Here is a 57,054-nt window from a genome sequence, read left to right as displayed (position 1 = left end):
ATGGGGATCTTTATGTTTTCAGCACATGAAATCTGTTCATGAGAGTAAGGTTCCGATTCTCTCAACCACGAGCTGTCGATATTTATTTTAAACAAAAACTGCAGTTACACCACAACATCTACCATATAAAACAATGTGGGTTTGCTTATGTGTAATGTCGGTCCCTCTTCAAAAGGACGATTTAAGGGTTTTAAAAGCCAAACTTTTAAATTGAAGTGAAGTCGAGAAATTATGGACTTACTTTTCTACACCAATCAAAAAAAAAAATAAAAAAAAAATAAAAAACCAAGCTGTTAGATAAACTCCCTTCAACATCAAAATCTTGGAAAGTTTTAATTAGACCACAATTCACCCTCCACCATATTGTGTTGTAGAATTATTTAACTTGGACCCACCTCCCATTGAGTACGCAAATGGAAAATGGTCATTGGCTCAGTCTCAAGTCTCCCCCTTCTGCCACCAAAACCACACAAAAAACCAACAGTATCCATATTCACAAATACCCATGCATACATTGATTATCACCATTCTAAAACTCCAGTTTTGACGACTCGTGGTTGAATGCCAAATCATATCAAGTTCTGCACCTTAAAGCAGGAAATCTTGAAACAATTTCATTCCCCCAAAGAAACTTCAATCATTCTGCATTTCTCTGGGAATATTTAATGGTATTGAAAGAAATTCAAATTTAAACCCCATGCTTCCTTATCCTGAACTGTAAAATGCCCATTTGTTCCTTTTGAAATTCCATCCTTCCGGTCTGTTTTCCACCGGTCCATCCTTATCATTCAGCTCTTCCCAAAACCTAAATTTCTGTATCCAAACATGACATTGGCAAAAAGGGCCACTTGATCCTTTAAGGATAAAGTTAGATAGATTTACAAGTTAAGATGCCATGTGATCAATGGTGAAAAATTAAATTGTGCAAATCATTTTTGAAACAAAAACAAAAAAAAAAAAACTACAATTAAATTTCTCTGCAAAAAGAGCATGCATTAAATGATTGAAGAAAAAAAATCCTGCATTCAGTGTAATAATTCCACATCACACTGGAGTTGACAAAAATTATCTTGCAGACAAGTTGCGTCAGTGACGACCATGGATCCGAGATCCTGACATTTAGTTGCACAACTAGAGAAATGGCTGATGCTTCATCAAGTTTTATTTATTTATTAAACTTCAATATGTCCGTCATGATGGAGGAAAATTTAAAGCAAGTTATTCTTCCTGGATTTATCAAATTGTTGAATCACCAAAAAAAAAAAAAAAAACCTCATTAAAACAAACAGCAAAACATACAAGCATTTGCTCATACTTCACCCATGGGGGTATTCGTTTTGGGGCCAATTTGAAATACTTCGTCTAAGAACATCCTAACTGCCCAACGAAACAGAATAGGTTATTGCTGTGTTGGTACAAACCTCAGCAGTTTTACAATTTGAATTATAAATTCGTGAGATGGTACCACAACCCTCCAAACGTTTGTCCAATCCAATTGACTCGATGACCATTTAAGCATCGAGAGTGGGGACAATGACTCCTCAGCATTTGGTTGACCACATCACGTGCTCGAGCTGAACGGTCCAAGGAAAATTCTCTGGGTTAGATGGATCCGTTTTTAAAATAGAACCTCAAAGTCCGATGGCAACCAATCTTAACAGCTCTGGGTCAACTGGGAACTCATGGTTGAACACGTGAACTTGGTCTGAAAAGGTGCACTACAGAAGAAAAAGTAATAAACTGCAATATTCCATCAAGCACTTAGAGTCGAATGATGGCGAAATGTTAAATTCTTCATACGCGCACTCAAAATTGGAGCCGTTTCATTGAGCTCGCTCAGAACCAACATTATTTCAGGGAGCCTTCACCAAATTGCCAGGTACCATACATTGCATGCTTTGTTTAATCAAGTCTGTCTGATAATGCAAAAATACAAACCGATTGTGGAACAATTACACACTTGGGTTTCTTCTATCGATTGCAAGTAACTGGAGATTTGTCCCAATATTAAATGACAAGTTTAGGCTTAATCAAGTTGGGAACAAAACAACAGCTCAAAAAATGCCAACTCAGAACCAGTCAAATGTTGACACCGTTGTCCATACTGGAGTAAAATGTTGAGAACGTTTGATCGCAGGGCAATTCAAATGACGTCACAAAATGGAATTGTCGAACACCCCAAAATGGAAACCATGCGGTTCCAATAAAATGAAAGGAAGAGAGTGCAGGAACGTTTTTGAAATGTCTCCAAAGTTTACAAAATGACCTGTGTAGATGAGTCGTGCAAAAGCAAAAAAAAAACAAAAAAAAACAAACAAAAACTTTTTGTTTCAACATCCCAATATCATTTACCGACCCCCAAACTCATCACTCTTCTCTCAAAACAGGCATAATCAGAGCACACCGAGCTACTCAAACTCCCAAAAAAACAAAGCAATGAAGAAAAGTTGCCCAAAAAAAAATAAAGGGGGGGGGAATCTGCACAATTAATGGTCGAATTGAAAGAATGAGTGAAAACTGGCAGCGGCTTAAACCCGATGGGTGAAGCCATCGCAACGCTCAGCAAGCGATTCAATTGCTTGTTCACACAAAGTTAGCGCAAAGCAAGGATTTATGGCAACACAAACATTTACAGAATATAGAATTTTAAACACCCAAATAGCACGGTCCTCATCACCCAAATATAAACATCTCCATGAAATGGGGGATCATTTTGAGAGTGGGGGGAAGCAGGGAGAAGGATGGTCTTCAGCAAAGCATCTAATGGAAACAAAAATTACAAAAACAACAAAAATAAGGATTACAGTCACTACGCCAATGCTTCACAACAATTCCCTGCACGTGAAAGGCACACGGGAGAAGATGGACAGCAGAGATGCCGCTTGACAATAGAAATGAGCAAACCACTGGGACGGCCTTCCCCGCAGAAGCGACGCGGCTCTCCTCGGCTCTTGTGCAGCAGGCAGTTTTATTTACACCGAGTGAATACGTGCTACCGTATTCCAGCAAGCACAGCAAGCGGCGCGTTGAGTGGGAGGGGAGGAAATAATAAGCAGATTAAGTTAGTCGGCAAGAAAATGTGGTGCAATGCTTTGATAAAATACAGCCCCATTGGACAAAAAAAAAAAAATAAAAACAAACACAAAAGAAAATAAAAAAGATAAAGCAAACATATACCACAGTTCAATTACACACTTCTGGCCAGTTAAGCCTATTATAACAGCTACTGCCGAGATTATCAAAAGTGAGGGTTTCAAAGCAACTTACGACTAACAGATTTTGGTCTATTTTAATCATTTAAATAAAGACAATCCAGAAATCAGATCAATTTCACTTTCAGCTTCTTTACACTGTCAATGTTTACATGGTAACAAGCCATATGCCAGGTAGAAACAGCAAAACAAACAAAATTGGTTGCGATTGGGGGGGGGGGGGGGACAAAGAATAAAAATGCTCTCCAACAAGGATATGCCAGTGTTCTCTGAAAGTGAAGTTAACCAGGAGAAAAGGCAAACACCACGACAAACGATTTAGGCAACGCGGAGGTCATGTGTCCAAGGACAAGCAACTGGCTCTTTCGGGCTGGTCCAGGCTTCACCACCTAAACCCACATTTTCTACACCCATTCCCCACCCTACCCCCTCTCCCCAACCAATTTAGCTGCGTGCCTGGTGGCTGGTTTAGGGCCTAACAGCAACCACCGCCACCCGTTTTCACTGGCGTGCTGTCTATCTTCACATTGCTCCGGGCAGAACCGGGCGACGCTGCACCAGGACCCATGCGTTTCTTTATTTCGGCAGCCATGGTCATGAAGGCCTGCTCCACATTGGTAGCATTCTTAGCACTCGTTTCCAGGAATGGGATTTCCAGGGAATCTGCAAATTCCTAGAACAATGTAGGAAGAGAAACACATTTCACATTAAGCCAAAATAAATGAAAATATACAAGCAATCCATTTCTGAAATATAAAATCACTTTGGAAATTCCCTTCCAACCAACCTTAGCTGTGGTATAATCCACCACCTTCTTCGTTGTCAGGTCACATTTGTTTCCAACAAGCAGCTTGTTCACATTTTCACTGGCATAGCGATCAATCTCTTGAAGCCACTGTTTGACGTTATTAAACGATTCCTAAAACGGCAGAAACATTTTTGCAAAAAATAAACTTCGGCCATTTGGAAGAATCTATCCACAGTTTAAGTGTCCATCTTGGCCAATTTATACAACACGCACGCACACCAAGCCTCATGAAAGTGAAAGATTAAACATCTTGTCAAATCAAATCAGCGGTTCCGAACAAGCCAAGTTGACAAGATAGGCTCAACTACAAATACGTTAAAGCAGGGTTCTCAACCTGCGGTACGCGTACCACATTTGGACTCTCGGTGATACGCGACAGCATGCTTCTTCTTTTTTTTTTTTTTTAAACGCAGTTTTTATTTTCCTTCTCTCTCATGCAGCTTGTGCACAATAATTAAATTTATATCGAAAGCGGCTGTACACTGGCAGCTGTTTGTTATCGGCCATTGTGCACAAGTCTTATTATTAGTTTTGTCGACACACCACACTGTCATCATTGCTTATTCCCCGGCTTGTTATCGTTCACCAGCATCATGTCAATGAGAAAATATTCGGAGAGTTGTCTCAAGTTAGGCTTCACTTCCATCCAAAAAGGTGAATTAGAAGCTCCACTCTGAGATTTGTGGAAAAGTTCTCGGCAATCAATCTATGAAGCCAAGTCTATTGAAGCGCCATTTTGATTCTGTTCATCCTGAACACAGCGACAAGGACCACGATTTTTTTTCGTCGGAAGGAAAATGCCATGAAAAGAGCACGCTTCGACGGCAGCGGCAGCGGCAGTTTTCAACAGCAGTCCACGGCAGCTGTAAAGGCATCCTACTTGGTTGCACTGCGAATTGCAGAACAAAAAAAAACCTCACACCGTCGGTGAAATCCTCATCCTTCCCGCCACAAAGGATATCGTACGTCTCATGCTGGGAGAACAAAGCGCCAAGACGCTCAATTCTCTTTAGTTGTCAAACACAATTCAGAGGCGCATTGAAAAAGTGTCAACCAATATTCGTGACCAGGTGGTGGCAGAAATCAAGGCATCTCCATGCGGATTTTCTATGCAATTGGACGAGTCAACTGACGTGGCAAATTGTGCCCAACTGTTCGCGTCCGTTCGGTACGTGCATAAAGCCAAGTTCAAGGATGAAATACTATTTTTCCACCCGCTTAAAAGCACAACGAAAGCAAAGGACATTTTCGAAGAGGTGTCTTCCGTCTTTGATCAAGTTGGGCTGTCATGGGTTGATCTGAAAGGCTGTACTGCAGATGGTGCTCCAGCTATGTTGGGGTGCAGATCAGGTTTCCAAACGCTTGTGAAGGCAGTTACTCCTGAAGTGCGCGGCCTACACTGTACGATCCACCGCCACGCACTCGCAGCCAAGACACTCCCCAAGCCATTGACCGACGTTCTCTCAACCATGATCAAAATTGTGAACCATGTGAAATCCCAGGCTCTCAATTCGCGACTTTAAGAAACTTTGCGAGGATTTCGACTCCGACCATAAAGTTGTCTTATTCCACACCGAGGTGAAATGGTTATCCCGTGGAAATATGGTGGAGCGCGTGTTTGAACTGTGAGCTGAGCTTCGTGAATTCTTCGAAAAGATGAAAAACCAAAGACTGTCGATTTCGTCGCTGCTTTGAACGACCCCGACTGGGCATTGCACCTGGCTTATTTGGTCGACATTTTCTCTCAGTTAAACGCCCTGAACAAGTCTCTTCAGGGGACTGGCGCGACTATCATCGACTTCATAGACAAAGGTCAAGGCATTTCAGGAAAAACTCCGTCTGTGGAAGACGAATGTCGAAGCGGGAGTGGTGGTCATGTTTTCTTGCACGGCCGATATTCTTCAGAAGCGTGAAAAGAATCCCCCAAGGGAGTTCATACAACTGGTAAAAGATCACCTCGCTTATTTGGATGAGGAATTAAATTCTGGATAAAATCACAAACTGGTCCAACACGTGGAACATGTCTTTCAATCCACACAAATCTCACACTCTCACTATGTCTCTTCGAAAGGACCGTTTACAAAACCCCCCCATCCACTTTCTCAACAATCCTCTGGAAGAAGTCTTTTCTTTCAAGCTTCTGGGTCTCACTATCTGCCATGACCTTTCCTGGGAAAGTCACATTTCCAACCTTGCCTCAAAAGCCAGTCGCCGACTGGGAATCCTCCGTCGTGCAAAGTCCTTCCTCGGCCCTCTTGAGCTCCTGACTACTTACAAAGCTTTTGTTCATAGCCTGATGGAGTACTGCTCTCCCCTCTGGGCTGGTGCTCCTGCCTCCCACCTTTCTCGACTTCACGCTGTCGAAACCAGGGCTTTTAAGATCATTGGCATCTCCCGCAATGAAGCTGAGTCTTTGGGCCTCTCACTCAATCACCGCAGGTTGGTCGGTGGTCTTTCTGTCTTCTACCGACTCCTCTCCAGCCTTGCCCCCCCTGCTCTCTCTGCGATTTGTCCCAACCACATTTCCACAGGGCGCTCAAGGTCCGCCAACAACCCCCTTCTGGAAAAACTACCAAAATCACGAATCACTGCTCATCTTCACTCTTTCATTCCTCTTTTTTCCCACCTTTGGAATAAACTTCCTCACTCTATTCTTTCCCATTCTTCCCTCCAGGCTTTCAAAACAGCTGTTCACCACCACCTCTTATCTTCCCCCATCCAAATCCTCGATCTTTTCTACCCCCGATAATCCACCCAAGCCCACTTCCTTCAATTCTCCTGCTTTCCTTCCTGAAAGTCCCTGTAATGTCCATCTTCTCCTCGCCATGTTCCCCGTCCCATCCCCATCCCTCTCCCTTCCACAGTTCACCTGTGTCTGTTCCCCAATGTTTTGTCCCTTCCACTCCCACCCCTCGTCTCATGCCTCCTTGCTGTGAGTTGTGTGTTCGCTCTCATACGAGCCTCGACCAAGGCATACAAAAAAAAAAAAAAAAAAAAAAAAATTCTTATTTTCCAGATCTCAAGGAACTGGATCTGAAAATGATTCACAACCCATTTCGCATGAATGCATTGGATTTGCCACCTGGAACAGGACTGCAGGAAAGCTTGATTGATCTCCAGAACGACTCCACAGCCCGAGATCAGTTTGTCGAGATGAATCTTGCGGACTTCTGGTGTGGAATGTTGGGGTCTTACCCTCAGCTAGCTGCCCTGGCTGTTCATTCGCTCATAGTATTCCCATGTACATGGCTGTGTGAAGCTGGGTTCTCATCAGTCGTTATTGTAAAAACAAAACAAAGATCCCTACTGGATGGTGAACATGATGTTCGGTGCGCTTTATCCAAAACAAAGCCTGACATCAACCTGCTTGTGAGCAAGAAGCAGGCTCAACCATCCCATTGACTGGACATTTTACACAATCAAATGGGTACTTTCTGTACAATTCTTTTGTTCAGATCAGATTGCTCAATGTCATGGTTGTGAATTGTAAGTATTGTTTAACTCCCCATTGTCGTATCTGTATCGCAAATAAACACTATTTTAGGTGAATTTTGGTACAGTGCTACTCAGTGGGACCACAAACATGTGAAATGGAACCCCAATAAACAAAACAAGGTTGGGAATCCCTGCATTAAAGGCTCAGACTGGCCAGTCAAAAGAACAAGCTCAAATGAGCCAAGACCCGAGTCCTCTTAATGATGTCATAAAAACGAAGACATTGTGATGTATCAGGTTTACGCTAAATTATCTGTGCTAATGCCCGGCTTGATTCCCGCAAACAAAATTCAAACAGCTTGCCGAGTTTCGGAGATAATGGTAGAGGCGATTTGTATTAGCGGCGATATGATGTCAGCTTTTTCTCTCGGAAGAATTTCCAAAATCGGAGATGGTTACTGCCTGCGCGTGGGCTTTCTGCATATACCTGGCAAGTTTCACGAAGATCCGATGAAAACTCTGGGTTGTCAAACAAAAAAAAAATACGAATGTCATAAAGATTGATAAAACGTCATAGTGATGCATCATATGTGCTGTAATTCTTCTCTGCTAATGCCCTGTTCAATTTCCGCAAACAGAATTCAAAAAGCTTGCCTAGTTTGAGATAATTTTTTTGGCGATTTCCATTAGCGGAGATATTTTGACGACATAACTTTTTTTCTCGGAGGAATTTTCAAAATCTGAGATGGTTACTGTCTGCGCCGGGTATTTTTACATGTATATGCCAAGTTTCAGGAAGTTTCGATGAAAACTGTAGGATGTGAAACAAAAAAGTCCACAAGAAGATGAACAACAACAACGTGAGCAAGACTTAGAGATCCTCCATGAGATCTAAAAAAAAAAAAAAACAATAATAAAATCATCACCTTATCATGAAAGTAGGGAATGCAGTGAAAGCTATATTGTATAAATCACAAGGAAAAAAAAAAAAAAAAAAAAAAAACATCAAGGTTTTAAAATGGGCCAACAAGATTAGAGACAAGAGTCATTTGATCGTCAAATTACAGCGGAGGCGGCAGGCTACTTCTGGAGAGAAATCTATACGCAGCACATCAGAAAGCAAAACATCACCCAATATATGAGGGCTAGTTTACAAATTTACTTCTCCATGAAAAGGCCTTCAACTTCCAAAAATGGTGCGAACTTTATTACAGTTCATCGTCACATGATGCAAAACTTCCTCTGCCCTGGCCTCCATGACAAGTGTTGAACAATGTGCATTTTGGAGTTTCTCTTTCTGGAGAAAATTTTACTAGTTCTCAAAATATGCGTTTGCAATGGGTCACACCCATAATCAGCTACACTTCAAGCCCATGCTCACATTGAATTGGAGGGCTTAAATCACAAAACATGGTTGTTTGGGGGGGAGGGGCAGGAAACCCCAACACATGCACATCTTGAGAAACCAAACAAAAGAACAAGAAAAAGAGCCATCAAAGAATGCAGACCCTCACCAGGACTTCTTTTGAGTATCGTAGTGTATTTTTTTATAGGTTTAAGGGTAAACCCAAGATGACGACCAATCATACAAGCCTCGACAATGTATTAAAAAAACCCCAAAAAAGTGACCCACGATGTGTGAACCTTTTATTCCTCATGGAGAAGGTCACGTGTGTAAAGTTTCACCTCAATTTGTTCTGCCACTTCAGATTTTGAAAGTTAAATTTTTTTTTTTTTTTTTAGAAACAGTATCGCTGCCGAATCATGTGACCGATATCTAATGGAATTTTTTTCTGTGGATCATTTTATCCTGAGGTGACACTTAAAAATGTTCATACTGATCAGATGTGGCATTCTAAATCTGCAATCATGGCATCAAAACGAGGAGCCCATGGTGTCATAAAAACACATACATCACTCATTCCACATGAGTACTACTTGCTCTGTGCTAAGTTTAAATTTTTCCTTGGTGTGGTTTTGGAGATGGAGAACAAAGGTTTTTTGGGTTTTCCAATATGGCTGCCACACCACGTGACCTATGACATCATAATTGTCATAGGTCATCATAGACCTAGACCTATGCCATCATCATCATATGACCTGCCGTGGCGGCCACACTGAAAATCGCAGCGTGCCCATTTTCGAAAGGACCCTTCCTCTACTCAACCCCAACACACCCTGCAAAAATGGATTTAATCGGACAAGGCGTTCTGCTCGAAATTGACAGAAACCAAAAGTTGACAGACGGACAACGCCTGTGACGACAATACCCCGCTTTCAGCCCAATTCGAGCTGAGGGGTAAAAACAGTCCCTGCAATGATAAAGAACCAACAGGTACAATAAAGGTACAAACGGAGCCTGGCTGGAGTGAAAACACGACCAGATGCCTCCAACGGTGGAAGAACCAATCAACTGCTCTTACCTGATCTGTCACATCATAGACGACGATAATGCCATGAGCACCGCGGTAGTAGCTGGAGGTAATCGTGCGAAACCGTTCTTGCCCTGCTGTGTCCCACTGCGCAAAGACAGACATTGTAGCAGAATTAAAATAAAAACGAAAAATTCATCTTGGGTTCATTGAAACCCAATTCAATTGACAAACAAATTTTCCCAAACCAAAGGATTCTCAAACAACCGGCACTTTAGAGCACATTTGTCAGCATCAGCTCTTTAAAATGCATCATCACATCTGCATATTTGGCCACATGACGGTAAGCTATACATTCCACTATCACCCGAACCATGGTTTACATTGAACAGGACGAACTACAAGGAGCAAACAAGTTCAAAACTCGAATTAAATGACAACAGCTGGTTGGCAGAAAAATATGGCTGAGCACGTCCAGAAGTCACAGATGAAACATCACCTGGGGCCAGTGATACGTTTCCTAACTGATATACTGAGAGAGGGAGGAAAAACAAAAACAAATATACCAGAGATGGGGAATCCCCTGCCATTGAATGAAAAAGGTCATACATATTCCAGATAATGAGGGAGGTGAATTGGAAACAAGACACCATTTGGACATCATCTCAAAAAAGTTCCCCAGGGGTGAGGAACGTAGTAACCAAAAATAATTGATATCAGATAAGCGGTTTTCCATTTATTACAAAAAAATATTTTTTCAAGATTGCCGTCTCAGTCGGCCATCTTGGATCCGGCCACACCCAAAATCAATAGGGTTCTTCCTTTTCAGGTGGTACATGTGACCCAAATTTCAAATCTATATGGCGAACAGTTTGAGTTATCGCATTCACAGCTTTAAATGTTGACGCCCGGACGGATGGACGCCCTGGGTGACAACAATATCCCCCTTCCGCCACGCGGCGGGGAATAAAAACACAACCCGGTACATCACCAACAAATCGAAGAAAGGCGTTTACAATCTCAAATTACTGTACATGATCAACAACAAAAACAAGCAGTCATAGACTGGTACTTCCGAAATCGTCAACTTGACCTCTGACCTTGTCTAATAAAAGCTGTCTCTCGAGAAGGTAGCGACACAAACCAGAAGTTTCTACGATGATTCTGTACCAAACCATCAAAAATCGTAACGTCGACCGAAGCAAAAATCTCCATTTCTCCACGCAATTATATTACACCTTAACGTAACTCAACGACGCGTCTGCTCGAGCACACTGCATCATGGGACGACCCGTGACGCGTCGAGTCAAATATTTTTTTTATACAATCTTAAAACGTCTCCAAAACATCCGATTTTACCAGCATTTTGACAACCGAGTTTTAAGCGTCCTAAGCGATCGCAAAAACGAAGACAAAATTAAAACGAACTCGTAACCTCGAGCGAAGCATAAATACTCCATTTCTCCACATGAATTTACGGGATTATGTTTGACCTCACTGTGACCTTGACCTTTGACCGATTTTGACCAAAATCTAATCAGCACTAGCCATCACCCTCCTGAATCACGTGGTGTAATTTGACATTGATAGCTTCTTCCGTTCGAGTTATCGTGCCTACAAACAAACACAAACAAACGGAAGGCATCAATATACTGACGAAATCTTTCGATTTCGTAAGTAAAAAAGCTTTGATGCACTCAGTGTCAGCATAGAACAGGAACAGTGAAACGTCGGACATCAAGACGTAACAGGAGGCAAGTACAGTAAGTTTTAAAACTTTTAAACCTCAGCATCTGAGCACACACACAAGCAATGTTTTTCTTTGCCCTCGTGGCTGGTTAAAAAGTAATTGCCAATTGGTTATCATTTTATACTAGCAAATACAACCTGTCACTTCGCTGATGGATGGGGGTGTTGGGGGGGGGAGATAAGAGGGAGGGAGGAAGGGGAGCGAGAGGAGGCAGGGAAAGGTAGGAAGGGAGAGGAGCAAGAAAAGGGGGGGAGGAGGTGGGGAAAGTTATGCCTCAACAAATGTTATACTGCTGGAGGGAGTGGATGTGAGGGAAAAAGAGAAAAATAAAAAAAAAGAGGAAAGAAAGGTGAGGGGTGGAGGTCGGGTTAGAAAATATATGTTATGCTTATTGAACAAAAAAAACAAACAAACCACACACAACGAACTGATGTCAAAACAGCTGTACACACAACACAACAGTTTATAAAGTAATCCGGTGACACTTCAACAACTTTCATGTCCGTTTCAGAAAATTTGTGGAAACATGAACCAAAAGTAATCACTGAAAACATAGAAGTACCGACCGCTCACGTACGACCCAATAATCCCATCGAGGATGAACATTGAAAACAAAGCATTGTGACCAGATATCATACTTGGGTACAAGAAAAGAAATTAAAAAAAAAAATTTAAAAAGAGAAAGTGGCTTTTCTGATTGAGGTGTTAATAGCAGTGATTTTGGACTAAATGCAGAAATCAAGAAATTGACCAAACACAAAGACCTCAAGAATGAAGTGAGAAGATCCTGGAAGCTGAAGAATGCCAAAGTTGTACCAGACAGTTGGACCTACAGGAATGATGACAAAACCTCACAGATATGTTAAATTAGGGGCAATACTCTTGGGTGCTCACCTGGTAGCAGCTGGATAAGATAACCAGGCAACCACTGGTTAGCATGGATGACCCACTAAATATATAATGGAGAAGAAAGTAAATACCGATGGATTTATTTTATTTTATAATGCCATGAACAACCGTTGGTACATCACTGGTGATAAAGGTCATGGTCAAGTTTCATCGAAATTGTGTGTGGGGTTTCAGAAAAGAAAGCAAATACATATTTTGGGGGGTAATGGTATGCATGCAAAGTTTTATGGTTCTGGAACATACACACACCGACTTATTAGAGATGAATCGGGTTTGCTTTCGAAATCCTGCGCTAAGTCGGTGATCTGCAATTGCAACACTGACCGCTCTCGCAATCAGTGATGAATTCCAACCTGTGACTATTACAAACACTGATGCCTTTAAAACAAAATCATTTTTGGATGGAGTTGAAGTCAGAAATTAAATAAGCATAATGGGGGGGGGGGGGATGAAATAAAATAAAATAATTTTTAAAAGCCCAGTGTGGCAATACTTTGAAAAATTACCGTGTGTCAATGACGTGTACAACATATGAAATGGACCATTGCGTATTTTTGGAATCTGCAGAAAATTTTATTGAACAATATCGATAGCCTGGTGTTGGCTTCGTGGTAAGGGTGGCGGCTTGGGATCTGAGGGTCCCGAGTTCAAGCCCCGTTAGCCGCTGAATTCATACACCAGGGGATTGACTCAGCCTGTCATCCTTCCAAGGTCGGCGAAATGAATACCAGTGTGTACAGGTAGAGGGGCACTGCATCAGCGGTAGGCACGTTTCCAAGAAATGATAGCTACCCCACCATAAGCAGGAATAATAATAATAATAATAATAATAATAATAATATCGATATTCCTTTATATACAGAACACTGGAATAATCGATATCGATGAAGCCTACCCGGTGCGAAGCCTCCCCTTCCCCGTGTGGAACGTTGCAAAAATTGCTCACGCATTACTTGGTTTAAACTCGTTGGGAGGCTGTGCTTTCTCGATCAACAAATTCATTAAATATACAAATCACTCATACACTGTGAAAATGACATTTTCAGTGAAGACTTGCAGCCTGGTTGCTGTCATGACAAAGGAAAAGGTGTAAGAATCTGTTTTTCAAAAGATGGCACATCTTTTACATTATAAATAAAATAAAAAACAAACATTTATTTAACACCAAGTATGCAAAAACAAGAAATGTTAAAATAGTTTGGAAAAAGCACGACCAGTCGAAAAGTTATGCAAAATTGGAGACTATTTTTTTTTTTTTCCAGCCAGTCCAGAACCATTTCCAACAAATTATGAACGATAATTACACATCCTTACAAGAGCCACATTTAAGAGGATTTCTATCAAGAGTTATTATTTGGTGTATTTTAAAACCAGCCTGCCAAAATCAGAATGGCCTCACCCTCTTTAAGGAACGGAGTCTTTCATTTGCACCATAATCTTTAAATGTTGGTTCTGCTGGAGCAGTTTGTTGGCAAAAGTAAACTTGGTGGTTTGCAAATACCTTCCCAGTGGTGTTTGTCCATGCTCTATCCTTTTAAAGGTCAAGCAAGGAAGAAACACATATCCTTTTGAACTCACCTGGACTTTAGTCTGGTGAGTTTGCATGATCGGGCAGTGTCTGTGGGTAAGTTAGTCAGCCAGCAAGCAAGTAAACACTAGACATCACGTGAACCAAACACGGTTTTGATGAAACTTGGCCACAAGCTTCATATCTGATGCCCGACTAAAATGTATTGACCACATCAAAATCTGTGCTCATTAATTTGTTGCAAGCAGGCTTAAAACGCTGATTGGCTGTGTGAAGCTCGGTGCAATTTGATTGGCTCCTGGCAAGATTGAATAATGCATTGTATCGGCTTATTAAAAGCTGACATTCAAATTAAATTCCATATTTGAAGATGAGAAGCCATGGACTAAATGATGTCAAAATGTAGAATGAAATCAGAAAATATTTTTTGGAAAGATCAATTATTTTTTCCAAGCCAAAAATGAAATACTAGCAAATACAACGCATCACTTGGCTGACAGGGATATTAAGAGGGGTGGGGGAGTGGGTAGGGGTGCAGGAAAGAAATTGTGAAACACCAGGATGACAGTTTATAGCTGGGTTGGGATTCAAACCCAGGCAAGACAGCTTGCAGCAAGCGTCGGTATCCTGTCGTGGTGTGGGGATTCATTGCTTTGTAACCACTGAAAACATTTAACTTTATTTTTTATAAACCTATTGGAATCCTCTGAAAATTGCCTTCCCAACTCCAGGGATGCCCCCATGGAGAACCAAGCCGCAGTTTCACCATGGAAGCTTGTCAAGATTGAAGCCTCGAGCGATCAAGTGGCTTAAACACTCAAGCAACAACACTCCGATGAAAGGAGTAAAGAAAAAGCACTATCGATTTTTTTATATGCATCTGTCTGTCAGTCAGAGCACGCATAATGAAAGCAGATCACACAAAAAAGGGGAACACAGAGTAAAATAAAATGGCACAATATCTTCAGTGGGCAAGCACACCACCAGACTCACAAAAAAAAAAATGGCACACTGCCTGAGGAACCACATGACACCCAAACAGGGTGAAACACTGGCAGGTGGGGCCTGAGCTTTGTTCAAGCCTATCAATGTATTCAGTGTGACAGTGCAAATACTTTTAGTGCATCACCATGGCTCGCAAACGAACAAAGCAGTTTGTGGAGTGCTCACAAAGTGGCTTAAGCACTCAAATGAAACAGTTGGTGAGGAACGGCCAGCTTGGCAAGTTGATTGGTAATGGGACACCCACAGAAATGCTCATTTAACATTTTCCCATTTCACTCCAGATCAACAGTTTAGGCCACATGATCAGATTATGGAACTCAAAACCATGATCAGATTCAAAACTGAAATTATGAGACAGTAGATCATGGAAAATGACATCGTAATGCATGAAATTGCTCCAAGCTCCTAATTTGAAAACTACAGCCCTTTACAAAAGCAGAAAATATATATATATATATATATATATATATATATATATATATATATATATATATATATATATATATATATATATATATACATACATACAAACACAAAGTATATTGTAAAATCACTGCAGCCTGTTCAGTCAAGGTATTGTTGAGCAGGCCCAAATGAAAAACATGCATGCAAATCAAGACTCCTGTGAGGGACAGCAAGCAGGCCGACCAAGGATGCCTTGATAAAAGATAATTAAATAAGGCCATTAATTTTCTTCAAAAGGGGTGTTTTAATGAACCCAAACACCCAATTTTCAGTCATGCACTTCCTTGGAATTCCCCGAGCATGCATTCAAAGGTTCAGGCTGTTACGTTTGATGGATTTGGAGCTATGTGCAATTATAGATGCACTGGACGTCTAGTGCTGAACGTGAGATCAACTGGCTCCCCCCAAAAAAATGGCACATACCTCTGCAAGGCCGAACAGTTTACATTTTGTATTCCACTGGTCGGTCAGAACTAGATCCAGACCTGAACCAACATCTAAAATCAACTTGTTCTCATTTCCTACCCAACTCATCCACCAAGTTTTGTCATCACCTATCCATAACTTTGAGACATAGTGCTATATATATATATATATATATATATATACACATACATACATATATATATATATACATATACATACATATATATATATAGTTTTTAGCCCCATTTCAAGGGTGAATAATCACTTTTAAAATTCCAGTAGCCAGATCCAGATCAAATAATTTTGTCCGAATCAATCCACAACTTGAGCAATTCTGGTCACAGACAAACGAGATAGACCGACGGGTGAGAACAAACTCCACCACCTTCGGTAGCAGAGGTAATTAACCAAACTGCACAAGCACGATTATATACTTGCACAAACACGAGGAAAGTTTTTGCTTCATAAATGTAACCCAACTTTTTGATCTAATTATTTTGGGAGCTACCACAGCAGCAGTCTGTCATATAAATCACCCAAATTAATGGATGAGCAATTTTGTGGCATAAATGAGGGATGTTGTACCCAATTTTGATTTTAGCCAAAGTTTAAGACTGAATAGTATGAAAATACAGAAGGGTCACCCATTATTATGATGGGCTTTTCTGCTTGTAATAATAAAACCAACAATGCTTTAAGTTTACTTCAAATCTCCAGCAATAAACAGCCATTGAAAATGGTACGGATCAGGAAATGGAGGACAGTAAGAGAGAAATCAACCATCAAGGGTGAAAAATCAGCAACTGTGACCAATTAAAATTAATAATAATTTTTTTTTAAAGAAAATCACATTATGGCCTGCATCAACTCAAACATCAACGACCAAAGCAATATTCACCGAACCTTTTTCACTTACGATTTGAAGTTTTATAGTCTTTCCATCCAGTTCTATTGTCCTTATCTTGAAATCCACACCAATTGTACTGATGTAGCTTTCCGTGTAAGTGTCATCCTGAAAGCGCAAAACACCATTTCAAGAGTCAACCTGGTTCATCTTCACACAGCTTTCCACCAGAAACCAAGAGCAAGCCACACCACATCTTCATTGTAACGTTACAAAATGTGTTCAACATTCGGCCAAAAGTGACGCAGCACCAGGTGCTCTAACCCAGTGGAAGTGGTGGAGATCACTGAAAACAATCTTTACTCATCAACCCAGGAGTAATACTTCAGGAGATTTCAAATGAATTTTACTTTGGAGTCGCCCAATGTTTGTTGATACGCTGTAAATACCAAAACTCCAAATTGATCTATTCACATTTCAGAATTCAATCACTCTCTTAACAAAAGTTTCTCCCCATACCCACCCCTCCTTGTGAAACAAAATTAAATTTCCACAAAAAAAGCAATCCCCCCCCCAAAGCTCCCTTTTTAAATCCAGGGAGAAAGCTGCCAGGTGTGGAAAATAAAAGTACGTAAAAGTATTCCCAGCTTGATGTCACGAGCAATGTCTAATAGCAATAATAAAACCTGCAACCAAAATCTACAAATCCAACACTTACTGCGAAGAAACAAGAAAAGAACATTGGCATATCCAAAATAAATAAATAAAATGGGGAGAAAGTTTGGGACACATTTCAGGACATGATCAGTCACCTGTGTTGTATATGACTCCAACCACCCACTCCCCCACTTCAACACTGCAGAATTCTTCCAATTCTGCTTTTCTTTTCAATGTCTCCAAATCCATGGTTTATGTTCATGTTCACCACCACCACCAACCCCATTTGTTCTTCCTCTTTTCCACACATGAAATCACCTGACTTGATACAGTCCCACTACCCCTCCCTCAAACGCCATCTTGCAAGACAACTCACCGAGGTGGGCATCTCCGAAACTTTTTTTTGGGGGGGGGGGGGACTTTTGCATGTACAAAATGTTGCATCCCTCAATGACATGATTTGATTTGGGGGAGGTGGCACATGACCTCACCCTCAAAAAGCCACATCACTTTCCACTCACCAATTCATTTTGACATTTAAGGAGCTTCCCAATTTGTCCATATATTGTAAAACACCTCCACACCCCCCCCCCCAAAAAAAAGTTTAGCTCATGTTATTGGCAGAAATTGAGGAAAATGTGTACTTTTCATTCACAAGTCTGAAAATACCCAATCTAATGAGTTTTGCACCAAGCCCGTCAGCATTTGGGATACCATATTGAACAGCAGCATCTCATCCCGTGTTGTGTAACCACTGCAATTTAGTACATCGGTAAAGCAAAGGCAAATTTGATACCGAATTAGCAATTTATAATTTAAAAAGAACAAAGAGGATGAAAACCAGGCTCAATTTGCTTCAGATAGATTTTGTTTCGGCATTTCAAGGCCCGAAGGTGGTGCTCATCTTTTGGACAAACACGTTGAATCGTTTTCATGATATTCAGGCCAATCCAGTGTAAATACATGTATTGTGCAAAGTCTTAAGCATTTATACAGGAAACATTATTAGAAGTTGTACCTCACTTAAATCCCTTTGACAAAATGTCTTCTCATTTTAAACATTTCATAAAGGAGATTTCAGATTACCTTTTCATTCGTTTGAAAGGTAATAATTATCCCCACCACCAAAAGGTGCACGGAGTTGCGTGTTCACCCAGGTGTTTGTTTGCCCGTCTGGACACAAAGTTGTGGACGGATTCGGATAGGTTAGACGTCAGACAAAAAAAAACTTTCCACAAAGCAACAAAGGAAAAAGGTGACAAAACAAGATGCTCAAGGCTGAATTGGGGGAGGAGGGGGGGCAGAAGCCAATTGGGGGGGGTCTACCATAGACGCTACTCGGTTTTTGTCCCTCATCTGTCACAGTCGTCGTCGCCATTCAACGCGCACACTCCTGCGTGCCACGACGCTCACACACCTCACCATTACACGAGGACATGCGGTTGCGGTCTCCCGCATGCTAACCACCATCTCCCTCTCATACCACCACCTCACACACGAGAGCTCTCACACAGTTCCTTCTATCCTCGGTGTTTCTCACACACTTCGAAACCACACACGCCGTTTCCCTCGCACACACAGTTCCTTCCACACACGACATGCTGGAAGGCACGCATTTCAGCACACTCGCTGCCAGGCACACCATATCACTCACACACGCGGAAATCGCTTACACACACCATAACACTCACGCGTTTCGGCTCACTCGTACACACACAAACTGGGACGACCACGCTGGGGATTTACGTCACCACAAGGGTTCCCGGGGCCTTCACACCCCCCCAAGCTTTGTGTGCACCCGTCAACAGCACTCGCCCCCTCCACCTCGCAAAGCTCGACTGAACCCACCTGGTCGAGATCCGCTTCAAGGGAGCATAGAGTCTCCCCTTGTTCCTGGAGGAGGCTATCCGGCTGCTTGCACCGGGTCATGACATTCCCCGAGCTCCCCCTCATCATCCTCCACTACCTCCATGTGTGTGTGCTCGTCTTTACTTTCGTGTTTATCGTGTAGTCTCTCCTCTACCGGTTCTACCTCCCGAGTCTCTGTTATTCCTTTTATTATTTCCGTCGTCTCTACGTGTCTTGCCATACACGTCTTCGTCACCCCATTTAATTTTTCACTCTGTGTCACCGTCACTTTCTCTGTCACCTGCACGAGTCTCGTCTTACACGTCCCCCGTATTACTTTGTCCTCCATCGCGGGGCCGACAGTCCACACTCCCCCTCAGCTCGCTCGCTCCAGCACGTGGCGCCGCCATTATGCCCACCTGCAGGCATCGCCCCACATTTCACCCTGCAGTTGTTGCATATTCCCATGCCATCCATTTTATTTTCCATCCTGCACGCATTTTCATTTATTTCGTTGCTCGCTTTGTGTGCATTTTCATCCATTTTGTTGTTTATTCCGTTATTCATTTCTGCCAGCATTGCGAATAACTGGGCCATGTTAAATGTACTCAGCTGAGCCGCTTCGACAAGGATCGGGGGGGGGGGGGGGATCTTGACGGAGGAAGCGAGGGGGGGTGGGTCGAAAACCGTGGCCGCTGCGCCCATTTTGGGTTCTGGATTTGGTTGTGGGGGAAATTCAACCTGCCTCCCAATGGGAATGTCCTGCTCGGGGATCTCATCCTGGGCCATGGATTCTGACATTCCTAAATCTATTACCAAACCCTCCTACCCCCGTTCGCCTTGAACCGCCATTTTGTTTATCGGAATAATAATTTTTTACCACTCGCAATTTGATGGGAAATGAGGGTCGCTCCACACACCACTGCTCCGATTCCCGTTAATTTGATTGGAGGTGGGATGGATTTGAATCCCACACTCCTGAACACCAGTGTTGTAGAATTCCCGCCTGTCGGCGTGCGAACGACCGCGTCTAACCAATAGTGGTTCACTGGCCAAACCCAATTTGCTAGCCGAGTCATATCTGTTCCCCAATCCTGATGGTACCTCGCATGAAAGTTTACTATTACTCGAAGAAACTTTCAAGCAATATCATTAGAAAAAAATATTTATTTTGTATCGGATTGGACTCAAGGGAATTTATAGGCACCAATAAGAACCTTCAAGTGTGAAAATGGTCAATTTCGACGTTTTCCGTCAGTTCACATGGATAGACCCTTTTGGAGCTGATCCAATTCTATTTTCAAATAATATTGGGGCTATTTGTCATACTGGGAACTAAGACGAGCATAAACAACGGAAATAATGTCAGCCCCACAAGAAATATCATTAATTTACAAATGTGAAAATAAAAAACAGGCCCTTATTGACAACATAGACCAGGAAGACCATACATTTTTTATAGATTTTCAAACGCTTGTTTAGACTAGAGGGGGAGCACTCGGTCGAGTGCAAAACCTCCGCCGCCAATACTGCTAGGTCACTCGAGTGAACCTGATATCCTATTCATTCAATTTGACGTCAACAGTGCTCAGAGTTGGAGTTCGCAACTTTCCCTTTTACATACTCAATTCATTCGCCATAACTAGATTCCCCGAGACAGAAATTGATTTTACGTGGGTATATCCACTTGAAGTTCCAAAATCAGCCGCAATTATAATTTTGGCATGTTTTTTGTTGGAAATCACATATACCATGTTGAAATGCAAAAAAAAAAAAAAAAAAAAAAAAAAAAAAAGTTGAAAAAAGTTGCAAAATTGTTTTTTTTTCTCTAACTTTTTTTTTGGGGGGGGCAGGGTTGAAAATCACTTAAAACATGTAGAAATGCAAAAAAAAAAAATTCAAATATTTTTTTCAGAATGGCCACCATAGCGGCCATATTGGACTTTGGACAAAGTCCAAAATGTAAATGTAATGGCATGATCCTTGAACCATACCTAATCCCCACACCAAGTTTCGTCGAGAAGTTTTTCCATAATACTGTTCTCAAACAAACAGACAGGGGTGAAAACAGTAGCCTCCGTCCATCTTCGATGGCGGAGGTTAAATATCTCCTCAAATTTTGTTTAGTAAACTATTTAGGCACACTGATCACTTTCTACAATGAGGGTTCCCTGAAACACCGTGGCTCACACTTCCCTGCGTTGGGCCCTTTACTTTGCCTGCATGTACAAAATTTCAGGGATGCAGCACACAGGATGAGATCCTGAAGTCCAATGTCCAAAACTGATGACATTGAAGATGTTGTGGAGCAATTGTTGACATGGAAAGTAGCAGAAATTTTCCTGAATATCGATACCAAGAAAGTGAGCTAAACCAAGGAGGGGGAGCTAAAGTGAGCTAAACCTAACAGCTTGGTGGTCAACAGTGAATTTTTTGGGGTCTGTGATGGACTAAATGAAAGTTCAAACTATGGAGCAATTTGACCCAAGCTTTCAAAAACGGTGTACCTTTCAATTTTTAATAGTTGCAGGAATATCAAAACAAACAGTGTTGCAATGGATTTGGGGTGGGGAGGGGGCAAGGGAGGTTAATCAAGTGACTGCAATACAATACAATAGATTATAATAAAATGTGGTTTGGGTCATTCTCTTCCAAAATTGTGGATCAAATCAATATATTTGAATCAATTCAATCAGCATTCTCAAAATTGAAAGGAGTCCCAAAGTGACTTGGAAACAGGCTGCAGACAATGCTTTGATTATCATCTTAAGGAATTTCAAAAACAAAAAATTCCAGGCTGACCGAGATGATCATGGCAAGCAATCAAAAACAGCTGCAGCTTCTACTCGTCAAGGTTGTGCAGATTGGGCAAGAAAACAAGCATTTGCTTCTGCAATGAAAGCTCAACACTTGTCATACAGAAGCATGTTATTGGAGATCACTTAAAAAGGGATGAAGTTTTGTAGCAAATTACAGCTGACATGCATGGTCAAGTAAGTTTCCAAAAAACAAAAAAGGGGGGGCATATTAAAGCCCCCCCCAACCCACTATTTCAAACCAATCTTGTAATAAATCTATATACAGTGGGGAGAACAAGTATTTGATACACTGCCAATTTTGCAGGTTTTCCCACTTACAAAGCACGTAGAGGTCTGTAATTTTAAGAGGTACACTTCAACTGTGAAAGACAGAATTGAAAACAAAATCCTGAAAATCACATTGTATGATTTTAAAATAATTAATTTGCATTTTATTGCATGAAATAAGTATTTGATAAATCAGAAAAACAGACCTTAATATTTGGTACAGAAACCTTTGTTTGCAATTACAGAGATCAGACGTTTCCTATAGTTCTTAACCAGGTTTGAACAGACTGCAGCAGGGATTTTGGCCCACTCCTCCATACAGATCTTCTCCAGATCCTTCAGGTTTCAGGGCTGTCGCTGGGCAACACAGACTTTCAGCTCCCTCCAAAGATTTTCTATTGGGTTCAGGTCTGGAGACTGGCGAGGCCACTCCAGGACTTTGAGATGCTTCTTACGGAGCCACTCCTTAGTTGCTCTGGCTGTGTGTTTCGGGTCGTTGTCATGCTGGAAGACCCAACCACGCCCCATCTTCAATGCTCTTGTTGAGGGAAGGAGATTGTTGGCCAAGATCTCATGATACATGGCCCCATCCATCCTCCCCTCAATACGGTGCAGTCGTCCTGTCCCCTTTGCAGAAACGCATCCCCAAAGAATGACGTTTCCATCTCCATGCTTCACGGTTGGGATGGTGTTCTTGGGGTTGTACTCATCCTTCTTCTTCCTCCAAACACGGCGAGTGGAGTTTAAACCAAAAAGCTCTATTTTGGTCTCATCAGACCACATGACCTTCTCCCATTCCTCCTCTGGATCATCCAGATGGTCATTGGCAAACTTCAGACGGGCCTGGACATGCGCTGGCTCGAGCAGAGGGACGTTGTGTGCGCTGCAGGATTTTAATCCATGACTGCGTAGTGTGTTACTTGTGGTTTTCTTTGATACTGTCGTCCCAGCTCTCTTCAGGTCATTGACCAGGTCCTGCCGTGTAGTTCTGGGCTGATCCCTCACCATTCTCATGATCATTGAGGCTCCACGAGGTGAGATCTTGCATGGAGCCCCAGACCGAGGGAGATTGACTGTTATCTTGAAGTTCTTCCATTTTCTAATAATTGCACCAACAGTTGTTGCCTTTTCACAAAGCTGCTTGCCTATTGTCCTGTAGCCCATCCCAGCCTTGTACAAGTCCACAATTTTGTCCCTGATGTCGTTGGACAGCTCTCTGGTCTTGCCCATTGTGGAGAGGTTGGAGTCTGATAAGTGTGGACAGCTGTCTTTTATGCAGATAACGAGTTCAAACAGGTGCAGTTAATACAGGTAATGAGTGGAGAATGCGAGGGCTTCTTAAAGACAAAACTAACAGGTCTGTGAGAGCTGGAATTCTTACTGGTTGGTAGGTGATCAAATACTTATTTCATGCAATAAAATGCAAATTAATTATTTCAAAAATCATACAATGTGATTTTCAGAATTTTTGTTTTGGATTCAGTCTTTCACAGTTGAAGTGTACCTATGATAAAAATTAGACCTCTACATACTTTGTAAGTGGAAAAACCTGCAAAATCGGCAGTGTATCAAATACTTGTTCTCCCCACTGTAGTTATTCAAAACACTTGCGGGGCCCACTGGGTGGACACCCTAAATCCCAGAACGTAAAGCAGTTTTGAGATTCCTGCATCTTGAAAATGGGAATACTACTAACAAGCGAGGATCCCAAAAGTGTCAGCTCAATAAATCTATCAGCAAGATGTGTCCCAAAACGGCAAAAAAAATATTTTTTTCGGGGGGGGGGGGGGGTTTAAACCTACAAACCATTTGTAGTTGGGATCGTAAATTGCAATAATTTCATAGATAGGATTTTCAGGAGAAAAATATATATATTAAAAAATAATAATAATTAAAAAACACCAAATGTTGAGATGCAAGATCTGGAAAAAAAAACAACAAGAAGAAAACAAGGTGCCACCTCAACTGCAAGTTTCAACATTCCCTCCTCCACATTCCCTAATCTGTTGCCTCTCCTCCGACTCATTGCTCTTCCAGGAGACAAGATTTTATACAAAAGATAAAAAACAAACACCCTGAAGCTTTACATAAACAGAACTAGAAGGGCACTCGGTGTAGCGCATACCTCAACTACGAGAACATAACAGGGCCCAATACATTTTTGAAATATCATGCAACACAGTATGTACTATATAATTACTGGCCCCATCTCTCAATGGTGAAGAATCACTACAAAAATTAAATAATTCTCGAAACCAGATCCAGATTCAGATCTTCATCAAAATCGAATCAATTCAACCTGGCCACAACTGAGATATCATGTTATATACTAGTTTAGCCCCATCTCTCAATGGTGAAGAATCACTTTAAAAAAAATTCTGGTAGTCGAATCCGGATATTAATCAAAATCTAACCAGTTTGTCATTCACACACACTCGACCTGTTCACAAAATTTCATCCAAATCCATCCACAACTTTTTGATACATTCTGTACACAAACAAGGACAAACAGACAGAAAGGGGGGGGGGGGTTGGGGGGTTGGTGAAAACAACCTCTTCACCTTCGGCAGTGGAGGTAACAAATGAACACAAAGGCCATGTATAGATAGAACATGTTGCAAACAGTAAAAGGTTGAGAATGAAATATCAATGTCAAGCATGTTAGACGAAGTGGAAAATGTACCAGGGAAGATCAAACCTACCGCAAACCGGAGCAACAAACAAGACTTCCCAACACCAGAGTCACCAATCAGGAGGAGCTTGAAAAGGTAGTCACTGCAAGTACAAAAAAAAAGAAAGAAAGACATGTTTTCAGTGTCAGAGAAAAAGGGAATTTCCTCCTTGACAGTAAAACGTGTTCAAACTGGGACATGGAGGATTCATTCAACAACAGGGTGACTGACTAGCCAAGGCCTCAATCACTGAAATCGGTGAAGGATGCAATTTAACCTCAAGATAACGAGTAGACAACTAAACTGACATCCCCAACCTCCTTCAACAATCAACTGGAACCGACTCAATAATCAACATATTTTGTGAAACTGTCATTGACCAAAATGTACAGTTTGCTCATACATCTCCTTTAAACACTGATCTGGTCAATTAAATTCGTCATTGATGAATCAGCAACAATATTCAATACCTGAAATGTCAAAATGGCCACCAGGATATGGGACCAAGCTGTAAGAGGAGGGGGGGGGGTGTTAACCAGCTGCTTGAAGTTAGTCAGGGGTAGCTGTCCACACAAACTCAGTATTTATGCAGACCTGTTGCTGTGGGTTACACCTTGGGTAATCCTCAAAATTTACCTGTGAGTTTTTGCAAGACAATTACAGGAATCCACTGTGATCGTAGTTACGTGAGGCATGCATACATAGTTAATTAGGATTCCTCTGGCATCCCATAATGTTGATGGCTGAGAGTTTGGTATCTATAGAAGGGTGTTAGATGGCAATGATCCCTTGAGCTTCCGCTGTCAACATTCCAGCTCAACTCCAGAATTTGTGCCAAAAACCACATTCCGTCAGCAGGTGAACGATAATCGGCTCGATCTACGTTGTAGCTTGAACAACTTTTGATTGCCATCGACCTTGGGTGGTGAGGTTTTACGGTAACAATTTGGCTGAGAAACAGACCTGGCCACACATTTGATGATTGTGCAGAATGATGCCGGGGGGGGGGGGAGGAGGGAAATGTTAGTTCAATGGACATTGTGACCCAAACGCAGCAAACCTCCATCATGAATACCTCGACCGGAGCAAGACTTCCATCAGTCGCATCTGCCAATAGTGTTGATCTGGGGTCATATTCAAGGAACTCTCGACAATGTACAAATCTTTCCCCTCGATACTTCATTTCCACAAGATTGACAATTGAATGACAATTGAACGACTTAGCAAGTCTCTACAGACTAGCATATCAAAATTAGATGGTAACGGCAAAAAAAAAAATATTCATCAACGATTGTCTCATACAGCAACAAACTTTTACATTAAAAAATAATAATAATAATAATAATAATGTCCAGGTTGGCAGGTCTGTAAACACAGAAGTACGTACAAGCACAATTGAGTCTCAATGTCGGCCGACAGCTTGCCATTAGATTGTGCATGCAAATGGAAAAAATGGACATCACCCCCTCTAAGGAAAACAAACAACCCACCCAGGTGTAGTGGACACACTGTTGAGACAAGGTATCAAATAAAAAGTACACCACTGGCAGAGAGATGTTGAACTGCCAAAAAAAAAAAAAAAAAAAAAAACTTCAGAACCCAAGATGAGAAAGGATACAAGGATGGTGCCTGGAATACCAAGACTTTCTAATTGGGAATTGAGAACACCAAGTGTCAAAATCATGTGGTCTTTGCCAAAAAAAAGAAAAAAAAAACTTTTTGATGCAGATGTAATCAAGAAAACCCATGCGGAGAATGAGCAGCCACCAAAAGTCTCCTTTAACCTGGTGTTGGCTTCGCGGTTAGGGTGGTCGCTTGGGATCCTAGGGTCCCGAGTTCAAGCCCCATTGGCCACCGAATTAACACCAGGGGGATCGGACTCAGCCTGTCATCCTTCTGAGGTCGGTGAAATGAGTACCAGCCAAAAGGCTGCACAGGAAGGGAAGGGGTATTGATGGATCGATTAAATCTGGTCTCGGTGTGGCGCAGGCATGATGGGCCGAATGGCCTGCTCCTGCACACAATTTCCTTGCAATCCTCCCTCGTAGGTGCCAATACAAGATGGAGCTGCACCTCCAACTCCAGAGTGTGGTGTGGTTTCCATTCTACATGATCTAAACAGATGCCAAATCACAGGTGAATGGTGACCAAAATAAATAAAGTAATAAAAGTACCCATAAAATTGAATAAACCGATATTTATTTCATGACATTCTTTGGTATGCATGATCACGATGGAAAGTTTCAGATGGACATGGTTGACGTCCTCGATTCGATTGAGGTTGGAACGCATGATCCAGATGTCAGCCTCGACACAGCAGGAACATTTGGATTCTATTATTACTCTCAAACATTCATCACAGCGATTGAATGGATTCTGTCAGTTATTGTTGTCGAGATCTATGGATTGTGGCCTCCCTCCGGAGACGTTTTTAGTATCGACACATCCAACACTGTACTCTATTTGAATCTTCTGCAGGATTTCCTCTGAAAACTTATTTGGTCATCCACGGGATGTTGAGAAAATGGGACATCTTGACCAAATCCAAATTGGCAAACAACACACAAACCAAGTTGCACACCTGCAATAAGCACATGACATTGGGATGGAGGAAAGTCGGCACTACATTTTAACCAAAATTAAAGCAGCAATTACAACACAGGAAAACAAACTACCTTTTCAAACAGTTATCTCCGGCTCGCGAGACCACCTACGTAAATTATTGCATCATGAACTGCATCCAGATCATGTCAAACAGGATGAGCACATGATGCAACTGCTAAATGAATCAAAAGGCCAACACACAAATCAAAACTCGACACCATCTACATAATATGTATACTGTGATGGGGAAGGCATGAGAAGAAAGATATTTAATTCACGACGTGGCCTTTCACTTCCAATTTGGGACCGTGCTGAAGGTTACGGCAACCCGAAACAACGAAGTCGAGTCGTAAAAACCACGGAGACTTCCACAGCAGCTTTATGCAAACCATAACAGACTCACCTGCCCCGACGTTAGTAAAAGATTTCTAAAATGTTTAATTGTCATTGCACACACACAGGGCTGAAAGGATGGCCTCGAGGAACACAAACTCACCTCTCTCGCCTTGGTTTGAATCTCAACCGAGCGATAAACTTTCATCCTGGTGTTCGACAGGTAGGGCGATTCATCAACGAATGTGCCACGTCTGATGGCCGATAAACTGGTGCGACATCGGCCGGCATTAGCTGGTCCATCCATCCATTGGGACCATACTCTGTGCAGAGCATTGTTGCTGCCCAAGCAGTGTCCTTTGCTATTGGGCACAATCCTGGACGGGTCGCCACTCCGACACAGTATACCAGCATGCTGGCACTCATTTTGCCGACCTCGAAAGGATGACAGGCCGAGTTAACCCCACCTGGTATTAATTCAACAGCTGAGCCCGATTTGAACTCAGGACCCTAGGATCGCAAGCCCACCACCCAAACCATCAAGCCAACACCAGGCATCAGTTAGTGGACGTTAAATATCCCACGTTGTACTTCGAGAAGAGTGGGTGAGCTATCGCCAGCACCCTGAACAAATTCCAAATTCCTGCCTTAACCAGCAGAGGGCATTGCATCGGCAGAACAGCCACACCCTCAGCCCATGATGTCACCATGTAGCCTTGTGCTGCGTATGAACCGAGTAGTGTGCACACAGTAGGAAAAATTTTTTTAACACCGATAAATAAAAGCTTCAGCTGCAAAACCTTGATCTCAGGTGGGAAGTACAACTATATAATATCAACTTGTGCAATCTTTGAACTCACCACTCATGCCTTCTATCCCACTCGACTGCACACCTTTACAATGCCTTGCACATTTTACAATTCTCTGCAATTACCATTTTTAGATTAAAGTATATAATGGAGACCACAAGCAAGGTTTTTTTTTTTTTTTTTTTTTCCATACAAATTGATCCCCTGTACGCGTATTGGAAAGAGATTGAGGGGGGAGGGGGGGGAACAAAAACAAAAAATAAAAATAAGAAAACCCCACAAACCTCGTCACCCTCTGATAGCAGGAGAAAAATTACAAACACAATCACAATGAGCAACAACACAGCAACATTACCGAGGTGGTTAACATTGAGAGGGATGGCAGCATTCACTGAAGATGGTTACTTTTATTATTATTTTTTTTTTGAATATGCAGTGCAGAGTGAAGGCTGGTGGAAGAGCTGGAACACAACAACAACAACAACAACAAAAAAACAGTGGAGAGGGGGTAAATACCAATGGCAGAGTCGAGGGACAAAATAGGGTAAGAGACAAACAAGGGATGCAGGTAAGAATGAGGGGTAGAGGAAGACGCATGCAGTGGCTCGAGATGGATACAGAAGCAAAAAACTGGTAATTTGGAAGGAGGTGGAAGATTAACAGGGGTATAAAAGATCATGGTTTTGGATTGGGAACACGAGGGGAGGGTGTTGTGGTTGGGGGAGGGTGTTGTGACTTGGTGGTGAACAGTCATTTCAAAGACCTGCAAGGAAAGATGAGATTGAAGAGAATGCGGAAGTAAATTCCACAAGTGAGGGGAAGGACCAAAAAAAAAAAAAAAAAAAGGAACAAGTGAGTGGAGGAGAGCACGGACCACTTGCCCTGAAGCAACCTGGGGGTGAGGGGCAAAGCATGGAAAGAGCAGATGGTGCAAGACCAGAAAGGTGGTGGTAGAAGACAAAGACCACCATGCTGTCTATTGATGGCAAAGTGATGGGCCCATGGACTCAGCTTCATCGTGGAAGACTCCAATGAGCTTGAAGACCTTGTTTTCCAGCGTCAAGCCGAGCAAGATGGGAGGCAGGGGAGCCAGAGTCCAGACAGGACAGTATTCCATCAAGCTGTGGATGAAGGCCTAGTTGGTGGATAAGAGTTCAGGAGTGCCAAATACTTTAGAAGGCAGATGATGCTCAGTCGGCAGCCAACTTTGAAATGTGGTTTGTCCGACAGAGATCACGGCCGAGAGACCCAGGGGGTTTGAACGACTGAAACCGCTTGAAGCAAGCAATCATGAAATCATCAAGCAACAATGTCCAATCACAAATGGCTGAGCGAGCAGGAATGGTGTGAAAAACGAGAAATCGTTTTCAAATTGTACGTTTGACCTGATTCAGACAACCCAAGCCGTCTCCCATTTCGGTTCACACGATAACCAAGGTGTTCAACGCGAGGAGTAGAGCTCCGTCGGTATCCCAACCGGCAAGTGCCGTCCACCACAAGCCAGCACATCCTAAAATCAGTGGACACCGAGAGGAGGAAAACCCAGTTTTCAAATTTCACAAGTTGTATCGAGTGAGTGCAAGCAAAACGTGATCTCATTCCCACGTTAACTTGCATTTTGCAAATACGATGGAAAAAAAAAAAGGAAGTAAAATAATAAATAAAATAGAATAAATAAACAAAAAAAAAAAGATCCCTTTTATCTTTCTACCTGGAAACAGGCAGCACTACCAACTCTCACTCTGCTTGGATCACGGGCTTTTACATTCGAGATAAACACAGTCAAGACCACAACACCAAACACGACCTGGACGAAACCGGCAGCCAAGAACGATTCATTAATTATACAGCCTTAATCTGAAAATAATTTGGGGAAGCAGAGTTCACACGAATTGGCATCTTGGTCGCCCTTTAACAAAAAAAAATGTCAAATCAACATCCAATTTTCGATTTATCCATCAGTCGTGATGCAGTCACGTTTTGGAACTACACCTTGAACAGGTAAAAGGTGTAAAGCCTGCTGTTGGCTCGGGATCATAAGGTCCTGAGTTCAAGCACAGTCGGCCACTGAATTTATACACCAGGGGGAGGTTGACTCAGCCCGTCATCCTTCCGAGGTCGGCGAAATGAGTACCAGTTCCAGTGTGTGTACTGGTTAGAGGGGCACTGCATCAGCGACACAGTCGTGCTTCAAGAAATGATAGCTACCCTGGCAGCTAAGCTGCCATACACAAAAAAACCCCCCACTAACTGGTCTCTTCCTTCCGAGTCAACACAAAGCTTGGGACACATTTACCTGCGCACACGACTCCATGGACCAAAGACAGGAGCACCTGGTTTGTTGCAGGTCGTACGTAGACCCTTACTGGATTGGCTCGGCAAGTAACCGAACCCTACTCCGAGTCAGGTGAGATACACAATGGGGGCTAAATGGTTCACAGCCCCCCCCCCCACTCTCTCCATTTCACAAGGTCACTCATGGTCCACTCACTAGTCACTAGCCGACCTACACGATTTAATATAAAAACAGCTTCAAACCAACAATGTGGACTTTTACAACGTGAAGAACAAACCAATCACAAAGCTTGGCTTCGTTCCCAAATAAATCACAAAACGTTCGAGTCACAAGGACCCGAGAACGGACGTGCTGGCCCCTGGGTGGGGAAACACAGGAAGTCAGGTTAAAATTGTTTTTGGAAACTTTTCTGGGAGAAAGACAAAGCACAACTCGGTTGGTTAACATGATTTGGGGGGGGGGGGCACGTTTAAACAACCACCATTACCACCACACCCGAAAACCCACAACATTCCCTCAAATGTGTTAGAGAGAGGAAGTCTTTACCAGCAGAGCCATGCACAACACATCGGTTTATATTGCACCACGTGACACGGTATTGGGGGGGGGGCACGTTTAAACAACCACCATACCCGAAAACCCACAACATTCCCCCAAATGTGTTCGAGAGGAAGTTTTACCAGCAGAGCCGAGCACAACACATTCCTTCCAAAGAACACATCAGTTTAAATTACACCACGTGACCAGGTATGGGGGGGGGGCACGTTTAAACAACCATTACCACCAACAACACCCAAAAACCCACAACATTCCCCCAAATGTGTCCGAGAGAGGAAGTTTTACCAGCAGAGCCGAGCACAACACATCGGTTTAAATTACACCACGTGACCAGGTATGGGGGGGGGGCACGTTTAAACAACCATTACCACCAACAACACCCAAAAACCCACAACATTCCCCCAAATGTGTCCGAGAGAGGAAGTTTTACCAGCAGAGCCGAGCACAACACATCGGTTTAAATTACACCACGTGACCAGGTATGGGGGGGGGGCAATGTGAAACATGACCCCCCCCAACAACCAGAAACATCAAACAAGGAATCTTCAAAGCTCGGTAAATAAATCCTCGCGGTATTCCAAAATGGATGAGCACGACCCAGCCGGAGTCCATAAGCACAGACGGTCCCCGATAGGCCCCAAGTCCGCGCTCATCGTCCCCAATAAACAAGCGCGGACACGAACAGGCCGCAGGCTTCATACAAACGGCTCGATGCTTCCACTCCGGGTGTTGAGGGCTATCGTGGAGGTTCCGGCGCTCGTCGGGAGGAAACCGGGCGCGGCTGCACGTCACAGCAAACAAGTGAGGAAAACAAAGCCAACACTCAAGCCGACCCGCACTCGATAATGCACCCACTTCCACAGAGACTTACTACTCGGGGTTCATCGCTGACATGTTACGTGGGACTCCTCCAGCTGCTGCTCCGGCCGAACTCGACCTTCCTCTTCGAGCGACAGCTGATCTGAGACAAGATGGCGTCGGCAGTAAATGGCGTCCGCCGTGCACACGTCACCTCCACGTGGCACCGCCTGACGCATCACGTGGCTCGCCACGCCCATGGACTAAACGTTTTGCATAAAGGGCGTGGTTAGAGAAAGAGGCGTGGTTAGAGAAAGAGGCGTGGTTAGAGAAAGAGGCGTGGTTAGAGAAAGAGGCGTGGTTAGAGAAAGAGGCGTGGTCTGCGTGGAAAACGTGCAAATCAGAAACAGGAAGCAGGTGAAGGGAAAGAAAAGATATTAAACATTCATTTTTATGTTTGTAAATACGAGGACATTTTGAGTCCCCCCTTCCCTGCACGTACTTTTCATGTATCGTGTACGTGATAAAGAAATGTTCCCGGAAAAAATGAGGAGTGGGCAGAATAGGGACTGTGGTTGAGGGGTCGGGGGCGATTGAGGGAATTTCGTGACGATCTATTTATTACGTACGCAACAATGTTCCATGCTCCGTGGAACTCGGACGTGATATTCGTCCTGACGTTATTCCAATGAAACGCGAGAAACTTTTTATATTTTTCGATAAATGTAAATAAGAACGACGCTTTGAAATTAACTCCACGTTTTGTGACTTGTATCTTCATTTTATTTTCATACAAACTTCCACGCAGAGTTATCATGAATTTTCATGAATGAGTTATCATGAATATCATGAATGAACACGTTGAGGGCGAGTCCATTGTGGGAATTGATGGGTAATTACCTGTTCGTTTACAAATCCCTACAATGCTGGAGAGGATCAGACAACCTGGACAACTCGAAGTGTTGAAATGTGCACAGCACGAGGTCAAGAACAGGTCGGTGATGGATTAATTATCAAATTGATTACCTTTATTATGGGGAATTGATTATTATGGGGAATGAACTTTACCGGATACGGTGCAGCATAATATGTCCAGTACGACTTATTCCTCTTGGAGAGAGAGAGAGAGGAGGAGGGAAGAGGAGGAGAGGGGGGAGGGAAGAGGAGGAGAGGGGGGAGGGAAGAGGAGGAGAGGGAAGAGGAGGAGGGGAGAGGTGAGGGAAGAGGAGGAGGGGGAGGGAAGAGGAGGAGGAGGGAAGAGGAGGAGGAGGGAAGAGGAGGAGGAGGGAAGAGGAGGAGGGGGAGAGGTGAGGGAAGAGGAGGAGAGGTGAGGGAAGAGGAGGAGAGGGGGAGGAGGAGGGGGAGAGGTGAGGGAAGAGGAGGAGGGGAAGGGAAGAGGAGGAGGAGGGAAGAGGAGGAGGAGGGAAGAGGAGGAGGGAAGAGGAGGAGGGGGAGGGAAGAGGAGGAGGGGGAGGGAAGAGGAGGAGGGGGAGAGGGGAGGGGGGAGAGGGGAGGGAAGAGGAGGAGGGGAGGGAAGAGGAGGAGGGGGAGGGAAGAGGAGGAGGGGGAGGGAAGAGGAGGAGGAGGGGAGGGAAGAGGAGGAGGGGGAGAGAGGAAGGAGGAGGAGGGAAGAGGAGGAGGAGGGGGAGGGAAGAGGAGGAGGAGGGGGAGGGAAGAGGAGGAGGAGGAGGGGGAGGGAAGCGGAGGAGGAGGAGGGGAGGGAAGAGCAGGAGGAGGGGAAGGGAAGAGCAGGAGGGAAGAGGAGGAGGGAAGAGAAGGGAAGAGGAGGAGGGGGAAGGAAGAGGAGGAGGGGGAGGGAATGGGAGGAGGGAGAGGGAAGAGGGAGAGGAAAGAGGGGGAGGGAAGAGGAGGAGGAGGGGGAGGAAGAGAGAGAGAGGAAGAGAGGGAGGAGGGAGAGGGGAGGATTGAGAGGAAGAGAGGGAGGAGGAGGGAGAGGGGAGGGAACAGAGAGAAGGTGGACAAGAGCAGGTTTTTAGGACATGTGGGCTGATGCCGTCTCAACCGGTTGCAGAATCTGAGTCGAGGTTTGACAAAAAGCTGTCCACCTTGTCAGGAGAAAAGAACACAAGAGTCCAGGAACAGCTGGGTGCAACTTGGTCAGGTGGGTACAGAAAGTGATGGGTTAGCCAGAGTGAGAACTCTCTACAGAGCATCGGGGCACTCACAATGTTGGAAGCACTTTTTTCATGATGCATAGGCTATATTGATGTGGGAATTTATTGAGTGATGGAGGGAGGTGGAGTGTGGGGGAAATATGGGGGGTGGGGGAGGAAGGTGGGGTCAGTGTGGTCTAGCTGATCTCCACCTGCCCCCCCCCATACCTTTCCTCCCCCAGCCTCCCAACAGTGAATCCACCATGATAAACTGTTAGTGTGGATTAATGTTGAGTTGATGTGCTCCTGGTCGGTTGGCCTACTCGTTTCTTAGCTCTCGCCTGGGTTAAAATCCTGACCCGTCCATAAACTGTCATCCTGGTTTTTCACAGCAGGCTGTTTCATCAACGTCCCTCGGATGGACGATAAACTGGATGCCCCGTGTCCCGGTATTCATTGGTGAACATTGAGATCCCATGGTGTCCTTTGCAAAGAGAAAGCAACTCGTGAAAGACTTGTCACAAAAACTTCTCCCAACCAATCCTACAGGAACATAGGAATAATTGTGGTCTCTAAAACAAGAACTTAGTGTTACTGTAGCACAGGCTGAATGGGCCAAATGGCTTCCTCCTTCAAATTTCCTTGTGTGACTTATTCACTTCATGATCAAGGAGCTATTTCCCATATAGGCCTTAAAATAAGGTCTTGCTCAACCCACACCACATACAAGGTCTGAATGTATGTTATGTTAGGGCAACCTCTCCTGAGAAGTTTTAGGGTGGGGGTCACTTCAAATTGTGGTATAGCATTTTTTCTGCAGGCCATTTTTTATCGTGGGGTCAAATAAAGTTATTTTTCCATCAATAGGAGAATGTGATCCATGGTGGGTTGCTTTAGTCGCTTGTATCTTTTGAACTGGTTCATTCCAATTATTATACAATGCATGGCTATAAAGAGAAGAGATTGGTGCATATATATATATATATATATATATATATATATATATATATATATATATATATATATATATATATATATATATATATATATATATTACTGTCAGTGAAGTATTAGTCGAAATTCATCTGTAGAATCCCATAACGCAACAAACATGTAGTATAATTCAGCTGGCAAATCCAAAAAAGTGTGTTTGTGCTTTTGTATTTCTCTGTTTGCTGAATGTCTGTTGAAGGCATAATTTTTGTGCCGTTCTCTGTACAAAATGTATTATTTGTGATCTTGAGACAGTTTGCCTGTAAAATATACATAGCCAGACCGCGTTGGCAAAGAACGTATCCTAAATCAGCGATGGTTTGCACATGTACCATTTTGAAGAGTAATGAATTTCTGCTGATTGTTATACTAACATTTCTTTTTGTTTCAGGTAGTTGAACAGTTCCAAAAGTACCAGGACGTTCATCTTGAAGAATCTTGGCCTGTTACTAATTTGTCTTCTGGGCTTCAGACTGCAGTCTGTGAGGGATTAAACCTCGTATGATTTTGTAGATTTGATGGAGACATGGATGACGATTCCAGCAGTGCTTGCGTGCTTCCTGTTTTGCCACCACGACAATGGAGAAAGAGGACAAACTATGACAAATATGCACTCCGTCAAGAAGATTCACAGGATGTTCTTCGAAAGGGACAGAGCACTTCTATAGAGAGGCTTGTTTCTGCACTGCGGTGCAGGCAAGATGAGCGTTATGAGCGACTGCTTCCAGACTTACAGAGACTACAGACCATTGATGTATTCTGGCATTCAAATTGCTACAAGTCTTGCACTAGCAAACACAATCTCGATGTTACTGCGAAGAGAAGAGGACCATCTCTGTCGCCGTCTGAAGTTTCCGGATCGGATACGATGGACGCAGATCAGCGAGGGAGACGGTCCAGATCACAGTCGAGTCTTGTAGACCGGTCAAAGTGCGTGTTCTGCAAGAATAGGTCCCACAAAAAAGTGACAAATGCTGAATGCTATCACATTTAAAGTGTCAATCTATCAAGGATTCTGCTGAAGCTTTAGGCGATGAAGATATGTTGCATATAATCCGTGGAGTAAACGGTGACCTTGTGGCAGCTGAAGCAAAATATCACAAAGTATGCTTTTCAAAGTACACCAGTAAGTCAAACATCAAACATCGCACTTTTAAGGCCAGCGAAAATGAAGATCAATACACCAGTGCTTTCTGGGACTTAATTGATGGCCTTAAAACAGATTTGAAGCACGGCAAGGCATACGATATGCGCAGTCTTCTCAAAAATATCAACGTCTTCTAGTAACACACGGTGTTGACCACGAAAAGGCCATCAAATACACAAAGCAGCATTTGAAGCTCAGATTGACAAGGCATTTTGGCGATGAGGTGGTATTCCACCAGCCCCGAATTAGAGAGCAATCAGAACTGATGTATACAAGCTCAATATCACTGCAAGATGTTCTGAATGCAGCCTTCAAAAAAACATTTGAGCCCCATGAAGACTAAGATTCTTCCGCTGATGAACAAGTTTTGCATCAGACAGAACGCACTAAACTTCTGTATCGTACTGCGATGCTGATCAGAGGGGATATTGCTGAGTGCAATGGTATTCCTGTCAAGCCTTTGAACACGGACGATCTGAGTCTCATCACAGCGAAATCACTTATACCAGACAGTGTATACTGGTTCTTACGCTGGGTAATTTCGGCTGATAGTGACAATGCTGGGAACTTTCCGGCAGAATGCAAGAATCAATCAGACGAGAGGAAGGTCATCATGGTGGCGCAACATCTACTTTATTGCTCGTCGCATGCACGAGTTAAGACTCCGAAGCACACCAGTCTCGCCATGGCAGTTCGTCACATAGCTGGTTCAAAGGAACTAATAACATTGCTTAACCGAATGGGCCACTGTTCGTCCTACGATGAGATAGAGGCTATTGACACCGGACTGGCAAAGGAGATTCTGGCTAAAACAGAAGAAACGGGAGTTGTCATTCCATCGAACATCATTCTGTTCTGGTGTCTTCATCCAGATGGCTGGTGATAATGACATTAATGAGGAGACACTGGATGGGAAACACACCACCCATGCCATGCCATGGATGGGAAGTGACAGACGCCGACCAGGAGATAATTCAACCTTTATGGATGGAGAAAGACCCAGCACCAAAAGGTCTTGTAGAGCTTAGCACTTGCCATTGCGCCAAGAGTTTCTGTCGGCGGTCTGTTTGCACGTGTAGGGTGAATGGACTTTCGTGTACCGAGGCCTGTTCGTGCATGGCTGAAAACTGCGAGAACCCTTCAAACATGTTAGAGGATGACGACGATGATGAAGCTGAGGACTAGACATCTTAATTATACCATGTTGGACACATTTATATTTGCACTGATTGAGTGTCATTAATCAGTGAAGTGGTGTGTGTGTGTGTGTGTGCTCTCAGGAGAACAATGTAAAGTCCACTAATGTATATCTGTCCACCGTACGTTTATCATGAGTCACAATCTCGAGTAAATCGGATATGGTGACAAAACTTGTTGGGATTGTAAAAATTGAGGTACGTAGTATTATCTCGTATATCAGAAGGGCTCAGGCATATCAATAATGTTGCAGTAGTGATCGCGTTTTGCCCAAAGGGCCACGCACCCCCCATCCCCCTCATGAAGCCACCTTTTTCTGGAATTGAATCACATAATTATACTGGAAGAATATCAATGCGACACGGTGGTCGTTGGTTTATTGTGTATTTGTGCAACAGATATTTTGATACATTGGTGTCAAATTTTCATTAGAGAATTACTGAAAATGCTTCTCTCCACATTATTTGGATTCCATGTACACATTCTGAATATTACCCCCACCCTTAGCAACTCGAATCTATATGTAGTATAATCCATTCTCATTCCATCCATGTATATCACGTCAAATTTGAGCGACTAGTTCGGAAAATACAGTCGTTTAAATCAACCCACCTCTCAACCTTGTTCTCATATTGGTGTGAAAACTTGATTTGACCCCCACGATACAAAATGGCCTGAAGAAAAAAAACGTATACCACAATTTGAAGTGACACCCACCGTAGAAATGCTCCAGAGAGGTTGGTGTAACAGAGTATGCAAACAAACATTGTATGTGGTGTGGGTTGAGAAAGACCTTTTTCCCCTGGGTCTTGCTCCTGGCCTATCACATATTCCCGAAGAAACCCGAAAACTAATGGTGCTGCCGGTCAGTAAATAAAGCCACAGCAGTTCTCAGATATACCACAATGTAAACACCCCAGGAAAGCTCTGCAAGGTTCTGTGCACTCTGTCTTCTTGCCAGTTGTTTTTGGTGTTATTGTTTGCTCCTTTTATCCCGATTTCTTCCCCTTATTCTGCGAGGTGAGAGCTATCTTAGCACATTGCTTCTAATTCTAAGATTTTGGATGCAAATGCCATGTACACAAGGGCATTTGTGCATTGTCTGTGAATGTTCTTGTCCAGTACATGAATCAAGGTGCACGCACAAGCTTCTACAAGAGCCTACCATCACTGTTGAAAAGCCTTTTTTTTTCCTCGATGTTTTGTGTCCAATGTAACAATCATATGCTTGGACCCCTGTCAAAAATCTTTAAACACCCAAGTTTCTCGTTTTTATCACATTGAAAACCTATTCATGAAAAGTTTGACAAGTTTATAAAAATGTTTGTCACAGCAACAAATGTTTCCGGTCACACATTTACAAACAAAACGAGTCATCACACACACACACTAATGGTACTGTTTTATTAGAACACTTTCAAGGCAGTCGAAACAAAAAAAAGAGTAACTTTTTACTACAAGGTGGAACAAAGGGATGAGAGAAAAAGGGAGATGCTTGTACAAATGAAAGTTGGGGGCTATTGAGTAGGGGGCGGGGGGTATGCGAGCCTGGAAAGAGCTGAGACAGGTGACCAGAAGCAGACATTGTCACTCAGTTTCTGTTCAAGATGTTGAAAAATAACTCAATATTTCACTAATCTTTTTCAAGCAAGGTCATTATGACAGCAAAATTATTCTTAATGGAAATGTTTCAAAGAATCACTTTTGTTTGGGTTGGTCCACCTTTGGCCTGAATGACAACAGTGATGCGATGTGGCATGGATTGGACAGCGTGCACATAGACTTCTGGTGGTATTTTGTGCCATTCGTCCAAAAGCGCCGTGTGTAGTTGTTCGAGGGATGAAGGAAGTTGTGTACGGTCCATGATGCGCTGTTCTCGGACATCCCACAAATGTGCCAAAGGATTAAGGTCCTGAGACAGTGTTGAGCATGAAAGGTGTGCAAAGTCCCTCTCGTGTTCGTTCAACCAATCCTCAACAATACTGGCTCGATGAGTTACAGTGTCATCATCCTGGAACATCCCATCTCCGTTCGGGTGTTGAAGCAGCATTGCTGGATGAACTTTGTCTGTAATTATGCCAAGGTAGTCTTATGGTGTCATTGGTCTTTGCAAGACAATGAGAGGGCCCAAGCCGTTCCAGCTAAACATTCCCCACACCATGGCACCACCTTCGGCCTCTTCCATTGTCGGCATATCACATGCCGCTTCATGGTGGTTCTTCCACACCCTAACATTTCCATCTGCCACAAACAGGCCAAAATAAGAGTCACCTGACCATATCACTTTCTTCCACTGGTCTCGGCTCCAGTTTTGATGCTCAAGACACCACTGCATGCGAAGTTTCCGTGTCTTTTCAGAGAAGACCGGAGTAAAAATGTGTGATCTGCTTCCAAACCCAACGCTCTGCAGCTCACGACGCATTGTTCGCGTGGATATAGGTTTGTCTTGCCCGCTGTTGAAGATTTCCGTGATCTGGGCCACTGTAGCACATTTGTTGCTCGACACAATGTAGTGAATGCGCTTGCGGGCTTGAGTGGTCATGGCCAACTTGCGACCAGAATTGTGCTTTTTTTGTGGTAGTTTTTAAAATTTGTTATCCATTCTAAAAACACCTGCGATACCGTTTTAATGGACACATTGGTCAAAGCAGCCACTTCGTTGAGTGATGACCCAGACAAGCGGGCTCCCACAATCATTCCCCTTTTGAAACCGCTGAGATGTTTCTGCTTGCCCATTTTTTTTTTTAAATACAGGAGAGAAACATCATCCTCACAATTTGAACGAACTGCTCATGATGATGCAAACGCCGATAATTGTTTTCCTTATTTACAAGGGTAATCGTTTGTAACAAAAAAAAAAAAAATTCCTTGGGGGAGAGGTCTTCAAAGATCTTGTACACCTGTGGAAAAAAAAACCAGAAGAGAATGATGCAAGGCATACAAGCAAACGGGTCACCTCACCATTCCCACAAATGCAACGACTTGGACCAGGGTGACAGGATACATCAGAGATGGCATACTCAACCTTGAGATGTCCAGTATGGATTGCATTTCCGACCTGACTATAAATTGTCTCCCTGATGATTCTCAGCCAGGACACACCACCACCACATAGTGTAATTCACTTGTGGTCATCAAAGATCCAACAATCTCCTATAAAAGGGGCCAGCCATTGTGTGCACCTACACTGGCCAAAAACTCAAAGTCCCTCCAGGATCTACAAGAGGAACTGCATCAGGAATGGAGCCAAACTCCAGGTTTTAATACAAACTTGACCAGCCTCCAGGTGCTGCAAACATGAGAAATGCTTTGGACAAAGTAAAAACAATGAGCATATCACATTGCTTTAGCTTTAAGATATTTGTGAAGTGTCAATTTGGGGATAGTATCAGCATTGACTGAGAAATAAGAGATTCTGAACTCCACTTGCTTGATCGTTCTGACCTCGGTTCAGATGTTTCTTTCTGACTTTCCTCCTTGACTTTCTTCTTTTTCACTCTTCGACGTTCTTTGCCTTGCTGACTTTGACTCGCTCTTCGTATTGTTGCGGATTTGCGCCCGCCGGCGTGCAAGCGGCCACGTAACTCGAATCGCGGCACGTCGCCCACCGCACGGACAATCCCGTCGTGACCCTCTCGGACTAACGCCGGGAACTAGTCACGGGTGGGCCTTTCAGCCTCACCACGATCGTGCAAATCGGCCCCCCACGTGGGATAGGGTTGTTCGCCAAATTCGACCTACCTAAGTACCCACACGGAGGGTAGACCGGGCGATCGCACCTCGCCGCAGGTCGACTTCGGACACGGGCCACTTTAAGCGACCCGTTCCGTACTATCGGGATAACCGAGCGGTGTTATCGTCAACCTCGACGGTTCCGATTAATTATCGGGCGTATTTAGCCCACGACCAACCCTTTACGTGAAGTAAGATGGTGATTCAATTAGAGAAAAGACGAAGCGAAACGGGAGAAACAGTTCAACATAAAGCACATTTATTCCGCGGCAAACGGAAAGCCACATATACAATTACCACAATTATGCACCAAAAGAAGAAACACAACAATTATGCACCAAAAGCAATTGCAACAAAAGAAACACAATGCAGATCTACTACCAACTACCGAGCACACGGCAATACTTATACAGTTTTACTTCACAGACGGCGCCGACAACACATATACTCCAAAGCAAAAGAAAAAGGGGCCACCCTCATCGACAAGGGGGCAGACGGGCCTGGGGCCGAGACCGCGTCGAGCCTACCCGTCTGGTGATGAGCTGCAAAATGGCGGTGGCGCCCCGACTCCGCGGGCCTCGCTGGCACTGCCTGGAATGGGGTGGGAACGGGGCCCCCTTCTCACACTATCTCAGCGCGGGGGGAAACAGGGGGGGTTGTTGATGCTCGGGGGAAGGGGGATATCTGGCTGGCTTGGGTCCCGCGACGAGCGACGCCACTGCGACCTCGACCGCGTTACCGGCCTTCCCTCTCCGCAGCTCCCCAACTCTGACACGAGCGCCGACCTCCACAAAGCTTCTTGGCTTCTCCAGACACTCTCTCGACTGATTTCGCCGCCGCCACAACTCTCCAACTCTTCCCAAAACACTCAACTCTTCAACTCTTCCCAACTGCCTCAATTCGCTCCGCGCTCGGCGCTTTATAGTCCGACAGGAGAAATCATATGCAGATTTTTGGATCAGGAACGGCTCGGGGGCGGAGCCACGCTCCCCATTGGACAGAGGAAAAGTGGGTGTGAATCATTCTTGATCCGCGAATCTGCATATAGCGATTATACTCCGACGCGCCTGGAGGCGGGGCCAAATCGCCCCACGCTCGCTGATAGGATGGAACAGAAGTGGGCGTGAATCATTCTTGATCCGATTTCTCGGAAAGGCCGCATTTTGCACCCGCTGCTCGGTGCGCGCCCTGTACGAGTCCAGGATCGGTGCCCACAAGCGGCGCGGGAATGGCGGTGATGCGATGGTTGCGAGAGCGAGATGTGACGGTAAAGGTCGTGGCTGTTGGCGTTGTTGTTGTTGTGAAGCGGGGTTGCGGTTGGTGGTTGTTGTGTGAAAGCAGTTGTGGAGAAGGTGGATGTTGTGAAGGCGGTTCTGGAGAAGGTGGCTGTGGTTGTCGAGATGCGGTTGGTGGTGGTTGTGGTGGTAGTAATGGCGGTTGGTCCAAAATAAAGATAGTAAAAGAAAAACGGCTATCTAAAAGGGTCGCAGCCCGAATGAATGACATTTATTCCCTCTAAACAACGGGTTTGGGCTACTACACATGTACTTACAGAGATATCTCACCTACGGGACCTGAATGGTGGTTTGCGAATTTCGTCAACCACAACAGTATTATCCAAAACCCATTTTGGCAACCTGGTGTTGGCTTAGCGGTTCTGGTGGTGGCTTGGGATCCTAAGGTCCTGAGTTCAAGTCCCGTTCCACTGAATTAACACCAGGGGGTTGACTCAGCCTGTCATCCTTCCGAGGTCGACGAAATGAGTTCCAGTGCAGCAGCCAAAAGGTTGCACACTCAGGGAGGGGGTCTTGATGAATTTATTAAATCTGGTATTGGCGTGGTGCAGGCATGATGGGCCGAATGGCCTCCTCCTGCCCATTAATTCAATGTAAATTCCTTGTAAGCCACAATACCAGCTGGGTTTTGGAAGGTGCTTCGGGGAATTTCAACGACCCCTCATCCATCAATCGCTCATTTCTTCGGGTGTCTGGTGCCTTTGTTTTAAAGTGTGAAGTGATTTTTAAAAAAGACATCCGATGGTGGGTTTATTGCATTGGAGATAAGTGAAAAATGTATACGTGCCTGTAAATTGTGTGAATTGCTTGCATTTCCTCGGTTGGTGTTTTCCCGCCAATTCCCTGTTTGACTCTCAACTGCCATTTCTCTCGTCAATTATATCATTTATTATATACTGGCAGATACAACTTTAAGCAGGGTATTTCAAGGGAGGGAGGGAGTAAGGAGGAGAAAGGTAGGGCGAGGGGAGGAGGGAGGGGAGTGAGGAGGAAGGATATCGAGGCGGGTTGGGGAAGCGAGGAAGGAGAGAACATGGAAGGAGGGGGAGCGAGGAGGACAGCGCAAAGGTAAGGCAGCGTGAGGAGAGGGCAAGTAGAGACAGTGTGAGAGGAGGGTCTGACCGGACATAACCGTCTGGCCGACAGGTATACTTAAGGGGAGGGGGAGAAAAAGAGGGGGGGGGGAGTGAGGAGGGGTGGAAGAGCGAGGAGGGAGGGAGACCGAGGTTGGGTGGGGGAGCGAGGAAGCAGGAAGGAGTGAAGGGGGGATCAAGCAGAAGGTATGGCGAGCAAGGAGGGGCAAAAAAGCAGCACATAACAAATAAAAACATTAAAATGAATTACTTTTTGACAAGTTTTGTCATGATTGGGATTGGATACAGTATATATTGCTTGTGGCAGGCATATTTAGGTGTGGCAGGCTGTCCAGTTGAGGTTGAAGGCTCAGAAGATGAAATGGAGGCTGATTCGCTTGGGATTTTAAAAAACAATTTCATCATGGAGACTTGAGTGGCTGCCTTCATTTTTTGTTCGTCGACCTCCTTGAAACATTTCAGGACATTAACTATCTCCCGATGCACCTTGGGACTTCTCCTGCAGTATAGAACTAGTATAGCTCATCACGGACCGCTCGCTCAGGATGATGGGGCACGGACCGCTCGCTCAGGATGATGGGGCACGGACCGCTCGCTCTGAATCATGTGGCGCAGCAAAAGCGTCCACAGAGTGTGTCCGATTCGCTCAGAATGACGTAGCACGGTACTGCTGCCGATGATGGGTGCTCGGCAAGTGGCTTAAGCACTCCTGCAACAACTTCAATTAAATGGTTGATAAGGAACGGTTGGCCAGGCTGTCGCTGCACACCATAAAGGATCCCTTTGGCTTTAAAACCCGTCTTCACCCCGCACGCAGCAGTTCATGAAATAAAATTACTTTATCCACAAAAGAGTTGCAGCTTAGGCCTAGGTCACATTTGCCACGGCGGCCGTGGGGTCTCCAAAATCTGTGGCCACTAGCAATTATAGGGCAGCCGCAGTATTTCCACGTTCACACAATGTAGCAGTCACATATGTTTTTATTTTTCGGGGAGCCGCACGGGGTATTTAGAAATTGTGGAGACCGAAAACGTGGGGGTGCCTACGGTCTTTGATTTGATGTCGCACGGTGACCTTAGGGCGTTCCTGCGGCGGCCATGGAATTTTGAAGGCAGACGCAAGGTGCCCGCAAGGTGACCACAGGGGGGCTCTAAGGCGAACGTGCGTTCGCTACGCGAGACGTTGCTAAAAACATATGTGACTGCTACATTGTGTGACCGTGGAAATACTGCGGCCGCTTTATAATTGCTAGTGCCCGTACACTTTGTAGACCCTCCGGCCGCCGAGCCAAATGTGACAGGCATTACCTCGTGTTTTCACCTTCATTTGTGATGGTTGTTTTTTTAATCATCTTGTGTTTTAATTAATAACAAAAAAGCAATCCGATCACGTGGTGTGACTGTCGGGCAAGGATTGAATTTCACAGCAAAACCAGTTGTAATTGGGAATATCCATGATTACGTCAGCCCGATGCTTTTGATGAAAGTGATTGTGGTTCTGGGGGCATCATGTTTGATGAGCTGCCCTGGGGGCAGTGCTCTCGCAGAGTGCGCGAGCGATCGGAACCCAGGCCGGAGCTCGAGCCTGTGTGGACCTTTGGATGTGGTGATTGTACCAGTTTACGTACAATACACCGTCACCGAAGGTCATTTACTCATCTTATTTTATCTTAAACATGGGGAATTTCAGTTTAAAGTGTCTTGAAAGTGGGTTTTCTTTGGGTCCACGAACGGATTAATTCACTCCATTATTTCTTATTGGGAAAATATTTTTGGAATCCGAACTTTTTGCGATCCGAACAGCCTCCTGGAACGAATTAAATTGGGATTCTGGGGGCACCACGGTATAGGCAAACACCTATACTCCGATCTCTAGCGGTAGCGCACGGTCGTCGCAGACTGCCACAGAGGCCGTACATAGGTGCACGGCGGGCGTAGGGGAACCGTGCGTCGGCCCTGTGTTGCCCGCAGGTAGTCACACAGACCGCAAGGCCACGGTACGGCGACCATGGAAATAGTGCGGCCGCGTAATTTTTTGGGGGTTGGGAAAATTCATTTTTCATTGAGAAGAGCTTACGGCAGCCGCACGAATAACGCAAGCCCACCGTATGCCCTACGTACGGTCGACGTGGAACACATCTACATCATAGCTTGGCTTGTCGAATAGCTACGGCGAACGTAGAAATGAAAAAAAGTTATAACTCCGCGCTATAATTCCACGGCGACCCTACGGCCTGTAAAATATAGCCAAACGGCGTAAGGCCTCCCTGAGGCCACCTCAGTTTCTCTGCGGCCGCCGCACGTTTCTGTCAATTCAGAGGGCATACGGCTGCCGTATCCTCGCCGTAGAGCAAATGTGACCTAGGCCTTAATGCAGAACAATCCTGGAGACATCACAAAGTTCAATCGCCCATGAAATAAACATTCCAGAAAATCCGTCATTTTGCCTGCTTGTCTGTGCACGTGTCACATGGTACATCGGTTTGGGGTCCGTGCAAACGTTATAACTTTTATTTTTAATGTCCGTTTTTTTCTTTATACCAGATTTGCTTTGATTCCCTGCAGAGCACCTCACGAAACCTCTGAAAATATAGACATAGATCTGGCAGATTCTATGGCTAGACAATCCCTCTGGGGGACAGGAAATGAGGTCATGCAGTGAATGCAGTAAATTATCTATCTATAATTCCAGCAATCTGTGTGTGTCTGTCTGTCTGTCTGCGACCGCCGTTTCTCGACAACCGCCGGTCCGATCCGATTGAAACTTGCCAGGAATATTGCCGGGGACCCGTGGATGTGCCTTTTCAAGGTTTGATATCAATCGGACGAGCGGTTCCCAAGTTACAGCCATTTATCTGTCAACCAATGACAAGACACGGTGCTATGACATCAGGAATGACGTCACAATTAATGGGTTTTTTTTTTGCACGATTACGTCACAATTCTTCTTCGTTTGGTATGACGTCACAATCGACGCTGGGGACCTGAGTATGTGCTTTTTCAAGGTTTGATATCGTTCGTCATCCGTTTCAGCTGTTTCCCAAGTGTTTCCCAAGGTTTGAAAACTGTTTTTTCCCAAGGTTTGAATTAAGTGTTCAAATTATTAATTAATCCCAAGGTTTGAATTTTCCCAAGGGAAAGAGCTGTTTCCCAAGGGTTTGAAAGCTGTTTTTTCCCAAGGTTTGAATTAATTGTTGTGCTTGGTAGACATTTGTGAATACATTTACAGAGAGAGGGGCGAGAGAGGAGGAGAGAGAGAGGAGGGGGGCAAGAGAGGGGGGCGAGAGAGGGAGAGAGGAGGGGGAGAGAGGAGGGGGAGAGGGGGGAGAGAGGGGGAGAGAGGGGAGAGAGAGGGGGCGAGAGAGGGGAGGGAGAGAGAGAGGGGGCATCACAATTCAAGAGAGGGGGAGAGAGGAGGGGCGAGAGAGGGGGACAGGAAAGGGGGTGTGAGAGTGGGGGCGAGAGAGGACAGGAGAGGGGGTGTGAGAGTGGGGGCGAGAGAGAGAGGGGCGAGAGAGAAGGGGAGAGAGAGGAGAGAGGAGGGGAGACTAGGGGGAGAGAGGGGGGCAAGAGAGGGGGCGGCGAGATAGAGGGGGCGTCACAATTCTTCTTCTTCGTTTGATATGTCACAATTGACGCTGGGGACCTGAGTATGTTTCCGAGGTGTTTCCCAAGTTATGGTCATTTATGATACGGTTGATCCGATCTAATTGAGACAATGCCCCAATCCAGTCGTAGTTTACAAGAGCGAAGGAACGAAGCTGCACATACTGGCACGCACATACGGGCCCGCAACTACGGGCCCGCACTAGTATAGCTCAATGAAGCTAGTTAATTTTGGCACGTTCCTAAAAGAATTTTGTTCACTCAATATAATTCTCCAAGCAGTAGAAAAAGAAAAGTTTATTGCTTTGGAAATTTCACATTTTCTTGTGTATGTATGGAGGAGGGAACATAGCCTTGCTTGCTTAAAGTAAATAGGTTTATGGACTTCGTTATAAGACTCATTATTTCTTTAAATTGACAGATTTCACAACAGATTTCGACACATTTCATCTGGACGATATGCAATCCTCAAAACCGAAATAATATTTCGATGATATATTTAAATTAGTCCGTGAGAGTAGATCGTGGAAAATCGTATCATATAATGCATGAAATCGCTCCAAACTCCTAATTTGAAAATTTATAGTACTTACAAAAGCGATATATACGATTCAGAGCTGTGATGAACAGGCATTCGAGATGAGTGAGGAAAGTGAAAAAAAAGTTTATCATCAAGAAATCATTGCAGCCTGTTGCATGTGAAGGCATGGTTGAGCAGGCCAAAAAACATGGTGGCTTCAGACCCCAGCGAGGTTACCCAGGAAACGCCTTAACACCCAGAGAGCGAGGTGGCCGAGGATCCCCTGATGAAGGATATAATTAAATAAGGCCGTAAATTATCTTCAAAAGGGGTGTTTTAATTAACCCAAACACCTAATTTTCACTCTTGCACTTCCTTGGAGCTTTCTTAGTCTGCATGCAAAGTGTCAGGTTGCTAAATTTTATGGTCTTGGAGTTATGGAGGAGACACACACTGCCTTTTATTAGTATAAATATACAGTGATGGATAGATCGGTGGTGTGATGGTTTCCCACAGGGCCGGTGTATGTGTCTTGTGCTGTAGTGAGGTGAGCTGTGGTTTACCATTCATTGCTTCTACCTACGGCCGCCGCATAGCTCTGTGAGGCAAACGAAGGCCGATTGTGTAAGTCCTTCCTTCCGGTGCATAGCCTCTTCGCTCACCACGACTTCCAGATTACCTCCTCATGGTACACCACGGTAACAGTGCTTTTGAGGGCACCAGCTAAATGTCTGGAGGATCTCAGAGTAAGTTGGGACCCTTGAGGTGTCGTGTGCATGGTCCTCCGATGTGAGAACATGCTTTTGCACTCACCAACCCAACTGGGGCAGGGGAGCTCTTTAGCCTTGGGAGGCAGTCCACCTCGGAGAAGGAATTCTAATTGCAAATCCCCCTGCTGCCTTGGAGGGTTTGTCTCTTTAGACCCCTGTTTCTCATTGCGTGGCCTGCGAGCCACTGGCGGCCGAAAGTGCGGCCTCTGACGCGCGGCGGCCAATATACAAATGTGAAAGCACCCCATCATAATGCACCATAAATGCTATGAAATTGACCCAATGGTTTCAAATGAGTGTTCCAATGAGAAGCGTAAAAAGTAACATAACTACATCAGTAGATGGCATTATGCAAACAATTGTGTTGTTACTGGGCTGCAGGGTAAAGGGTCGAAGGCGAAGGAGCGAGGCCCCGGGGGCTATAAAGGGCCGCGTTCGCTCGTAGTTGAGTCAGTCAAGTGCAGTTCGGAGTTGAGTTGGGAAGAGCCAGTCAAGAGAGGAGTTCGGAGTTGAGTTGGGAAGAGCCAGTCAAGAGAGGAGTCGGAGAAGGCAGTTGGATGGAGCTGTGGAGAGTTGGAGAGGTGGCGGTGGCGAAGGCGGTCGAGGGGGTGCTCGTGTCAGAGTCGGGGAGCTGCGGAGGGGAGAGGCCGATAACGCGACCGAGGTCATGGTGGAGACGCTCGTCGCGGGACCCGAGCCAGGGAGATATCCTCCTTCCCCCGAGCATCAACAACCCCCTCCTGTTACCCCCCGCGCTGAGATAGTGCGAGAAGGGGGCCCCGTTCCTACCCCATACCAGGCAGTCCCAGCGAGGCCCGCGGAGTCGGGGCGCCAGCGCCATTTTGCGGCTCATCACCAGACGGGTAGGCTCGACGCGGTCTCGGCCCCAGGCCCGTCTTCCCCCCTCATAGTGGAGGGTGGTCCCTTTTTCTTTTGCTTTGAGTATATGTGTTGTCGGCGCCGTCTGTGAAGTAAAACTGTATAAGTGTTGCCGTGTGCTCGGTAGTCGGTTAGCTCTGCATTGTGTCTCACTTTTACATCTGCTTTTTGTGCATTATTGTGTGTTTCTTCTTCTTTTACATTTGCTTTTGGTGTAATTGTAAATGTGTGCTTTCCGTTCATCGCGAAATAAATGTGCTTCATGTTGAACTGTTTTCCCGTTTCGCTTCGTCTTTTCCTCTTTTGAATCTCCATCTTGCTTCACGTAAAGGGTTGGTCGTGGGCTAAAACGCCCGATAATTAATCGAACCGTCGAGGCCGACGATAACACCGCTCGGTTATCCCGATAGTACGGAACGGGTCGCTTAAAGTGGCCCGTGTCCAAAGTCGACCTGCGGCGAGGTGCGATCGCCCGGTCTACCCTCCGTGTGGGTACTTAGGTAGGTCGAATTTGGCGAGCAACCCTATCCCACGCGGGGGCCGATTGGCACGATCGTGGTGAGGCCGAAAGGTCCACCCGTGACTAGTTCCCGGCGTTAGTCCGAGAGGGTCACGACTGGATTGTCCGTCCGGTGGGCGACGTGCCGCGATTCGAGTTACGTGGCCGTTCGCATGCCGGCGGGCGCGAATCCGCAACACTGGTGTCAGGAGTGGGATATAAACTCATCGCCCTCCTCGCGGCACTGGTATCGGAGAACGGGAAAACGGGCTCTCCTGTCTCCAGCTAAATTCACGGGAATCGGTCCAGGGGTGAGAGGAGCGACCCCCGATTCCCTCCAAATTACGAGCAATTCAAATTAACCCTTTACGAGAAATAAGATGGCGTCTCAAGGCGAGCGGGAGCCGGGGGTATTAGGTATGTGTCGTCATGTAGGATCCATGGCCCAGGTCGGTTCTTTTTATAATTATAACCCCACCACTAACTGTGGTCAGTGGGAGCGGCTTGAGCACGAACTTTGCCGGCAAACTGAGTCGCACAATGGCAGCGCGATCGCACCTCAGCGCAGCACGGAGCGGGCTGATATTAATGGCACAGCACGAGGCGTGAGCTCCCAGTCACCGGTTCAAGGCACGTGGTCACGGCATGTGCCATGGCAGGCGTGGCAGGATGACTATGCGAGCATTGGCAGGCTTCAGGCACAATTGGGGGATGTCTTGGAAAAGGTGAAGCGTTATGAAGAATATATCGAGGAGGTGCAACGTGGAGTGGACGAGTCACAACGGCATGCAGACGTGCTTCAGAAAAATTACGTGTACGGGGGGACACAGCGATTGGACGATTTACTGGAACGAATTTGGTGGCAAAAACATGACTTGGCCAATAGAGTCGACAAATTACGTGGGAAAAAGAATTTGGTAGTGTTTTATACCCGTCAGTTGGAATATGCGAAGAGCAAAGTGAACAAAAGAATAGAGGAACAGCAGATTGGTATCTCTCAGGAAAGGAAACAATGGGAGGAAGAATGGAAAACCGAGCTCGAAAAGAAACAAAAGGAGCACGACTTGGAAGTAAAACAATTAATGGAAAAATTATTGGAGCAAGCAAGGCGGTTCAAAGAACTGGAGGGGAGAGTGAGGGAAATACAGTTGGAAGAGAAAAAATGTGAACACGATGGGGAGTTGGAACAATTGAAGGAAGAGATAAGAACAGGCAATCAGGAAAGAGAAAGCCTAGAATGGAAGATAAAAAGAGGAGAGAGACAGCTCGAGGAAAGGGCGGAGGAATTGCTGGAAAAGTCAGAACAGTTCGAAGAACTGCAGGGAGAATTGAGGGAGGAAGGAGAAAGGAAAACAACGCTTGAAAAGGAAAAACGCGAACAAGATGGAGAATTGGAACTACTGAAGCGAGAGGTAAGGGCAAGCCAGTTTAAAAGAGAAATCCTGGAAAGGGAGATTAGAATGGGAAAGGAATGGCAGAAAAAACTAAATGAATACAGTAAAAAAAGGGACGAATTGAGGAGGGAAGCGGTGGAAAGAAGAGATGAAATGAGTGAAGAAGCACGCAAATTGAGAAAGGAATTGGAAACAAAAACTTCTGAGATACTGAAACACGAAAACAAAGAAAGAGGATTACAAGACGAACTGAGGATGTTAAAAGAGGAAAGGAAGAGAACAGAGAATGAAACGTTAAGGAACCACACTGAGCAGATTGAACAATTCGAAGCCAAAGCAAAGTCGGAGTGTGCGGAGATGAGAAAGGAATTGGAAAAGAAAGCTTCTGAGTTACAGAAACACCAAAACAAAGAGAGGGAATTACAAAACGAGTTGAGGATGGTGAGAGAAGAAAGAACGACACCAGAGAATGAAACGTTAAGGAACCACACTGTACAGATCGAACAGCTGGAAGCGAAGGCCAGATTAAAGAATGAGATGCAAGAAAGAGTAATGATGGAAGAACGAATCAGACAGGAGAAGGAAGTCAGCCAACTGAAAGAAATAACGAGATTGCAGAATGAGGAACAAGAAAGAGTGCTGAAAGAACAAGGAATGAGACAGGAGAAGGAAATCAGCCAACTGAAGGAAACCACGAGATTGCAGAATGAGATGCAAAAAAGAGTAATGAAGGAAGAACAAATAAGACAGGAGAAGGAAGTCAGCCAACTGAAAGAAATGACGAGATTGCAGAATGAGGAACAAGAAAGAGTACTGAAAGAACAAGGAATGAGACAGGAGAAAGAAATCCATCAATTAAAGGAAACCACGAGATTGCAGAATGAGATGCAAAAAAGAGTAATGATGGAAGAACGAATCAGACAGGAGAAGGAAGTCAGCCAACTGAAAGAAATAACGAGATTGCAGAACGAGGAACAAGAGAGACAGTGGAATAGGATATACAAAGAACAAGGAATGAGACAGGAGAAAGAAATCCATCAATTAAAGGAAACTATGAGATTGCAGAACGAGGAACAAGAGAGACAGTGGAATAAAAAACTGAAAGAGTATGAATTTGAAACTGAACGACAAAAGGAAAAAAATAGGTTGGAATACGAGGAGAAGTTGAAGGAGCAAGGAATGAAGCAGGAAGGGGAAATCAGGAGATTGAAGGACACAAGGAGATTGGAGAGGGAAGAACGAGAGGAACAATGGAATAGAAAACAAAAAGAACATGAATCTGAGGTTGACCAATTGAAAGAAAAGCTGAGGCTGGAGTACGAGGAGATAGACAAAGAACAGCGAATGAAACACAAAATGGAGATGAACCAAATGAAGAAAACCATGAAACTGGATAAGGAAAGACAGGAGAGGAAACAAGGAAGAGTAATGAGACAGCAGCAAATGAAACACAAAAAGGAGATTAACCAAATGAAGAAAACCATGAAACTGGATAAGGAAACACAGGAGAGGAAACAAGGAAGAGTAATGAGACAGCAGCGAATGAAACACAAAAAGGAGATTAACCAAATGAAACTGGAGAAGGAAGGACAGGAGAGGAAACGAGGAAGAGTAGTGAGAGAACAGCGAATGAAACACAGGAAGGAAATGAGCCAATTGAAAGAAACAATGAGATTGGAAAACAAAGAGCAGGAGGAACAGTGGGAGAGAAAACAACAACTATATGAGTGTGAAATTGAACAACTAAAATGGAGAGCGAGATTGGAGTCAACGGAGATTGAGGAGCTCCGAAGGGAGAACGAAAGGCTAATGGGGCTCAGAGAGAAAGAACGACTCAGATGGGAAGGAAAAAGGAACCAGGAAGAGACAGAAATAAGGAACAAGGAGAGAAAATGTATAGAGACACGAGACGAGGTGAAAGTAATTGGGAGGGAGAGAAAAGAACAATTAAGACGGAAAGCAAGGAGGAGGTACGCAGAGATCGTGAAAGAGCAAGGAGTGAAAAACAGGGAAGGACGGGAGTGACTTAAGGAGAAAGCAAGGTTGACCGACATAAAGATAAGGGAAAGACACCAGAAAGAAGCAGAGACCAATAGACACGAGGAGACGACAGAAAGAATAAAATGTATAGAGACACGGGAGATAGAGGGTGAATTGGATAAGGTTAGTGACGTACACACACACAGAGGTAGTGGAGGATAGTGAGGGTGAGCTCGCGGACTGGGTCGAGACCCGGTGCGAGCAGTTGGATGGCCTCCTCCAGGAACGAGGGGAGGGAGTATGCCCCCTTGAGGCGAGTCACGGCCAGGTGAGTTCGGTCGTGCTTTGCGAGGTTGAGGGGACGAGTGCTGCGGACGGGTGCACGGAGAGCTTGGGGGATATAGAGGCCCCGGAGATTCTTGTGGGGACACGAATCCCCAGTGTGGTTGTCCCTGTGTGTGTGGTGCAAGGTGTGAGTGCGTCCCCGTGTGTGGAAGCGACCCCGTGTGTGAGTGGTGTGGTGGCGATTGTGCCGGAGTAGTGCTTCCCAGCACGCCGTGTGTAAAAGGGGCACCGCAAGTGGAAGAGGCCGTGTGTGTGAGTGAAACGACCAGTATGAGTGAGGCACCGCGGGCGAGTGCCCCCGCGTGTGTGAGTGAGGCACCGCGGGCGAGTGCCCCCGCGTGTGTGAGTGGTATGGTTTGTGTGAGGGAAATGGCACGAGTGAGTGGAAGGCCGCGAGTGAGTGGGGCCGCGTGTGCGAGGGAGATGGCATGCGTGAGTGAACGGCCGAGTGCAAGGGAGACCGTGTGTGTGAGAGAGCGGTATGTAAGGGAGATGTCGGTTAGCATGTGTGAACATGCAGCCGCGTCTCCCGGTGTGAGTTTAATGGTGAGGTGTGTTAGCGTCGCAACACGCGGGAGTGCGTGTGTCGAATGGCGACGACGGCGACATGTGAGGAAAGAAAGCCGAGTAGCGGCTGTAGTTGTTTCGGGGACCGTGCCGGGTTCACCCAGCAGTGAGCACGAGGTCCGTGCTGTGCAACGCACGAGGCCCCCACGTGCTCGCTTGCGAGAGAGAAGTCCCGGTCCGGAAAGGCACGCGGTGGATTTGCCGATCCCGCGGACGGACAAAGCTTAGGCAGGTAAACGGATTTGGACCGGACGGGTTCTCCACGCGATCGTGTGTGTTAAGCTCCAACGGGCAAAGCACATGTGTTCGCGTGGGGAACCCCTCGAGACGTGGGGCTTGTGTTTTTTTTTTATGCGCACGGTGACGTCATGGCTGCACTTGGGGTTGGAATCCGGCAGGAGGGGTATCCCTGCCGGATGGTACCGTCCAAGGAGGGACGAGGAACACGTGCAGCTGCATGACGTCACGGGCAGGTGCAAAGTGCGCGAGCTCTGAGTTGCCGCGCTGGTGCTGCGGAATTAAAAAAAAAAAAAAAAAAAAAAAAAAGGAAAAAGCAAGCCTCACTTTCGGGTGCACAGGATTCCTGGGCAAGGGGTGGAAGACCCCCTTGACCAGGGCACAGGATGGAAACTAGTTAGGGGGAAGGGTTAGCTTAGTTAGACCGACTTCATGGGGCAGGGGTAACTCCTCATGGAGTCCGTGGAATGGATTAGTTAGAGGGATTGTAGCGAGATTTAGGTTGGGAAATTGATTAATGGGATTATTTGGAGACAGTGACAGACTTGCGGATGTGTAGCGGGGACGTAGCTTAGCTACGTAGGTTAAAAGGAATGTGCTGTAGTTTAAGGGACGACGTGGGAGCACGAGTTAGTTATGGGAGGTAGTTAGAAGGATGGCAGAGTTCAGTGGTGTGTGTGTTGAAGAGTTGGTGAGTGAAGTGGAAGCATGGGCTTGGTGAGTGAGTGAGGCCAGCGGGTCTGTGTGTATGGAGCGAATGGGGACTGCATGGTGCGATGAGTGATTGGGGGGAGGAGTGACTCCCGCCCAAGGGACCCCGGGGTCAGTGTAGAGTGAGTTAGGGGGTTAGTCAAATTGAAAAATGGAAGTCGTTTTGTTGTTGGTGGGAGTGTAGGCTCGAAACCCGTTTGGAGGGGTGCAGGAGCCCTGTTGACAGGCTGGGAGCGTGGTGGCGAAAGGTGAGTATCGCTGAGTGGGTACCCCGGGCACCAGGCTAGTCGGCCGTGGTAGGCCAAGGGCCCATGGGGGGCCGGGATAGCGTAGTGGGCACGGGTGCGTCTGCTTGGTGCGGAGGCCCGGGGCGCCATTAGCCGCGTGGGCAGTGTTGTGGGCAATGGTGACCCTCGGAAAGGGGCCCGGGAAGCCAGCCTGCCACGTGTGCGTTTCAGGGGAGGTGCCATGGGGGGCACTCCCCGGTGTTTAGGGAGCTGGTAGGCTCGGAGGCAGTGTAGTGCCCGGGGGTGCCATAGCTGGGGAATTGGCAGAGGGTCGTGCCTGCCAAAGGGAGCCACGTGTCCCAGCCATGAGACCGTGTGAGGGCACGGAGAGAAAATTGGGGGGCGAGGCCCGAAATTGTAAGGACACCAACACAGGCGACGGGAATCTGGGTTGTTAGAACCAATAGTTTAAGCGAGAGGCGCTTGTTGAAAGCCCCGGGGTAGTTTAACAGTTAAATGGATAGGGTAGATTAGGAAGTGTACCCCTCCGCACCATTCATCCCCTCGCTCTCGTTGTAGGCCGCTGGACCCACTTTGGTTATAGATCGCTGAACTCTGGGGAGGCCATCCTGAGGCTTCATTGGGCCTCGACACAGGATGCTAGCTCTCCCTTATTCCCCTCCGGGAAGGGAACGTAGCGGTTGGGAGTAGGCTAGGTGACAGGATAGGTTAGCCGAACAAGGACGATAAAGGGGGTTAGGGGACGATTTATAGTGGGGAAGTAAAAATAAAAAAAAAAGTTGGGGCTAAATTGGGGTTTGACAAATTAAGGGAGTGGGTATGTACAGTGACAGGCAAAGGCGATAGGTGGGAGGGAGACAGGTAGGTAGGTCCGAGCCCGCCTTCCGAGTGGCCAGCACCACCGCACTCCCTCCACCAACCTCCACTGAACGGCAAAGGCTGGCCAGCTTCATCTGCTGGCTGCGTTGCTGCAAGGCAAAGGCCGGCCCACTTCATCGGCAGCTGTTGTTTTGCTGCAAGGCCTGTGCCGGCTGGATCGTCTGCAGCTGCTCTGCTGCAAGGCCTGTGCCGGTCGGATTGTCTGCAGCTGCTGTGCTTCAAGGCCTGTGCCGGCCAGTTCATCTGCCGGCTGTGTTTGCCTGCAGCGGCCTTCTTCTGCGGGCTGTGTTTGCCTGCTGCCTTTGCCATGCCATGCCCACTGCCCACGTTCACCAGCCCCATTCAATTTTGCTTTGCCCCCCCCTGTTCATTTCCATGCGCGCCAGGATCATCGTAAAAGCAACAGTTTGCAAGCTGCGAGAACTGCCCTGTT

At 45.2% G+C, this 57,054-nt stretch overlaps 1 protein-coding gene across 1 annotated transcript; it reads right to left on the bottom strand.

Annotated features, from left to right (window-relative positions):
* Positions 1-3,324: 3,324 nt before the first annotated feature.
* Positions 3,325-32,670, bottom strand: LOC147022756 (ras-related protein ORAB-1). The gene is made up of 6 exons (XM_085887539.1): positions 32,489-32,670; positions 25,048-25,120; positions 16,827-16,922; positions 9,879-9,974; positions 4,000-4,131; positions 3,325-3,885 (listed from the first exon to the last, which is right to left on the bottom strand). The coding sequence occupies exons 1-6, from the start codon at positions 32,509-32,511 to the stop codon at positions 3,688-3,690; spliced, it is 618 nt and encodes a 205-aa protein (XP_085743665.1). The 5' UTR covers positions 32,512-32,670; the 3' UTR covers positions 3,325-3,687.
* Between the last annotated feature and the right edge of the window lie 24,384 nt (positions 32,671-57,054).

This window comes from Eptatretus burgeri, chromosome 7, assembly GCF_056783735.1.
Source record: "Eptatretus burgeri isolate ZD-2024b chromosome 7, Ebu_testis_v1, whole genome shotgun sequence".
NCBI classification, from domain to species: domain Eukaryota; kingdom Metazoa; phylum Chordata; class Myxini; order Myxiniformes; family Myxinidae; genus Eptatretus; species Eptatretus burgeri.
The sequence above is the reverse complement of the archived record's forward strand: the minus strand, read 5'-3'. Positions and strand labels throughout refer to the sequence as shown.

What these genes read in the sequence shown, in the direction of transcription:
- LOC147022756 (XM_085887539.1), bottom strand. Translation starts at nt 32,511, where the DNA reads ATGTCAGCGATGAACCCCGAGTA. An exon ending in TCAGCGATGAACCCCGAGTA is followed by an intron (nt 25,121 to 32,488) that starts GTAAGTCTCTGT and finishes TTGTACTTGCAG; the next exon opens with TGACTACCTTTTCAAGCTCC. An exon ending in AGACTATAAAACTTCAAATC is followed by an intron (nt 9,975 to 16,826) that starts GTAAGTGAAAAA and finishes GTCTTTGCGCAG; the next exon opens with TGGGACACAGCAGGGCAAGA.